The sequence below is a fragment of the Rattus norvegicus genome, chromosome 6 (assembly GCF_036323735.1).
Source record: "Rattus norvegicus strain BN/NHsdMcwi chromosome 6, GRCr8, whole genome shotgun sequence".
In the NCBI taxonomy this organism is placed as follows: Eukaryota; Metazoa; Chordata; class Mammalia; order Rodentia; family Muridae; genus Rattus; species Rattus norvegicus.
The window spans coordinates 35,112,620-35,184,708 of NC_086024.1; positions in this window are offsets into that span (position 1 = coordinate 35,112,620).

Below are 72,089 nucleotides of genomic sequence, written 5' to 3' on the forward strand. Positions count from 1 at the left end.
GGTTGGTTACCATAACTGTTCTTAAACAACTGTGACTTAACTTCTTGCCAGTAAACTGTTAGACTTCCCATACTGCCTCACTCTGAGATGAAAATGACTATATTCATTTTCTCCTCCTCCTCCTCCTCCTTCTTCTTCTTCTTTTTCTTTTTTTACTTTTCTTAACAGTCTCATAATAATTCTACCCAAGTAGGAGGCACATCACTGTGATTGAGGGAAAAGGAGAACTTTTATTTTTTTAAATTTTGAATGAATAGGAAGTAGAAAGGTAGAGAGCAAGTTTTCTATTTTATTTATTTGTCAAATCTTTCATCCAGAGAATCCTTTTGCTTGCTTGAAATCTTTTATTTATGTCCAAAAGATAGAAAAGATAAAAATGATGTTGCTGTAGAGAAAGGGAAGATGAAAAGGAGGTCTCACCTAACACATTTTCTTCCACTGTGGGGCCCTGTGATACCCAGAGACCAGGTAGCTGACACTCATCTTTAGTACCCACGGGGAAGACCACCCTACAGGCACCAAGCCCGGGAGAATATGTGCCTACAAACATCTCCATGAACAAAGAGCATTTGAACTGTCCGCTTCATTTTTCTCACCCCCTGCTGCAGTCCACTAAACTCTTAAGGGCTTTTTGAGTTATAGAATCAAAGATAATGTTTTAAAAGTGGAAGATGACCCAATCTTTGAATCCCTAGGTTATCTCATCTCAACATCCTATTCTTTCATTTCCTACGCAGTCTAAAATAGCACACCCGGCTCAGAGCTGGGAATCAATGAATGTTTAATGACTGAATGAGTGAATGGAAAGTGAAGTTTAAGTTGATAGCTGTCCTTAGGAGCAGGGCAAGGACAGGAAGCAGACATGTGCCACATAACAAAGAATCGGATTCAGAAAGTTTCTCCATTGGCCTTTCAAAGCCTCGAAATCCGAAATCCGTGGCTGTAATTACCTTTTCCATCTTTCAAAGGTAAATTCTCACAAAGAGAAAATCCTGTCTCTGCTAGAATATGATTCTCCCCTGCTGGAAACACCTGTTCCTGACGGATTCCGCTTCCTTTCCCCCATAAAGGCATTGTGAAGAGATGACCCACAGGCTTCTCCAAGCAACAGGTCTAAGTAGATGATATTACTTGATTTATGTGACAGCTGCTTGCTGTTAGGAAAGGTTTTTTTTTTTTTTTTTTTTTTCAGGTGCATCTAGGTTTCTGGTTTGAGCTACCAGTTTTTGTTTGTTTTTGTTTTTCCTTTTTCCTTGAAAACAATTAATCAATCTTTTTAAAATTAAACTATGTTATTTTCCTCTGTGTATTTTATCCTTCCATAATGTCGTTCTCCACCCTAACTTAACTGTTAGAGTTTATCAACAAAGGAGTTGCTTCCTGTAATCCTACCATATCCTCAACTAACAAGATGCCTTTTGAAGTATTCCATGTGCTATGGTAAATTCTCAAGCATTATGGGAATGTTTAAACGTCTGGGGAAATCCAAGCGTTTTCTAGATAGTGTCCAGTCTCTTGCTCAAGGCATCCCACAGTTTCGTATTTTATAGTAGATTGGGCTACTGTCAGTGATGTCATAGATACACAACTGAGACTTTGGGAGAGTGTCATAATGAAACAAAAACATGGTAGAAAAGTAGTCATGGAATACAGTCCGAAAGGGGAGTATCTAATATAAGTCAAAGATCTAAGGAGATGTATAGGATCTCCGGGTGCTCACATGCCATACGTTAGTCTTTGTGGTTACACTAGAAACCATTCTTTTCAGCTGTAGTGAAGAATAAACTTGTGTGTAGGAAAACAGATGTAGCTAGGGGTATCCATGTTAAATGAATTAAGTCAGTTTCAGAAAGACAAATATTTCATGTTTTTTTCCTGAGGTGTAAATAGTAGACATTGTAGATACAACATATCATATATATGAACACCAGTAGAAGGAAGGCTTGGCAAAATGAAGGTATTAGGAAGGGGAAAGAGTGAGAATAGAGTAAGAGGTGGGAAATGAGAAGGGTATGCTCAAATCACATTGGATGCTTAAATGAAAATGGCCTTGTATGTAAAACTTTGTTTAAAAAAATCAATGAAGGAAAAGGAAAGTATAAAGAAACTGTTCCTTCAAAGATACATATATATATATACACATATGTATTGTATATATATATATTGATGTTAATATATATATATAAGTTGATACATGTATATCATTACTTATATGCATAATGATATGAAGTTTTTACTAATTATTCAGATACCTGGACTTCAGTACTTTATTAAATTGGCTATGAGACACTGCCGTAATAGAAGAATCCACATAGGGTTTAGTTTCTGTGGAAAACTCACAGTAATTCAAACAGTGACATGTGCAGGTGTATGGTTTATTAGAGGAAGAGATTATCCTTCACAAACAACAGGAGCATAGGGCATACACTGCAGCTGACATAGATATGAGTAGAGCCTAGAGAGGCATGCATTGTTTCAATTGTCCTCTCTTCTAGGTCATAGTATACACACTTTCTATCCTGGTTCAGACACCATCTGATTTTTTGCATGAAGCACCACATAACCAAGGAGATCATAAGGCAGGCTTCCAGGGGGAAGTTTTACAAGGTGTATTTCTTGTAGTCATCTCAGTGATTAAATCTCAGGACCCAAACTAAAGAATACATAGAACCACTTAGCCTTGCTGTTATGATAAGTCATGGCAACAATTCAGAACAATTTCTTGGGGCCTATTGTCACAGAGTGACATCATCAAACAGTGCCTGTGACAGTCTCATCAAGGATCTGAATACATGCCTTACCTCAGTCAAATAACTTAGGAAAGTTACCTACTGGGAATTTTAATGTGTAATTATTGCTATAATGCTGGAAAAACGACTCAGCCCTAAGATGCTATGCTTTGAAAAGTCTGCATATCTTTGCATTATGACTTCACCTTGGTAATCACATCTCCACATGCTGATGTGGGAAGCAGCACAGAGCAGAACTGTATGGAAATCTGGACCTTGGCTTTGAATAGTATCATGAAACAAAGAATGAACGACTGAACACGACACTGAGGAAGGAAGTTTAGACTGATTTTTTTAAACATGCTTCATATATATATATATATAGATATAATATATATCATAGCATATACTTGACCTCTGTCTGTTCAAAAAAATATGTAAAACTTAAAACAAAGGTTTAAAAAGGAGAAATCTTCAAAAGAATATAAGCCATTTTATCTACAAGTCAATTATGTAACAAGGGGTAAGAATATGGATCAGTGGAGGGAGTTTCCCTAGTATGCATGATGCAATAAATTCAATTCATAGTTTTGAAATGTATAGAATAAATAACTTTAGGATCATATCCTAGCTTCAAAAACACATCTTTCACTTTATATTTTTGATGTGCCTAAGAATTCTATTTTTCACCTCTTCTTCTCTTACCCAATCTTGGCGTCCCTATAACAGTTATTATTTTTTTGCATCATTGTGATTAAAATACCAGACAGTAGCAGCTTGAAGGAGGAGAAAGTTTGTTTGGATCACAGTTTTAAAGGGTACAGTCTATCAGGGTCAGAATGACATCCTGATTTCATTCTGTTATTTTAATAAAACATTCTGATCTAAAGTTTGGCAAGGAGTTTCTTGGGCTCACACTTGCAGATCACAGTTCATTGTTGATGGAAGTTTGGTCAAGAATATAAGCAGAGACTCAGAGTAGAACTCAGGGAGGAACACTGCTCACTAGCTTACCCTCTATTTGCCCTACTCACAAAGCCATGGGCTGCCTTCATAGAAATATTACTACCTACAGTAGGCTATGCCCTCCCACATCAATTAACAATCAAGGCAATGTCCCCATGGTCATGCCCACAGGCCAAGATGATGAGACAATTATTCAAATGAAGTTCCCGCTTCCCAGGTGACTCTAGGTTGTGTGGAGTTGACAATAAATCTAACCAGGACAGATGGATGTTTAATGAATGTTTAATATGTGGTGTTACAAGGTTAAATCAAGCTTGTTCACTACTAGGCCCATCAGGAAGCAATGTAGATTGGAACTATATAGCCCTCAAGGAGTATCCCCAGTGGTCTAATTCTACCAACTAGAACTCAGGTCCCAAAGAAGCCTCACAGGGACACCAGTCTCTGAGAACCACATGATCTAATGGTTCAGGAGCGAGTATATAATTTCATGTTCAAACTCTTATAAATACTCTCTAGTTTTTACCATAATTTCATAAACTCCGGTCTTTGGCTATGCTTGTGCTTTTCCCCACTTTCATACTTCGTCGCAAACTTGCTTTTTTCGCTTTGTTACTGATTGTCAGCAGTAAGTATTCAACCTAGAAATTAGGTGGTGATCTTACTTTTCACTATTAGCCTGTATTCCTTTAAGATTGCTTTATTATCACATAGCCAAGGCTATAATTTTATATCTGTAAACTGATAAATTATCACCATTGCCTCACAAGTGCTATATTACTAAGAGTGAATTCAATCTACTTTTACTCTTCATATTTACTTAATATTTACTTTTATGAGTGTGAATGTTTAATCTGGATATGTGTGTGTGTGGTGTGTGTGTGTGTGTGTGTGTGTGTGTGTGTGTGTGTGTGTGTGTATGTGTGTGTGTGTAACATACAGAGGCCAAGAGAACAACAGATCCTCTAGAACTGGAGTTAAGTTCCACACATGAACCACCACATGTGTACAGGAAACTGAATTCAGGTCCTCTGCAAAAGCAACAAGTTGCCGTAATTACTGAACACTCTTTCTCACCACTCATTCTTCATATGTTGGCAGATTACAATGATCACTATTATTTCCTGCAGCTGACATGTATTAATGGCTTCCTCATGTAACCTCGAAAAGTATTCTGATTCTCAGCAGAACACCAAACATCACTTTTATTCATTTTATTTTTGCTATTCATCTCATATTTCCTTAACACTGCATTCCCTGCCATTCTGTGCTATATACATGTGATTTCTCAACCTGGAATGTCCCATTTATATTTTCTATCTAATTCTCACACATATTTAAATCTAGGCTCATCTCCTTATAATGTTTTAGGAGGGATCAAGTCCAACTGAGGACTGAGTTTTGTTGATCTCATCTAATCGATATCTATCTATCTATCTATCTATCTATCTATCTATCTATCTATGCTGGTAGGTATGTGTTTCACATGTAGTATATAGTTACAATCATTAATTATTGTGCAGAAAAAGGATTCATAGGAAGAACTTTGATGGTTCAATTTCTGACGTGTATTTCAACCAAGATTTACCCTGAATCTAACATAGAAAGAAACCTTAGGTGAATACAAAGGGAAAAATCATGTTGGAGATGGTGCAAACTATATCTTAAACAGTCTTGCTACCATAGCTGCTGGAAAGGCATGATAGATAATAGAATGGGACCCAGGATATAGTATGTCTCCCACAACATGGGGACTGAAAGAAATCCGATACAGTTGAAACAGCAAGTATCCTGTCGATGACAACTGTCAGTAAAGATATTCCATAGGTTGTTTGCTAATATTGTACATTGATAAAGAAAATAAGAGCATTTAAGAGAAGTATTCTGGGTTGGAGAAGAAGAATGTATTAGTCGGGGATCTCTAGAGGCACAGAACTTATGGGACTATACATTAAGGGACTTTATTGGCATGACCTATAGTCTGCAGTCCAACTAACCCTACAATGGGCAGCTGTGAATTGAAGGTTCAAGAATTTAGTAGTTGTTCAATCCCACAAGGCCTAGTGTTTTACCTGGTCTTCTGTATAAGGTTGAATCCTAAAGGAGTAGGTTCCAATAGATGTTCTGGCAAGTAAGTGCAAGCAGACAAGGAAGACTGAAACCTTCCTCCTTTCAATGTCCTTATGTAGGCTACCAGCAGAAGTTATGGCTGATATTAAAGGTGCGTTCCACCACTGCTTGACCTAAGCTATTCGTTATTTGACATTTGCTCTATCCCAGTCTGGCCTTGTACTCAAGAAATCTGCTTTCCCCAGTCTATTGGAATTAAAGTCGTGTACAACTTGCTTAGACCTAAGCTTTTCATGGCCACTATTCCTCAAGATCCAGATCCGAAGCATGTGTCTTCCAGTCTGAAGATCTGGATCACAGGTGTGCCCTACATTTCTTGATTGTAGTTCATTACAGACGCAATCAAGTTGACACCTGGGAATATCAACAGGTTGAGGTGATTTCACAGTGTCCATTAGGAAAGTTTTACTTGTTACATAGTCCCACTTCAATGACTATGCTCTCTGACGTTTTTATACTCTGCCAGTTCCACAACATCTGGTAGCTAAAGGCACAGCTCTTTGACAACACTTGGCTAGCACCATGACTAAACTATATGCTCTTGGAAGGCAGATGCCTTGGTTTCTCCTGGTTCTATACTCAATAGAAATAGAGCCAAGAAAGGAGCCCATTAATGACCAATTAACTACAAATGATTCAATTCAGAGGCCTTAGAAAGGATTTGAGGACTAAAGTATCATTTTCTAATTTACAACTAAGAGGGAACTAGCATGCTTTCTCATAAACAAAGGAGTGATAACTATCAAAGCACTATTAATCAAAATGTGTTTCATTTCCTACTAGGCTTTGCTCATTAGGAAAATGAAGGAGGAGATTTATTCACAGGCATAAATCAAGGTCCTTAGCGCTGAAGACAATTCTTCTACTAAACTAGAAACATAGCTTACAGTTTAAAGGAAACATCTTCATGTATAAAGTTTTTGCCAGGGTGACTGAAACTTCCTGTAAGTATGGAAATATTGAAACAAAGATTTAAAGCTGAAGAGAACAAATATTCATCAAATCATTGTTCTTGAATTTTCTATCTAATTCCATGATCATCTGAACTTAATGTTTTGCCATGTTCTAGAAGGGACTTCATGTTTTATACACATCAACAACAGCTATAAAATATTTAGGAATAAAGATCAATAAAATTGCTGCATTTCAGTTAATAGTAGTAAATGATGATTGCCCTTCTTATATTGACTAAAACCTCATCAAATTTCTGAAGGAACCTTGGGTGTTTGTGTTTAAAGAAGTGGCAAAATCTGCCAGGACCTAAGGAAATTGGGTGTTCTGGTTTGCAAAAAGAACTGTAACCACATTGTTTGGAAATAGAAGACTCCAATGTTATAGCTATTAGTAGATAAAATATCTATGAAATGAGAATAATTAAGAGAAATGTGGATAGAAAACATGTCATGGAGTATATGACCTCCAAGAGAGTCTGAGTTTTTGAGAAAAGATGTCCTGCAGATGTCTAAAACAATAGAAATAATTGCTCAAAATCTCTTTGATGAGGGTGTCAAATCCGACTGACATTATGTCTATGTTCTCTTATGTCCTGTGTGAGTGAATGCCCATGAGCTTAATGCTAGTCCCATCCTAGGGTATTCATTAACTCTAGTTAAGTAACTGTGTGGTAAGCCTAGCACATTGGCTCCTTGTGTCTCAGCACATTAAGTTCTTACAAACATTTTACTAAGTGGTGTTTTCAACATTATCACTTCCAATATTGAATTTGAGGCTCACGGAGTTTAAAGAATTTCCTCATATTAATGTAAAATGACCCAACCGAGACTTGAACTCCATGTTGATGGGTGATATTAATTTGTCACTGATTATTATTTGTTTGACCTTCACAGAAATAAAGTATTGTAGCATATGAACACAGTAGAGAGAATATTTTAGTTTTTATTTGTATTACTGTTTTGTGATTGTTCCTTAGCTTTAAAGTTGCTAACAATGTAGGATACTTTAATCTATGGTAAGGGATGATGTTTATCATTTTCTGGGGCATTTGTAGCTCTGCACTAATTATTCTGCTTGAAAAATATCTATGTAGTTTTGGGGTTCTGATCTAGAGGTAGATATCGGCCAGAGGGAAGAAACATTGGTAACTTAACCAACTGTGATAAACTATGAGCTTTCCAATTATAAAGGTATTCATTCAATGACAAGAGAGGATACAGAAAGAGATATGAGCTGTGACTGAAAATATCTACCAGTCTATTTGGATAAGACATAGAACCTAGATGGAAGAACAGGTTTTGACAGATAGAGATGGAAATGTTGAGTCAGATGGGCAGAAAACAAGTATAGCAAAAGGTGTGAAAGCAGGCAGTTGAAACCTGTGCTTAGCATGGTGGTATGCCTGGGAAACACTTTGTGAAGGTACACAGTTAGGCTAGTGAAAGGTAATACATAACAATATATTATTATATATATTATATATACTAGATAGAAAATAGGTAGTTAGATATAAGTCCTCCATTCCATGGAGTATATTCTTGTATGTTAAAATAAAACTTGTCATTATTCATACTAACTTTAATCAGAAGGATATAGACCCTATTAAGAGATAACTTCCCTTATGTGTATAAAAAGACTAAGCACTTATTAAAGCCATTAAGTAGTTCTTAAATAAATGAAAAGATCCAGGTCATTAATGGAAATCTAGAATTTGTGAACTTTCAAAATTGCTGAATTTTTATTGTGGAGACCATGCGAATTAAATTTTAATGAGTTTTTAATTTAGAATAATATAAACTCTGAATTTCTTTTTCTAACAAGACATGTTCTAATTATTGCCACTGCGGTTCATACTTGGTAAAGGCCAGCGTTGCTTTTGGATAGTCCATTAAATCATGAAGTGATTGATTTTCTTTTCCTTCTCTGCTTGCAAGGGGATTATTTCTACCAAATATAATTGCCCTTTAGTGAAGACTGTTAGTTTGATGTACTGTGAACTTCCTTGAGGATGAGCAGCCCCTGTGAACAGTTGCATTAATCTAGTACAGGAACATTAGTGGCTGGTAAGGATTAATTCTATTTTAAGAACTCTTTACACACCCCAAGTTTACATTAACTTCATAATAACCTGTTGCCAGATTCTCAGCTGTTACATCTTTAATATGGTTGTTCACGTTGCTTCCTCACAGGTGTCGATTCAAAGATCTAGTGTATGTCTGCACTTTCTTCTGTAATATTTTCATCATTCCTGTCTTTCATAGAAGAAGAAAAGAAAACACATGGGTGGTGACAGCACTGGTATTCGGAGTTCCCTTTTCTATCTCAGTGAATTAGTAGCTCAGGCTTTCCTAACTGTTCTCTTACTCTTCCATTGTCGTCTGCAGAAATTTAGATTTCTCTCTTTTAAAAATCTTAAATTCAAATTTCTAAAACCCATTATCGTTTCACCTGGGCATTCCAACAGGTTAATCAGTGGTAGAACTGAGATTATCATTAACTCATCAGGCAATTGCCGTGTCTCAGTTAATTCAGTGCAAGTCAATTAATCCTTACTGGAGTAAGGTAGCAGCAGGTGGTGATGGAGAAAATAACTCCCAACCAGCTCATCATGGTCCTAATTCAATAAGATGCCCATGAGCTTCCTTCCTGGTTCATAGTGTTGACTGCATAAAGGCCACATTATTCTTCTGTTTAGCACGATGGGTTATGTGATTCTCAGGAAAATATTTGAATTGTGTAATGATCATAGACAGAAAATGCTTTTCTTATCTGGGACTATTCGAAAACAAACTTGGCATTGCTCGTCTATTTCTGGCTGCAGAATAAAAAAACATAAACAAACAAAAGGGAGGCATAGTCTAATATTGTGTTTTGGATTAGTTCTAATTGATCCTTCAGAATTTAGAGTCCCAGTCTAGAAAGGTTAACATATGGTAGAAAGCTCCTTAAAAATAGATGGCTTTTCTATTGACTACAGTGATGACAGTGATGTCTCGGGGACAGAATAGCCTTTTTTTTTTATCCAGAAAGATCTCCAATTGCATGTGAGGATGGAGCAGAGCCTTAGAACTTTATCAGTCCTTGCATCTTCAATCTTGCCAGCATACCAGGAAACCTTTAAGCATTCAATAGATTACCATGCCATCCAAGTGCAAGAGAGATTACTTTCTAGCCACCCACTGGGAAATGCTTTCTGGTTGAGGACAGATCCAGGCTAACACTAACTAGGTAAATTTGTGAAGCACTTTGCTCTTCTTTGATAATTATGTGTTTACCAAATTACATTGTGTGTAGAAGGTTTCAGATGTCAAGGTAGGACCCATCTATAGTTTGAAAAATTGAGGAAACCAGATGGGATGATACTTTACTGTGGCTGAATTCATCTAAATTTTTATGTACATACACTGCAATAATTTTGATCCAACATATTTCATGTTGATGATGTTGTAAGGTGACAGATAGTCCAAAGATAGAATCTGTTGGTTATTTCATGTTGATGATATTGTAAGGTAACAGATAGCCCAAAGATAGAATCCAATGGAAGATGTCATTCAACAAATTAAGGTGAGAAAGGTAGAAGAGAAATAATGAAGGACATAAGCAATACAAACGGAACAGACACCACGATTTTTCTCATCTAATTTCTAGCATAGCGCCAGGTCTGCAACAGACACTGGCCTAAATGCTGAGAGATGATAGTGATTCCAGGACTGTGTCTCTGAGTTTCCTAGTTGGTTAATCTGTACACCCAATGGGAATGTAGACCAAGAACTCAGATGACATAAGGACAATAATGTCCTTCTTTTAGATCGCAAACTATTCCTAACCACATCATTGGATTAAGCTAAATAGTGTCTAATCCTGTCCATGATTGATTTATAGGTCTCTTTACTGCAGTAGTAGGAAACTTTGGATGTGAACAGACATATATATGCACAAGCTTCTAAGTGATTCAAGTTATTTTATTAAAGCAGATGTGCTTTAAAAATCTGGTCACTTTTCTACATTGTAACTTACATAATCCATATTAAATCTGTTAATGAGATCCTGATTGTCACAGTGCTCCCTGCGTGGACTTGAACATGACTGAAAAACAAAAGAAGTGAAAAACAATAGCTAAAACCCAAATACTCTAGAAAGGTCATTAGAGAAGTAATCAATAGTTGGTACATATCTATGTGCTTTCTGAATATTTCATGTAAGCATGACACATATTTTCTAACTTTTGATTATTGACATTATGCCTAGTTTGCAGTAAGCTTCAAGGACACATTTATATAATAAGCATGTATTGTTTCTCCTCTATAACAACATGCCTTTTCAAATTTTATGATTATTATAATTCCCAGAATGGCATTCAGGAAAAAGTGTGCATTGATTATATAAGTGGAATTAAAAAGTACCATGGTCAGATTTTACTGCATGCTTCTACATTTGTCTATCTTTATGTGATAGGATTTAGCTTTCAGATGCATTTGAACATGGTTGCATGTTATCAACAAAGAGGGACAAAGACTGCTCCAATCAACCATCCTCACTAAGAACAGCATTATTTAAACATTTAACATATTATGTTATGATTTTATTGCCTTTCAATAATACATGTAGGTTTTATTTATTCTGTTTTATAGATGTAACTCCTTGCATAAGACCTCTATGTAGTAAAAAACATTTTATTACTTGTTAAATTATTAATTAAATTTTTAGGAACTCGAGTCTACCATCCCTGGAAAACCATAGAAGAAAACTAGTTTGTTGTTTTTAGCAGCGGCTATAGCCAAATCATAAAACTTATTTGTAACCCTGATTCCCCAGCATAGAAATGAGCAAACATCAAATGCCACCAAATATTTTCTAGGAAATTTGTTTACAGTGAGTCATTTTGGAAAAACAGAAGTAGTCAAAATTCATATGCTCCTCAAGAGCCATTCTCAGACAGCTTTCCTGACTTTAAAAGAAATGTTCAGACCCTTGTTATTCTGCTTCTGCCCATGAGGCAAAGCAAGGGAACAACTTTTGAGAAAAACAAACGTACAGTATAGGCTAGGACAGCACCATTGCTAGCCAGGAAAACAAGTTGGGCCTTTTCATTTGCATATTGAATGTCAGATTTGCCATCTGGCTTTTCCCTCTTCCCCATTCAGGAACACAAACATCAGTGGATTTGCTAGGATGTTCCATTGGTCTTTACTTGATTGTTATTAACAAGATTCCAAATATTTTCTCACATGTGTACTTTTCTACCAAATACTTTATTGAGTATTTTTCTACCAAATGAAATGATTTTATAAATAACTCTGAGCTATCTTGGAGATACCCACATGACACATTACACTAGATTGTACTCATATTTTAATTTCAAGCTACATGAATGCATACACACACATTATAACACTACATACATATATGATTTCATAAGCTAATCTTTTATATATTTTATAATATTTATTTATTATAGATATTATATTTACATGTCATAAGTTTGAAGATTTGGTGAAATTTCCCTAGATCAGAAGACAGAGGCATCTTGGAACATACTTTAGTGACTTTCAAAGTTACTAAGCACTTGCGATCAGATCTAATGGATTACTTTTATGGGGAAGCATAGGGAATATAGCTTTTTATTGTAGCATTCATAGAGAGTTTAGAAATGTAGCATATGAAACTTAACATCTATATATTGAAGAGCCTTAAATAAATTCCCATAAAGTTCTATGATTGAAGTACTCTTTTTCAATTATTGCTTTGTTCTGAGATAATTAATTCATATGTGTAAATATTAGGTGTCTGTTGAATGTGTATGTGAGAGAGAGGGGGGAGAAGGAGAGAAAGAGAGATGTGGGGTATGAATGAATCAACACAGGTAAAGTAAGCACTATTTGAATCCCTTATATTTTTTGAGAAATTTTCAAAATTGCTCTCACATAGAAATGAAAACATTTTTTTTCACTCTTACAGATAGTCCAATATACCCTACATTTTTCCTGTAATTTATGCATTAATCAAGAGTGAACATATTTTTTTCTCTGATTTTTTTCTTTTGGAACTATTTTGTTAACTCAGTAGTCGTTTTTGAATCTAGAAAAGATTACTTGCTCAGCAATTGAAGGCCTTAGTTAATTAGAGACTAATTTGTATTATCAGTTATCTATTTGGGATATCTATTGCTTGATGGTAATAGAGGAAGCATCTTGCAAAGGTCAATAAGGAGGAAATATAAAGCCTACAGAAATCATGATAAAACTCCTTATCTCTGACTACCTTGGTGTAAGGGGTAAAGCTAGCCAGTGGAACTATGGCTGTGTTTTAGGAAACAGTACTTATTCCTCACTTCTTACATTAACATGACACAGAAGTGTCCCAGATAGGCAAGCATGCCTGGCTTTTCTCTTCCCTCTCTAAGACAAGAAGGAGAGGCATAAATTACTTGGTGTTGAATTTAGGAAGAGGGATTCAGGAGCCTCAGTCACTTTCCTTCTGAATCCCAGCTGATGATGACACATGGTGAGTTCTTCATCATCCCTGTAAAAGGCTTGGTACCTCAAAGTAATGAATTCTGGGGACATAATTTGCTTTTGTGTTAATCCTTTAGAATTAGGATTGGCTGTTTGCAGTGTGTGGTGTGACTCTCTTAAATTCTTTTGAACGTGAAAGACACAGAAAAAGTGGCATCACTGAACCTCTGTAACCAATGTGCTCCTGAAGGCATAGTATTCTTTTTACCATAAAACATCCTAGGGTGCAGACATCGAATATAGACATAAAGTGATGGAAAAAGAGCTGAAAGTAATTCTTCTCCTAGAAATAGAAAGACACTAGAGTCATTTCATGTAGAGGAATGGCTTACTTTGGAGTAGATTAGGGGAAAATGTAAACTCTTCAGAAACTGTGACATAAAGTGTTTGGTTCTGTGAGGACACCCCCAATGGAGGTAAAAATAGAGACTGCCTCAGACCCTGATTGATCACAAACTTAATATTTAATGCTGACAGTTAAGAAAATTGAAGCCAAGTGTGGTACTCCTCCATACCTGTAATCCTAGCTTTTCAGAACCCAAAGCAAGAAGGATCCTGGGTTTGAACCTGCATTGGCCCACAAAGCGATACCCTGATTTGGGCTGGGGAGGTTGAGATAAAGACTGGGGAGGAAGGTAGTGGGAAAAAGGAGGTAATTGTAGAGTTGTATGCAGTCTCCATCCTCTCCCAGTTTTTTTTCCCTCATTTCCTTTGTCCTGCACTGATGGCTAGACTTGGAAAAAGTAGTTGAGACTGCAACCTAATGCCCATTCCTTCCTTTTGTCCAATTACAAACAGGTACATGGAGAGAGGTTGTGAATTTGGTTAGGAGTAATCCATTTGGTCCCTTCCTACTACTCTTTGTGGCTAGAGCTTGAAAATACCAATAAGAGGTAATTGATTGTATCTTATGGGAAAGGATAAATGTTATAAAACTCATTTATTGCCAGATCTGGAGTTATATTCCCTGATGACTGTCTCATAAATGCTTGTACATTTTCATCTCATTTCTTCTATATTTGTTTCATAATTGGTTTCAATGTCAGAGAGTGGAGAAAGTGGGTAATGCTTACTATTGTTTTTAAAGCCCTGGGCATACACTGTGGGATGAGAAGGCCAGAGGTAAACATGGCAGTCAGTTTTATACTACAACTCTGATATTAACTATAATCAGAAAAGATGAGGTCTACTGCATGCTCAAAGATTCTGGCTTCTTTCATAATAGCTATACTGCATAGTCTGTTCCAGCCAATTTGTAAACTGTGTGTCCACAGAGATACCTGATCTTTGAAACGAAGCATGTCATGGAACTTCTGGGAAATCATGCCGTGATTTTTCATCAGCATATGTCTTCTGCCCTCTGACAGATCTGTCTGCAGGCCCTCTCCCTGTGAGGAAAGTGAGTACTTCCTCCCATTGACACTGTGGCATGCTTTGGCCAATAGAATATCAATGAAAGTGAAGTTGGACACAACTGTGTTTCAAGGAGGTACCCACAAATCTACTGTAGATAGTCTCCTTTTCTGTGAGTGCCTGAACACCAAATGTAGGAAGGCTGCTTCTTTAGTCTGCGTTACAGCTAGAGAGGGTAAGCAATAAATCTTGCCACCAGCTCCCCTCGAGGTAGTCAGTTATTTGTGACTATGGCATTGTCTTGGCATAAGAAAACTAAACAGATATTGGGCCGTGTTTATTTACACACTAATTTCCCATATTTTATCATCTGTATCAATGTCTTCTTTCACTGTTTATAAAATATATGATGCTTGTTTTGTTTTCTTATGTTCTGTATTTCTCCTTTTATCATATGAACTCATCTGTATCTGTCTACTTAATATTCTCAATCCAAAAGTCTGTACCCAGAGTTTCATTACATCATGAGTTTAAAAAAAAAAAGAGAAAGAAAGAAAGGAAGGAAGGAAGAAAGAAAGAAAGAAAGAAAGAAAGAAAGAAAGAAAGAAAGAAGAAAAGAAAGAAGAAAGAAAGATCCATCCTTCCTATTGACTTGATTAATGGAAGTGTAGGGTAGAAGTTTGTATCTAACTTGATTTTGCTTTGTTTTGTTTTACTGTCCAGGAGAATATTTTGACATTGTGAATTTCAAAAATAGTCTTGCTTATAAACATTCTGTGGTCTTTTAGCATTGTCATACCCCAGGAGACAAACAGAATGTTTGCGAGATTTATATAGCTGACAGAGATTTCTATGTACCCTGTGCACTACATTTATATTTTCAGCTTAAATCATTGAGTGATTATTTTCTGAAGGAATTTCGTCTTTCTTGGGGGAGGTTGGAAATCATGTCTACTGGATGATTTATTAAGTGAATACGTAAGTGAAATGAGCAGACTGGTGCTGATATTTTCCATAGGCAGCAAATTATGAATAATGATTCTTCCATGCTTCAACTCGCTTGCAGTGATTCTGAAAATAATTCTCGTTTTCTCTGGTTGTTTCAGCCAAATGGATCTGTATAGTCAGGAGGAGCTCCAAGCCTAGCAGGTTGGACCTCAGGTACTGTGTTGGGGCACCATGGAAGTTTATTAAAAATCTGAGCTTGTCTGTCTTTAGGTTCCCTGTGTTCATTGTGGTCACATGCACCAGGCACCGTCTGTGAGGGGGAGCTTGGGCAATATTTAGCATGGCATAGCAAATAAATCGAATATGAATCTCAGAAATGTTCCCAGTCCATCTTAAAATGTCAAAGGGTTTATGATGAAACAGAGGAAGGGTAAGAAACCTGAGACGCCTAATTTTCTATCTTTACGAATGCTTACATTCATTCTCAAGAGAAAAGCAGAAGGCCATTTTTTTTTCTTTTCAATATATTAGCTATAACTAAATGCTATTTGCCTTTATGAGGTCACAAAACATTGAAATGTGAGAATTTCACATTGTGCAAGCAAATAATTTCAAAACTGAACTCTAATTATGCTCCACAACAAAGCACCATTCCAAATGTGTATATCATATTCAATATATAGAACTTTTAATTTATTGGTTTCTACTATATTTCAATTCCCATGAAATTAATAAAAATTCCATGTATCATCCATATTTTATATGATAAATAATTTTAGTCCAGAACACCACAATCTGATTATTAGATTTTATTTGATGAGATGCTCTAATTTATTAAAACATTTTGAAGTCAAGCACAATTGAGTTCCCTAATTTTCTTACTTTTAAAATACTGAACAAAATTTTCTTCCCTATTATGTTGTGGTTGGTAGTGCTGGCTTTAATAGATTAAGTTACCTTTATGTGCTATAGAAAATAACCTTGCAAGATTTTCCACATTGATATATTAAGGATTTTGCAGTTTCCTTCTACTGATCTCTGCACAACTTCTCAGACTACTTTTGTTTCCTAATGTATACATTTAAAATATTGTTGTAATTAATTGGTAATCTCCAATTATACCATATTAGCTAAATATACTTTCATATTCCTAGACTAATTAATACATACATGACTGTCATTGCCTTGAAAAATCTATCTTTAAATTTTCAATATCATAGCCACTTGTCATAGATATATGAGCAAGCATCTGATGATGTGAGGAAGGTTGGAAACAAGGGAAGCCAGGAGCAAAGACACTCCAGGAGATCATCTCTAGGAAACATGTCTGTCAGACTAGTACAGACTCACAGTACCTTAGAGATGCAGAGAGATAGGCCCAGCATGGTAACACATTTGCGAGCTTGTCCATTCTTATACCCAAGCTCAAAAGCCTGTGGGTTTTTATCTTTGATAGATCATTATAGTACAGAAGAAATTAAGTTTCATTTTGCTCTGGTACCGCCTTCCAGAAGCTCTTCAAAGAGGTAGACTTACAGTTATTTTAGACAAATGCATAATTCTCAGACCCCTGAGAAAGACACACAGCTCAACATGGCTGATCCATTAGAAAACATCTGTCCTGCAACTGAGTTGTGCCCTAGATAAACATGCCATGTTTATGGTCATGTGAATGGTTTCCCATGATCAATGTGACAGTGATCAGAAGCAGTAATGTGGTTAGGAATAGGTAGTAGGAAGAAGATTTTGTCTGCATAAGTTTGATAGTGATACACATATGGTCTGTTCTGAACTAGACAAAACAGCAACGGGGACAGGTAAAGTTTCAGGTTTCAGGTTTCATTTGTAAAAGCCCTGATTGTCAATTGGTGGTTGATGAGGGGTAACTAGGTCACAGAAACCCTTAATTCACTAAGTTGGTACATCACTAAATTTACTGTTGAATAGTCTTTTAGAGTGTGGTGCCTAGCTAGAAAAAGTTATTTGGAGCATGTCTTTAGAGCATTCACTAAATAGGAATCTCTAAAAGGGTAGAATTAAGAGAGTGTACATATGTTATAAAATCAGATTCACTAGAATATTATTTTACATGGATAGGCTGAGAAAGCAACAGTGATCAATTGAAATCTGGAAAGAATAGTAACGAGAAGCTGCCTAGTCTGTGAGTCTATATGCTTCTTTAGTGTTCCTGTGGTGCTGAAGGCCTAGAAGATTCTAGGAGAGTCACTAATCTCTAGTGTAAGGATAAAGGCTAAAGAAGCTGGAGTCTGGTGTTAGCTAAGGTTGACAACTGTGGTGACAATAGCACAAAGAATGACGTATTTCCCAGTAAGAAGTGGAGGCAGGCAGGTAAGTAGCTTTGCCTTTTTTTTGGGTATCATTGTATCTCGGTCACCCCATACAAGGTGCAGCACAGGGTTGGGTAGCAGTTAATCTTTGCCGGAAATGCACTCACAGTCCCCACCCCCAAAGGTACCCATTTTTGTAGATTCCATAGCTCATCATGTGGATGATCAAGATTAGCCATCACAGGTCTCTATCCTGTCCTCAGTTTCTCTGGTGTCTCTGTTTCCTGACTGCTTTGTTCCACTCTGCCCTCTCTCCCATCAGTTTCTGATTTTCCAGTGGCCCATAACCCAGACATAAGACACCTTTGCAGTGAAACCTTTGAAAGTTAAAGTTAAAATGAATCGTCTTCCTTCGTATCTTTTCATAGTGACAAAATGTAGTAATAATATTTACCAGGAGTAGATAAGTTGTATTATAATCCAGTCCATGTGGACCAAAGGCATATACATGGAAACAGATTCACTGAGCCTATTAAAGAAATAAGGAGACAGTCTCCTGACCGGAACACCAATAGTGCAGGCACTCAGATCTGATCCACAATTAATAAATGGAACCTCATAAAATTGAAAACCTCTGTAAGGCAAAGGACACCATCAATAGAAAAAATAGCAGTCTACAAGAATGGCAAGATATTTTCACCAAGTCCACATCTGACAGAGGGCTAATTTCTAAAGTATAAAAAGAACTTAAACTAGACATTAACAAAGCAAATAATTCAATTTAAAAATGGGACATAGATATAAACAGAAAATTCTCAACAGAGGAATCCCAAATGGCTGAGAAGAACTTATAAAATGTTTTAATATCCTTATTCATCAGGGAAAGGCAAATCAAAATGATTCTGGGATCCCATCTTGCACCTGTCAGAATGGCTAAGATCAAAATCACTACTGACAGCCCATGCTGTTGAGGGCATGGAGCAAGGGAATACTCCTCCATTGCTGGCAGGAGTGTAGGCTTGTGCAGACATTTTGGAAACCAATATGGTGGTTTCTCAGAAAACTGGGAGTCAATCTACCTCAACACCCAGTTTTCCCACCCCAGTCATATACTCAAAGGATACTCCATCCTACCATATGGATCCTTGCTAAACTATGTTCATAGTAGCTTTCTTCATATTTCCCAGTAACTGGAAAACAAACTAGATGTTCCTCAACCAAAGAGTGGAGAAAAAAAATAGAGTACATTTAGACAATGGAGAACTAATAAACTTTTTAAATATAAAATCATGAAGTTTGCAGGCAAGTAGATAGTACTAGGAAAAAGTTATCCTGAGTGAGGAACCTGAACCCAGAAAGACAAGCATGGTATGTACTCACTTATTAATGTATATTATTTATAAAATAAATGATAATTGTGCTGCAATCCATAGACTTAGACAGGCTAAGAATTAGAGCTCCAGGATGGACACATGAATCTCCCTGGGAAGGTGAAATAGAATAAATATTGTGGACAGAATGGGCACAGGTAGGGGTGGGAATAGGGTTCAGGCAAGGAGATAATGGATGGTAAGAGAAAACACCGGGAGAGACAACTGGAATTGTGGGGTATTTCAGGTGCAAGGGGCCTAATACTATGGAAACTCCCAGTTATCTGTGAGGGTGGCCCTAGCTAAGATTCCTAGCGGTGGGTGATAGGAGCCTGACCTGACAATCTCTCACAACCAGGAAAGGTTTCCAGTGAAGGAACTGGGACACCAACCCAGTGACAACACCTTCCACCTACAATTTTTCCCTTCTGCAAGATGTTTTGGGTTAAAAGGGGCACAGAAAATGTGGGGGTGGCCTACCAATGACTGTTCCAGCTTGAGAGCCATACCACTAGAGGGAGCTTACTCTTGACACTGCCTGGAAGGACAAGAACCAGAAGCTTAGTAGCCCACAGACCTAGAATAGAACAAAACATGACCTGGAAAGAGAAGTCAATGAAATGACTCCTAATTATATTCTGCAATACTCATAGACAGGAGCTGAGCATAATCCTTATCACAGAGGCTTCACCAAGCCACTGATAGAAACATGCAGAGAAGCTGAGCCAGCCAACGGCAGAGCTTGGTACTGCTGTGAAAGATGGAGAAGGATTGTATGAGCCAGAGGGGTTCAAAGACACAGTAAGAACATGACCCACCAACTAACTACACTTTATAGGGACTTTTTAGAGACTAAAGCAGCAGTCACAGAGGCTGCATGAGTGTCCTTTGCCCTCTGCATTCACGTTATGGTTATGTAGCATGGAGTTCTTGTGGACCTCCTAAAAGTGAGAATGGGAGCTCTCTCTGACTCTGTTGCCTATGTTGAGACCCTTTTCCTCATATTGGATTGCCTCCTCCAGCCTTAATATGAGGCGAAGTGCTTAATCTTACTGTAGCTTGACATGCTGTGGTTGATTGATATCCATGTGAGGCCTGTCCTTTTCCGAAGAGAGCAGAGGAGCAGTGGATTTGAGAGGGAGAAACTGGAAGAAGAAGGTGGAAAAACTGAAGCCAGGATCTAATATATGAGAGAATACATTTAAAAATTAAGATAATTAATTTTCTATATAACAGTTAACTGTGCTCAAAGTCTGGGTATAACATTACCATGCTGGTCTGGTCATGTCTTTGTAATAGATTAGAAACTGTTTGTGTTTTTCTCAGATATAACTACTAGATCCAGATTTATGTGAGCTTGCCATGACAGCCTCTTTTGTGGTTTAGCTCATACTTTACCTCTCATCACTATAAGGTACATGTCAGACCACCGGAAGGTAAAAAATCACTAAGAGTTCAGCTCCTAGCACTGCAGGGAGTGGGGCTTACACCTAGGGTCAAGATTCAGAAGTCATTAGAATGAAGACTATTCTTTTAAACTACTTACATGACTGATATAATTGTTCACTTTTCCTCCTGAATTTATCATTGATCTTCAATTTTTTCTTATTGATTTTTTATTTACATTTTAAATGATATCCCCTTTCCTGGTTTCCCCTCCGGAAACTCGCTATTCCATCCACCTCTCCTGCTTCTATGAGGGTGCTCCCTTACACATCCACCCACTCCCTCCCACCGCTCCGCCCTGACATTCCCCTACACTGGAGCATCAAGCCTTGACAGGGCCACCGGCCTCTCCTGTCATTGATGTCAGACAAGGCCATCTTCTGCTACATATGCGGATAGAGACAAAGGTCCATCCCTGTGTACTCTTGGGATAGTGGTTTAGTTCCTAGGAGCTGTGGGGGTCTGCTTGGTTGATATTTTTCTTTCTATGGGGTTGTAAACCCCTTCAGCTACTTCAGTCCTTTCTCTAACTCCTTCATTGGGGACCCCATTCTCAGTTCAATCATTGGCTGTAAACATTTGCCTCTGTATTTATTTGTCAGGCTCTGGCAGAGCCTCCTAGGAAACAGCTGTATCAGGCTCCTGTCAGCATGCACTTCTTGGCATCTGCAATATTGTCTGGTATATGGGATGGACCCCCTAGGTGAGGCAGTCTCTGCTCTACACTTTGACTCCATATTTCCTCCTATGAGTATTTTTGTTCTCCCTTCTAAAAAGGTCTGAAGCATCCACACTTTGGTCTTCATTCTTCTTGAGCTTCATTTGGTCTAAAAATTGTACCTTGGATATTCTAAGTTTTGGGGTGAATAGCCACCTATCAGTGGGTATGTATCATGTGTGTTCTTTTGTGACTGGGATACCTCACTCAGGATGATGCTTTCTAGTTTCATCCATTTGCCTAAGAATTTCATAAAGTCATTTTTAATAGCTAAGTAGTACTCCATTGCATAAATGTACCACATTTTCTATATCAATTACTTTATTGAAGGACATCTGGGTTCTTTTCAGCTTCTGGCTATTATAAATAAGGCTGCTATGAACATAGTGGAGCATGTATCCTTGTTATATGTTGGAGCATCTTTTGGGTGTGTGCCCAGGAGTGGTATAGTTGGGTCCTTAGGTAGTGCTATGTCCAATTTTCTGAGGAGCTGAATTCCACAGTAGTACCAGCTTGCAATTCTACCAACAGTGGAGGAGTGTTTCTCTTTCTCCACATCCTTGCCAATATTTGCTGTCACCTGAGTTTTTGATCTTAGCCATTCTGACTGATTTTTACTTGGTCAGCAAAGATAATCTTAGTAATTTCTTATGATTGCTTCCTTTTTGCTTTAACACTGTTTCTGTTTTATAAATACCATTCAGCTGGGTTTTTCAGGATATCTGTCTACTATACAGCTAAGAATACAAGCATACTTGCCTTGTCAACAAAAATTTGTACATATAGAGCTAGTTCTTTTCATTCTTGTTGTTTTTAAAAAGTTTTATGTCCACCAATGAACTTCTAAGAATCCTGAACTACATTGAAAACACACAAGAGAAAGATTAGCACATATTCTTTTAAACGTTTTGTTGTTTCAGGCAGTCTGTTAATATGCTGCTGAGGGAAAATATTTGAATTAATTCCTTGTAAAAGATTCATCGTGGCTTGGAATTATATTTCATTGTAATTTCTGTTTTATCTATTACTTATACATAATAATGTTACTGAAGTTTGCTTAGTATCTTGCATTTAATTCAGTTATTTCAGTAATTATAGTACTTTAGCATTATTTAATTATAACATTTTAAGAATGAGACTGTACTTATTATCATCAGTAATTTAAATGTTGTCTCACATTTATGTAGCTTGGAACTATTTTGACATATGAACTTAATTTGTATATATTTGTTTCTTTAACTAGAAGATGTGTCTATTATTGTCAAATATTTGATATTCATTGAAAGAAACATTAGTTTTTTCTCTATTATCTTCTTTCTGTTGTCCTCATAATTTCAAACCACACAAAAATGCACTGGTAGTTATTAGAAATAAATCATGCAGCTAGTCAACTGTATTAGCTACTTTTTTGTTGCTGTGACAGAATATTCTGACAAAAAGCAGCAAGGAAGGGTGGGTTTATTTTGATTACCTAATCAGAGGGGAGACAAGCCATTACTCAGGGAAGGCATGGTAGCAAGAGTGTGAGGTCTGTCTGGCAATAAGAGAGCAGAGTGTTCACAGTCTGTCAACCCATAGGAAATAGAGAGAAATATAAAATCCCTAAGCCTGCCCAAGTGGTGTTCTTCCTCTAGCCAGGTTTCATAGCCTTCTTGAACAGCACCACCACCTAGAGACCAAGTACTTTCATATATGAGCATCTGGGGATATTTCTCATTCAACCCAGCACACCAATGGAGGACTACATTTTTGTAATGCTGATGCTTGGGAGTCTGGGGCAAGATAACTGAGAATGTTAGGTTAGCCTGAGCTAAGTAGCCAGTTTGCGGCTAGCCTGGAATACACAAAGAGACTAAAAGCTAAGTTAAAAATAAGCAAGAAAACCATCTGAAAAAGTATTGAATGAGTAAAACAGGATTAGTTTGAGCAGTGAGGCAGACCAATGATTGCTACAACATAAAATAAGTTTTTGAATCCATATTGCTATATATTTAACTGATTAATTTGAATTGGTGGACAAGAAGAGGCAAAATTTATTTGAAAAGAATCCAAAATATGGTTATGTAACTATTTCATCTTCAAAGAGTAGAAGACTAATTTCCCATTCTTTCTTCTTCAACTTTGTATACCAACTTTGTTCCAGAGTGTGGAAAAGAGGGAAGGAGGATAGCTTTTCCATGGAAAATTGGGCCAAACATGACTTCAGCTAACGGGCAACGGAGCTCAGCTTCAGGAGTCCCAGTCAGGCTGATAGCATTTCTCTTTGATGTGAGGGAGTGAAAATGGCACTTCACCTCTATTACACTCTCTCTGAAACCTTAATGCCAGTCTAACCATCACAAAAACATCAGACAAATACCAATAAAGGGGCAGCCTATAATTTACCTGACCAGTACTTCTCAAAACGGCCAAAGCCATCATAAATAAGAAAACTTTAAGAAAGGGTCACAGTCCTGAGTGGACATGACAGCTAAATGTAGTGTGGCATCCTAGATGGGATCTCAGAATAGAAAAATAAAAATAGAAAAACAAACAAGAAACCCGAAAACCAAAAACCAAAAATATTAATCACCTCTGAATAGCACTGGAGTGGATACAACAGGTCAGTGTTGGGATCTTAAGTAACCTGTGATCTTTAGTTCATTGTCCTAGATTAAAATTGGCGTATTAGTTATATCAAATGTAATATGTCTATGTAAGATGTGTTGGCTTTCTGTTACAGTGATAAATGGAATCTAATTAAAGGTGGAAAGAATTATTTAGTGCTCTGGTTTTAGAATATTTAGTTCATGAATTCTTGGCCATGGACACTTAGGGACATCATCAACAACAACAGGAGCAACAAAGCATTATACTTCTGAGCTGTAAGGAACACAGTTGCTCACCTTTGGTTGCCAGGAAGCTAAGAGACCTGGAAGATGCTGCAAAATCATCAATCTTCCTTAAAGGGAACAATCTTATTGACTTGATTGCCTCCAACCAGGCCCTACTTGTAGACATATTTTTAACCATTGCCCAACAGTGTTCAGTGTCAAACCTCCAACACATAAGCTTTTAAGACAGTTGAATTCCAAACTATGATATGGGAATATATTAGAACTATTTTTATTGTCTGCTCCATGTTTTCTATAAATCCAAAGTATAAAGTTAATATATAAACTGGAGAACTTGTAGAGGCGATTATTAGAACAACTCAATTGTGAGCCCACACCTCCTCACTCAGATAACATTTGACATGCTGTGCATATTGTTTATGAGAAATATCTCAGATTATCAACAAGTGTTTACAAGTCATTCTGGAGTCAAGCCATGAAAGCTGGTTTTGTAGTGTTTAACTTCTAGCGCATGTGAACTCCTTTGGGGAAAAAAGGCAAGGTAATTGAAATTATAATTATCTTTCATCATTTGTTATAACCTGTGATGGGAGCTAGGGCGCCAACTTAGCAGAAACATGGACTTTTATAAATATTGAATGATAATTAATCAAAACGAAATACTTTGCTCCCAGACATAAACTTTATTTCTTTGGAAAGTTAATTGGATTTAAAGTAGTATTTTTGTAAGTTGGGGTAACTATTCATTAATACCAAGGGACATTCAGAATTGTACAGCTTTGAGAACAGTTAGGAAATGCAGTTTGAGTTGGTTTAAGTCTGTCCTTCAATCTCAGAAGGAAAACGATCAACTGATCTTACCAAGCTGTACTGTCAGAAAACTTAGAGAGCCCTGTGCTTTTCCACAGCAGCATGACAAACTTGAATGCAAGATACTTGAGCCCCAAGCGTATCCTTCACAGGTTGAGGAGAAATGATCCCATTCTTTAACTTACATTTTCCTTCTGCTTTTTTCTAACACTATGTCTTCTTGTGTTCCCACCACATTACTGGAACTTTCGATTTAGTCCAGACTCCTCATGAGCATGCAGTGATCTTCCTACTTCTGCTTCCCAAGAGCTGGGTGTATAAGTGTGTGCCACGCTGGCCAGCCACTGTGTAAAACACTTTTGCATATTCAACCATCAAAGGCAAGGATGATGACATCATAATAATTCTGCTAATGTCTCATAGTCTTGAACATGTTTTAATAACACCACATAGTACTAGACCCATTTAAAATTCTGGGGTAACCTGATATGTTATTTAATTAAAGTTTATCTCTTGTTTCTCATGTCTGATTTTCTCTTTCTAGATGGTTGAACTAAAAAAAAAAATGAGACCCCATACTATGCAGATTTTAAACTTGTTTTGCCTATAATATTATCTGTACATACTGATGGCTTATCTCGTCCACGTTTTTTCATCATTCCCTGTGCTTTGTGAGTACATTAATTTGACTCATTAGACTGTATGTATGAGAGTAAAAGACAGTATTTCTTTTTTAGAAATGTGAACTTAAACCAGGCTTAAGTTTCTTGTCATTTTTTTCACAGAAAGTTCTTTTCCATGGTTCCTGCTGACATCTACATCCTGATTTCTTTATTTTGCTTTGAACTGTAGTCTCTGTCCTTTGAAAGTAACGCCACCCTATGAGTTCCATGCTTAGCAACCTGCTCATCAGGCACTCTCGAACTTGGATAACTTCATTTAATTTCCCTGGTACCGACTTTAGAGTGCATACCAACCAGTCTCAAATACCTATCTGTAGCCCATACCACTGTCTTGAATTTCTGATATGCGAAACTAATTATGATATTTCTTGCTGAAAAACGAAAAGACAAATTGAATTCAAACTATCCAAAATGAATTCATGGGAGTATATTGCCTCTAATTAATCTCTAGAAACTTCATCTCAACTTTCAGCCCATGTAAATTTGTTGTGCAAACCTGAGTCCTATCATCCTATCTCTGTGTACTCACTGTTAATTGTAAAGCACACATCACTGTTTCATTTTCTAAATAGCTAGTAAACCCATCCCCTTTGCATATCTCCTTTCTTTGTTTTGAATAAGGTTTCTATTACAGTGTGTACCCACATCTTTACCATTAGAATAATCTCTTACCTGAAGAAATAAATTCAGGCAATTCCTTTATGTAAGTCAGCCTTTCCTCCGTTCTGATTTGCTTGCTGTCATTTGACTTTTGGTTGCTGGCTGAACACTGGGAAGCAGTACCAAATCTGATGAAGTCGCCATGTTAAAACAAATACTCTTATCTCTTAGCCTCTGTGGCTGTTTTTAGTCTTTCGTCCTTTCCCATTTTTCATGCTTAGCTTCTCAACTTACAGTTTCATTTTCTTTTTCCTCCGGTGGAGGGCGTTGCTTTCCAGGATGCCATTAACCACCCTTTTTCTTTCTGTATTGAGATGACTCTTCTAGGAGTTAGGCTAGCTTTATGTGTTTCAATAAAGGGCTAAGAGAGGCTTGATCCCAGTGGTGGCTGTTTGCTTTGAAATGAGAGGGCAGCCAGTCTTCTTCTGTGCCCAAAGATAAGGCTGTCCTACAACTGTCAGGTCCCAAAACCTGGCTAGAGAGGGCTGATCTCCCAGGAGTGTTCTCATTCCTAAGCACACAGGTGAGACCCCACTTTTGCTCCACCAACTGTCCAAAGAGGGACCCAGCAGGAGCTTAGAGGGCACAGGAATCACGAAGCAGCATGGGAAAGGATTATTTCGGTCTCCATGTACACCCAGAGCTAAGATTGTCCCTTAGCCTTCTGGACACAAATCCTGCTCAGAAATAGCTGGTTTCCCAAAAGTGCTCTCATTCCTAAGACAACAGGCTCACAGGCCCACAGGAGGGATGAGCTCCACTCAGATACAGCAAGTCAAACTAACCTCACAGATTACCAAAGGGTGAGTAGCAAACACAAGAACCTAAGCAACAGAAACCAAGACTACTTGGCATGATCAGAACCCAGTTCTTCCACCACAGCAAGGTTTCCACACACAGGAAAAGCAAGATATCATGATGATGATAGAGGATTTTAGGAAGGACATAAATAATTCCCTTAAAGAAATACAGGACAACACAGGTAAACAAATAGAAGCCCTTAAAGATGAAACGCAAAAATCCCTTCAAGAGTTAGAGGAAAACATAATCAAACAGGTGAAGGAATTGAACAAAACCACCCAGGATCAAAAATGGAAATATAAACAATAAAGAAATCACAAGGGGAGACAACCTTGCATATAGAAAACCTAGGAAAGAGATCAGGAGGCAAAGAAGCAAGCATCACCAACAGAATACAAGAGATAGAAGAGAGAATCTCAGGGGCAGAAGATGCCATAGAAAACATCGACAAAATCATCAAAGATAATGTAAAACTCAAAAAGCTCCTAACCCAAAACATCCAGGAAATGCAGGACACAATGAAAAGAACCAAACCTAAGGATAATAGGTATAGAAGAGAATGGAGATTCCCAACTTAAAGGGCCAGTAAATATATTCAACAAAATTATAGAAGACAACTTCCCTAACCTAAAGAAAGAGATGCCAATGAATGTAAAAGAAGCCTACAGAACACCAAATAGATTCAACCAGAAAAGAAATTCCTCCCATCACATAATAGTCAAAATACCAAATGCACAAAACAAAGAAAGAATACCCATCAGAGGAATTAGAGAAAGAATTGAAAGAGCTGAAAGTGCTTGCAACCCCATGAGAACAACAATACCAACCAACAGAGCTCCCAAGAGTATACATGAAATGACTCATGGCTCCAGCTGCATATGTAGCAAAGGATGACATTGTTCGGCACCAATGGAAAGAGAAGCTCTTGGTCCTGAAAAGGTTGGACCCCCAGTGTAGGGGAATGTCTCATGGGGGAGGAAGGAAGAGTGGATGGGGAGAACAATACCCTTGTAGAAGAAGGGGAGGGTGATAGGATAGGGGGCTTATGTTTGGGAAACCTGGAAAGAGACTAACATTTGAAATATAAATAAAACATATTCAATAAAAGAAAAAGAAGCAGTAAGGGAAATAGGTCAAGTAACATAAAAGGCATACTTATCAGACTTACACCAGAATTCTCAGTTGAGACTATGAAAACTAGAAGATTCTGGACAGATGTCATACAGATCCTAAGAGAACACAAATGCTAGCACAGGTTACTATATCTAGCAAAATTCTTCATAACCAAATATAGAGAAACCAAGATATTCCATAATAAAGCCAAATTTAGACAATATCTTTCTACAAATCCAGCCCTACAAAGGATAATAGATGGAGAACTCAAACACAAAGAGGGAAATGACATCTTAGAAAAAAGAAGAAAGTAATCTCCTTAAAACGAAACCAAAAGAAGAGAGACACACAAACACAATTCCATCTCTAACAACAAAATCACCAGGACACAATGATCACTATTCCTTAATGTCTCTTAAAATCAATGGACTCAATTCCCCAATAAAAAGACACAGACTAAGAGACTCGATATGGAAAGAGGACCCAGCATTTTGCTGTGTACAGGAAACGTACCTCAGTGACAAAGACAGACTCTACCTCAGAGTAAATGGCTGGAAAATAATTTCTGAGCAAATGTTCCCAAGAAACAAGCTGGAGTAGCCATTCTAATATTTAATAAAATCGACTTTCAACCAAAAGTTATCAAAAAATTAAGGAATGACACTTCATTCTTATCAAAGGAAAGATGAACTTTCAATTTTGAACATCTATGCTCCAAATGCAAGGGCACACACATTTATAAAAGAAACTTTACTAAAGCTCAATTCATGCATGACACCACACACAATAAGACTTCAATACCCCACTCTCATCAATGGAATGACCATGAAAACAGAAATTAAACAGTGACAGAGTGAAACAAACAAAAGTTGTGAACCAAATGGATTTAACAGATGTCCATAGAACATTTCATCCTACAACAAAATATCTTCTCAGCAACTCATGGTACTTTCTCAAAAACTGACTGTATAATCAGTCACAATACAGGCTTCAACAGGTACAAGAAGAATGAAATAATTTCATGCATCCTACCAGATCACTGTGGACTAATGCTAGTCTTCAATAACAAGAAAAGCAACATAAAGCCCACATAAATATGAAAGCTGAACAACGATTTACTCAATAATAATTTGGTCTAGGAAGAAATAAAGAACGAAATTAAAGACTTTTTAGAATTTAACAAAAATTAAGTCACTACATACCAAAACTTATGGGACACAATGAAAGCAGTGCTAAGAAGAAAACTCATAGCTCTGGGTATATCCAAATAGGAACTAGGAAGAGCATACGCTAACAGCTTGATAGCACACCTGAAAGCTCTAGAACAAAAGGGAGCAAATACACCCAAGAAGAGTAGATGGCAAGAAATAATTATACTCAGAACTAAAATCAACCAAATAGAAACAAAAGGAACTATACAAAGAATCAAGAAAACTAGGAACTGATTTTTTTTTGAGAAAATCAACAAGATAGATAAACCCTTAGCCAAACTAACCAGAAGGCACAGAGAGTGTATGCAAACTAACAAAATCATAAATGAAAAGGGAGACATAACAACAGAAGCTGAGGAAATTCAAAAAATAATCAGATCCTACTACAAAAGCCCATACTCAACAAAACTGGAAAATCTGGAAGAAATGAATAATTTTCTAAACAGATATCAGGTACCAAAGTTAAATCAGGATCAAATAAACCATCTAAACAGTCCTTAAACCCTAAAGAAATAGATAAAGTCATTTAAAGTCTCCAAATCACAAAAGCCTGTGACCAGATGGGTTTAGTGCAGAAATTTATCAGACCTTCAAAGATGACTAAATACCAATACTCTTCAAACTATTCCACAAACGAAACAAAAGGAAAACTCCTCAATTTGTTCTTTATAGCCACAAATATGCTCATACCTAAACCACACAAAGACCCTATAAAGAAATTGATCTTCAGACCAATTTTCCTCATGAATATTGACACAAAATTGGAAATAGACCTATCTAATGACCCAGAAATACCACTCTTGGTAGTATACCCAAAAGATGTCCCACCATACCACAGGGACATGTGTTCCACTATGTTCATAGTGGACTAATTTGTGATATCCAGAAGCTGGAAACAACCTAGATGTCCCACAACAGAAGAATGGATACAGAAAATGTGGTTCATTTACACAATGGAATACTACTCAGCTGTTCAGAATGAGGACATCCTGAGTTTTGCAAGCAAATGAATGGAAGTAAAAATATCATCCTTAATGAGGTAACTCAGACACAAAAGGACATGCACAATATGTTCTCACTAATGAGTGGATATTAGCCAAAAAACAAAAACAAAAAATACAGAATACCCAAGAATAGGAATACCACAGACCTCAAAAGGTCAACAAGCCAAAGGGCCCAAGTGAGGACTAGTCAGTCCCACTTGGGAGGGAGAAGAAAGAAACAACAAGAGGGGGAGGGAAGCACCTAGGAGGGAAAGGGGATAAGGGTTGGGGGAGAGGGAAACGTGATCTAGTATTGGGTGGGAAAAAAAGACTGAAGCTCTGAGGGCCAGCAGAAAGAATGGAAACAGGCCCTCCAAAATGTACCAGAGACATGGAAGGTAAGAGACTCTCAGGAATCAAGGATGGGGGGTACTCTAGATGAAATGCCCTACAGTGGAGAGAGGAAACTTGTTGAGACAACGTCCAGCAGAAAGACAGGACATCAAATGAGAGATGGGGTTGCTATCTCACAGTCAAAATTCTGACCTATAATTCTTCCTGTCTGAAAGAACTGTAGGGATGGAAATGCAGAGGAGCCTGAGGAAAAGAAGGTCCAGAAACAGGTCCAAGGTGGGATCTAGGTCAATGGGAGGCCCCAAGACCTGACACCATTACTGTGGCTATGGGGCACTCACAAAAAGGGAGCCTATCATGACTGTCCCCCAAAAGACCCAACAAGCATCTGAAAGAGTCAGATGCAGATATATGCACCCAGCCAACAAACAGAAGCTGTTGACCCCTCTGGTGAATTTGGGAAAAGCTGGAGGAAGCTGAGAAGGAAGGCGACTCTGCAGGAAGACCAGCAGTCTCAATTAACCTGGACCCTTAAGATCTCTCCGACAATAGATCGTCAACTAGGCAGCATACACCAGCTGATATGAGGCCCTCAACACATATATAGCAGAGGACTTCCGGGTCTGAGTTTAGTCAGGGAAATTGCAACTAACCTTCAAGAGACTGGAGGCCCTAGGGAGTTTAGAGTTCTGGTGTCCTGGATGAGGTGGGGATATCCTTGTGGATATGGGGGGCAATGGAGAATTTACAGGGATTTAGAACAGTCAGTGGACTTGGAGGGGAATAAAATCTGAAGTGTAAAACTAAAATAAAATAAAATTTAAAAAATCTTGCAAACTGAACCCAAGAACATATCAAGAGGCTCATTTACCATGATCAAGTAGATTTCATCCTAGGGATGGCTCAATATATGAAAATCCATCAACATAATTCACTATATAAACAAACACACAGAAAAAACACATGATCATGTCATTAGATGCTGAGAAAGCATTTGATGAAATGCAACACCCCTTCATGATTAAAGTCTTGGAAAGAGCAGGGATTCAAGGCCCATACCAATACATAGTAAAGGCCATATACAACAAACCAGTAGCCAACATCAAACTAAATAGAGAGAAATGTGAAGTAATCCCACTAAAATCAGGGACTAGACAAGGCTGCCCACTCTCTTCCTACCTATTCAATATAGCACTTGAAGTCCTAGCCAGTGCAATCAGACAACAAAAGGTCAAAGAGATACACACTAAAAAGGAAGAAGTCAAAATATCACTATTTGCAGATATTATTGTAGTATATTAAATGACTCCAAAAGTTCCACCAGAGAACTTCTAAATCTAATAAACAACTTCAGAAAATTGACTGGGTATAAAATTAACTCAAACAAATCATTAGACTCCCTCTACTCAAAGGATAAACAGGGTGAGAAAGAAAGTAGGGAAATTATACCCTTCATGAAAGCCACAAATAGTATAATATACCTTGGTGTGACTCTAACCAAGCAAGTGGTTATGTATGACAAGAACTTCAAGTCTCTGAAGAAAGAAATCAAAGATCTCAGAAGATGGAAAGATCTCCCATGCTCATGTATTGGCAGGATTAATATTGTAAAAATGTCTATGTATTATATACAAAGAACTCAAGAATTTAGCCTCCAGAGAACCAATTAATCCTATTAATGGGGTACAGAGCTAAACACAATTCTCAGTTGAGGAATATCGAATGGCCTAGAACACCTAAAGAAATGTTCAACATCCTTAGTTATCAGGGAAATGCAAATCATAGGAATTCTGAGATTCTAAATCACACCAGTCAAAATGGCCAAGATCAAAAACTCAGGTGGCAGAACATGCTGGCAAGGATGTGAAGAAAGAGGGACACTCCTTCATTGTTGATGAGATAGCTAGCTAGTACAACCATTGTGGAAATCAGTCTGGCAGTTCCGCACAAAACTGAACATAGTACTACCTGAGGACCTAGCTATACCATTCTTGAGCATACACCCAAAAGATCCTCTAACATATAACAAGGACACATGCTCCACTATACTCATAACAGCCTTATTTATAATAGCCAGAAGCTGCAAAAAACCCAGATGACATTCAACAGAGGAATGGATACAGAAAATGTGGTACATTTACACAATGGAGTACTACTCAGCTATTAAAAACAATGACTTCATGAAATTCTTAGGCTAATGGATGGAATTAGAAAATAGCATCCTGAGTGAGGTAACCCAGAAGAACACACATGGTATGTACTCATTGATAAGTGGATATTAGCCCCAAAACTTGGAATACTACAATTTACAAACCACATGAAGCTCAAAAAAAAGGAAGACCAAAGTGTGGATGTTTCAGTCCTTCTTAGAAATGGGGACAAAATAAACACAGGAGGAAAACAGTGACAAAGAATGGAGCAAGGATTAAATGATAGGCCATCCAGAGTTTGCCCCACCTGGGGATGCATCCCATATGCAGCCACCAAACCCAGTCACTATTGCTAATTCCAAGAAGTGTTTGCTAATAGGAGCTTAATATGAATGTCTCCTGAGAGGATCTGCCAGAGCCTTACTGATTTTGTTGAGGATGCTTGTAGCTAACCATAGGACCGAGCATGGGGACCTCAATGGAGGAGTTAGAGAAAGGACTGAAGGAGTTGAAGGGGTTTGCAACCTCATAGGAAGAACAATATCAACCAACCAGACCTCCCAGTCCTCCCAGGGACTAAACCACCAAACAATGAGTACACATGGATGGGACCCATGGTTCCAGCTGCATATGTAGCAAAGATTGACATTGTCTGGCATCAGTAGGAGAAGCCCTTGGTCCTACGAAGGCTCAGTTTTCCTGTGTAGGGGAATGCCAGGGTGATGAGTTGAGAGTAGGACTGGGAGCATGTTCATAGAAGCAGGGGGAAGTGGATAAGATTTGAAATGTAAATACATAAAATATCCAATTAAAATATAAAAATGATAATATTCCAGTTTTTTTTCTTTTCTAGATAGAACATCACCTCAGTCTAGAACACTGTGGATAGGTAGGCTAAGATTTCCAAGATCCAGCCCAAATGGTCCTGTCTACAATTTCTTCTCATAAAATATGGTGATCTTCCTCTTATTAGTTCCTCTTTGACGGTGTTGAAATTAATTTTTACACACATATCACCATCCATAGACTATAATGAATTAATATTCTACAAGATAAGATGAAACACACTCATGTGCATTCACTCAACAAATTTAAGCTTAAAGGTTTATGTGATAAAATAGATTCCTTTTGGTTTATATTGCATGGATGGTTCTACTTTAATAAATATGTGAATTTATGGAAATTAGTATTTTACTAATTTTGGAATATTATCACTTTCATTATATAAAATTAATTAAAAATGGTTCTGTTTCTATTAGGAACAAACACTTGATTCAAATTCCAACAGAATATTTTTAATTTTAATTTAATTAATTTTATTTCTTTAGGCAAGGTCCTGAGCCCATAGCCTCTGTTATGTGGGCAAAAGTTACTATACATTTATTATTCTTGGCCTCAACTTACCAAATGCTGAGATGATTGCTATGACATGCCATGTTGGGGTTATCTAGTACTGTGGATCGAATCCAGACCTCTATATGTACTGGTAAAGTGTTCTGTTAACTCAGATACATCCCCATTTCACAAAGGATTTTTTGGCTGCTGTTTTGAATCTGATAATACATTGAAGTCTTTTCTCCTGAAAATACTTATTCTAGAGTACTTTTATTTCTCTTTTCCATGATATCATTTCAAAAAAAAAACTTATGGTCATTCATGTTGTGCCACAAGAAAGTTGTGGCTCAGGTTGGGGCTGCTAATGAACTCTGTAAACACATTCAGCATCTGGCAGACATTCCAAGGTGAAAGCCAAGCAGATGGCTAATTTAATATAATCTAAGTGACTTTGGATCAGATAAAGCAATTGAATTAACAGCACTTTAACTACACATACATCAGCTCCCCACCATTTCTACCATCCCTTTCCAATAGGCATTTCTGCAGGATGAAAATCAATGCTAATTGAAAGCTCATATGGTGATGTTTATATCTGTAAAATGTGTGGTTAAGGAGCATATTAAAAACATGTGGGCTTGAATATTAGGATTGGGAAATGGGTTTAATATAGAATAAATCATCATGCCCTTAGAGTTGTTTTATGGATTTTAAGTCACAAATTTTATTCTATCCATTGCGCATACTACATTAATTTTAGTTACTTAGAATCTTTTCATTATATTCTCCAGTATTTACGGTTGCTGCATAGTGACATCTGACTTACTAGCCTGGGTGGCAGAGTGTAGTATATGTGTTTAGATACAGACTTAATTTTACATTGTTATTCAAGAGTTCTGTGTTCCCAGTACTCTACACTGGGAGAGAAATACATTTCAACTTTATAAAGAAAGCAAGGTAATTGGTCTCAAAGATTTAACATATAAATAATAGGAGTAATTGTAGAATTAATAACTTTTTGTTATAATGGAAAACATTATTATTGTAGTTTGTAAGATCAGGGTTCAGATTTTAGCACAGTAGACTTATAGTCTATGTAATGTTATATGTTTTCATTATCCTAAATGTCAAGTATTATCAGTCAAGTGACTGCGGTAAAGGCATACACCTGGCTATTGAGAACACTAAATGATACAATGTTTACAGTCCATGAAACACAGGGTGGGAAGTAGTTCAATGTAGAGAAGTCTTTACTATCAATGATTTGTTACTGTCTTAGCATAATGGTCAACATGACTTCATTGGTGTTCTTTGGCAAGAACAGTTCTAAACACTAAGAACATTAATATAAAAGGAAAGGAGGGACAAAGTGGTGTATGGACTTTAAAGCCTTGCTGCTAAGGAACAGATTGTAGCATCATACCTTACTAGTTTTGCACCTTTGGTAACAGCAATAACAGTCCCTCTGCATTGATCTTCCTCTATATGTAAGATATAGCCAGCACCCATTTTGCAGATTGTGTCACAAGAAATTAATAAATGCAGAGATCTTGGAACAGTGATCAGTATATAGCCAGCAATGAGAAAGTGCTAGAGGACCACTGCCTCTCTGTAACTTCCAAAGAAAAGTAGGAGAAAGCTCAATACTTCCGATGTGAGTAATGCTTTTTTTATATGAACCTGAAAGCCTAGTCCATGGTTGCAAAAAGAGGTATTTATCAACTTGTGCATCAAATCAAAAAATAATAATCAGCAAAGGAATAATTTGTAAACCATATAGCTGATAAACCATTAATAACCAAATTAAAATCCAATCAACTCAATAGCAAGGCAAAAAAAAACCTGATGAAAAAGGGTCCTGAACTAAATAAGCATTTGTCAAAAGAAAATCAATAAATAAGTGGAAAAAATGATCAACATCACTAATCATCATGCAAATACAATCGAAAACCACAGAATTATCTTGTACCAATGAGCAAGATTATGAAAAAGATGGTGATCATCTGGAAACTTAAGCCCTATTAGATGAATTTCAAAGTCCTTGAAGGAGCCATGCATAGTACTAGAGGAAGAAGGGCATCACAATTCTATCCAGTTTCTACCCCAATGAGATTCATCAATAACAGGATTGGCAAGACATGACCACTGATGCATTAGTGGCAGGGAAATAACCGATCACTTCCTGATAAGGTATAAGGCCCACTCCGCAAGTCGAAGCCATACTTGGGATTATGATCAGCAAGTACATATGTCTTCCAATAGTCCCTAGGAGATGGTCTCCTACTATTTTTATGCTAACTGCATATAGTACTAATGATTTATACCCATAGGTTACTGCCTTTCTCAACACATATCACAGAAGCTTCTTCTTGTAGTATATGCTGATTGATACAGAGCCTCACAAGTGGTCAACTGTAGAGAATAATAAACACCCTTCCTCACAAGGCTCAGAGGTTTTGGTGGAAAACAATGAAGATCCGATTGTAAAAGCTACAGGTGGTGAATAACTATAAGGAAACGGTGTTGTCTGAGGAGAACAGGGAAGTTGCACATATGAGCACAGAGTTATTGAGATACCAGTGGTAGAGCGCTTGCCTAGCAAGTGCAAGGCCCTGGGTTCGGTCCCCAGCTCCAAAAAAAAAAAAAAAAAGAAAAAGAAAAGAAAAACTACATAGTGAGATACAATGTGTAAGACCTTCATAAATTCACGCCAGTTAAAATTCCAGCACGGAATGTAGAGGTAGTATAAAGTCCCACTCCTGTCTAAGGAGCTAGTGGCAGTTGACACATGTTTGGAGAGGGTGAGTCAGTTTTTATAAGTGTATGGTCTCTGGTGTGTTGATCACCCTTTAGAAGACACGTGTAAGAGTGTATGGACTTCACAAATTGTATTTGATAGGATTTAAAATGAGAGGACATGCACACAAAATGTTGTGCAGGTAGGGAATGGAGTTGATCTGGGAATACTGAGAGGGCAGAGGGGATATAATCAAAGGGAGTTTTACAATATTTTCAAAGAGCTAACAAAAAGTGAGAATAAAGCAGATTACTTGTGAAGCGATGGGAATGCTGTTAGACCATTGGTGGGATAGAAATGACGTTGTAAGAGGTGTCTATGCCCAGAGCAAGTGATAGGATAAAATATGGTTGCAGTATCCCATGGAATTCTAAAACAAATCCTATCAGGTATAACTGTGGATAAACCCAGATGATATGTCAAGCAAAATAAGCTAGACAGATACACAACTAAGTAAGTTAAGAGAATAGTGATTTTGTTTAAGCCACGGTGATTGTAGAATGGACAAGAGAAAGAACTACAATGATAAGCTTTAAGTTAGATGCAAGAAATAAATAAAATGGCAATCTATTCCACAACATTATAACTATAGTTAATAGCATGTTTCTTATTTAAAAATTCCTTAAAAGTGTATTTTAAGTGAGTTCACTACAAAGAAAAAGTAGATTACCTGGTGGATGTACAAGTAGGCTTGATTCATTCATTTCATGATATATACATAAACATCATACTTTATTCTTCAAATACATAAAATTAACATTTATTATTATCAATTAAAACAATGTTAACTGGGGTTGGGGATTTAGCTCAGTGGTAGAGCCCTTGCCTAGCAAGCGCAAGGCCCTGGGTTCGGTCCCCAGCTCCGGAAAAAAGAAAAAAGAAAAAAAGAAGATTCTTAAAACAATGTTAACTAAAACAATGTAGTTATATGAAGCGATTTGAAACTATTTGTTGAATAAGCCAAAAGATTAAACCTCCTTGTAAAAAGAACACAGTGTAAAGAAGTTTGTAACTGTTATTTTGTGTGTGTTAAATAGAAAAATACTTGAATACAGTCCCTCCCCTCTAAAAGAAAATTATGAGAAACAGATAAAACATTAATGAAATATGTGAGATATCTTTAATTATCTTGCAAGAGGCAAAAAAACCAAAACAGAACAACAACAAACCATGTAAGTTTCTGGATGACTCAATGAGACAAGGAAGAAATTTTCTTCTTAGAACCTAGTGAAATCTAGTTGTCCTCATGATTCCGCCTGGCAACATGTCCACAAATGATGAACCCAGCTGATAACATAAAGGATGCCTGCTCTACCATGTAGTCACCTTCTGTCCCAGTGTATGTCTTCCCAATTACTTAACCTTTTCATCAAAGTTTGCAGAAGGATACTTTGCAGATGGATGTATAAGAATATCTACAGAGTCATCCTAAATTATCAAAAGTAGTTTTGCAATGCTGTGATACATTGATATCTATAACATGAAATACTCCTTCGCTTTGGAAATTTTCCATGATGAAGATCTTCGAACCGTTAACTTACTTGATAATTTATTGTTCAAATATAGGCACTCAAATGCTTATACACATGTGGTTATACATCTTAAAACATAGACAATATTTTATCAAGTGTAGTAGAAAATTTAAGGTGAATATAAGATGTTGTTGTCAGTTCTTAGGATGGGTAGTTTCAGTTCCAATCACACCTGCTTATCAATAGTTTCTGCCTTCATCTTCCTCTCAAAACATTTTTAATTAATTTTATTTGTGTATGAGTGTTTTGCACATAGATATGTGTGTGTTATATGCATATATGCTACACACATGTGTATAGTGTGGGTGTGTGTATGTATGTATTTGTGTGTGTGTATGTATGTATGCATGCATTACCACATGTATGCATTAGGCCCCAGATTCAGCAGAGAGCACTTGATTCCTTCTAAATCCACTTAAGGACAATTGTTAGCCACCACACAGGTACTAGGAACCATTCTCTGGTCCTAGGGAAGAACAAGTGTTCTTAATTTCCAAGCCCACTCTCTTGCCTCCAATTTCTGCTTTCAAGTAGCAGGATCTTATAATTCCTTTCCCTCATGCTTCTACCCTGTGACTCTACAAAACTGTACAGGAGTTTTCTCTTCCTATGTCCTAGGTCTGCTCTAGGCTCTTCTCTCCCAATCTCTGCTATCCTACACCCCCTAGCTTTCCCCTACTACTAACTCTACCCCGATAGGCCCACTATACACTTTGGCCCTATGAGGACACCCATGTGATTGCCCTAGTTTCCAAGGCCATCAGCATAGCTGCTGAAATATCCATAGCTGCCTCCCTTTCTCTCAAGTTGGGAAATAATTCTCAACCATTCTGCTCTCTAGGAAGTGTAGAGCTTGAATAGAGTGGATAGTTCTTTATCCCAGGCAGAATTTTCACTTTTTCAGGGATTAACTCTTGCAAACAACTGAAATTAACTCCCTCAGGATCTTGCTGTCATGTTCTATTTAATTTGGATACTATACACTATAGATTGCTTTAGCCTTTTTCTGTCCTTTACAGAAAGAAGGTGAAATGAGTTTACATTTTATTTCCCTTGCTACTATAACTTTTGGGGTAGTCTCTCTCTCTCTCTCTCTGTGTGTGTGTGTGTGTGTGTGTGTGTGTGCACGCACTCGCACGTGTGAAACCTTGGCTTGTATGGAACTTACAGGTAGATCAGGCTAGCCTCAAACTTGCAGAGATTTACCTCCTTCACCTCTGGAACTCTGGAATTTAAGCCATGCTCCAGCAGGCCTGCCATGCCTTCTCTATAATCTGCACCTCATTAAACTAAGAAAATATTAGAAGTTGCCTCTGTTTTTTTGTTTTTTTTTTTGCATGAAACTTCTTTTTTTTTTTTATTAACTTGAGTATTTCTTATATACATTTCGAGTGTTATTCCCTTTCCCAGTTTCCGGGCAAACATCCCCCTCCCCCCTCCCCTTCCTTATGGGTGTTCCCTTCCCAACCCTCCCCCCATTGCCGCCCTCCCCCCACCAGTCTAGTTCACTGGGGGTTCAGTCTTAGCAGGACCCAGGGCTTCCCCTTCCACTGGTGCTCTTACTAGGATATTCATTGCTACCTATGAGGTCAGAGTCTAGGGTCAGTCCATGTATAGTCTTTAGTTAGTGGCTTAGTCCCTGGAAGCTCTGGTTGCTTGGCATTGTTGTACATATGGGGTCTCGAGCCCCTTCAAGCTCTTCCAGTTCTTTCTCTGATTCCTTCAACGGGGGTTCTATTCTCAGTTCAGTGGTATGCTGCTGGTATTCGCCTCGAAGTTGCCTCTGTTAATTATAAGAGTTAGGTCTGGTTCTTCCTCCCTGTCCCATGCTCCTAGAAATATGACTCAGACCCAAAACACATTTATGATTACCTTGGCCATATATCTAGGTTATTCTCTGACTAGCTCTTCATTTGTATTAACACACTTATTTTGACCTACATTCTGCCACATGGCTGGTTACCTGTGTTCACGTACCATGTGTCCATCTCATCAAATCTTCCCTGGTGAAACTCTATTGCAGAACTCTTTCTCCTCTAGATGTCCCACCTCCCATTTCCTGCTTCAGCCAAAGGTCATAGGATTTTTAATTGACAGATGATGTATCCATACAATAACAAGATAGTCTTTCTACAGTATAAAGTCTCAAGTTCTTAGATCATGAACCACAACTTGGAGACACAAATGAATCCGAAGGTTCACTCCCAGTTGATTCCTTTGGATAGCATATTGACATGTGTTGAAGGGACAGGAGAGACTGTAGCACATCATCATGCTAATTTCATGATATAAAGCATATTGGAAAAGAAGTAAGTTAGAAAGGGGTTGTGCAAGCAAAGGAGTTTAAACTACCCACTGTAGAACCTTGCCTTGGCATGCTTAATAGCTTTTATAAATTCTGTTTGAAAATGCTCTTTGATACGTATTTTATCATAGAAAACGTATATATACATGTATGCATATATATATATTTGACATCAATCAAGCTAATAATTGAACTCTTCTTGTCATTCAATGTGTCTTAAAAGGCAAAGCATCATCTACCTTTCCCTTTAAGGCAAACAATAGAACACCAGCCATTCTTTGCTCATGTAAGCAATGCTTTTCCAAGATCCTATCCTTAACACCACCCCTCCATTTTAGACCCTAACTTGATGACATTTTTTCTAGGAGATGCACTCCGAGGCCAATTGCCAGTTTCAAAGCCCCCAGTCAAATGCTTTCCATGAGCTAACATGTCTCGACTCTGAAACATTTGTATTTCTGGTTTTCTTAAGATTACATGACTGGTATCTCCACCTACCATGCTGTATGAGTTCCTGGATCAGGTATCCCAATGCTTGGTTATTAATTTTATTCTCAGCCTTAATCGAAGTTGGACTCAAGTTCTGAAAGGCTTAATTTTGGAAAATTCCTAATTGGAGAATGGAAGGGATCTTGGAAAACAGGACAAAATGATCATAGATGTTTAATTAAAGTGGAGAATACTTTGGGATTGTCGGGAATAGGATGTGAGTATGGAGTAGGCAAGGGCGACTCAGAGCAGAAAGTCCCCACCATGCCACGGATAGCAGCCACTGCTGTGTGCTTAAAGGTTGTATCTTGGGAAGGAAATATGCAAGTGTTAAGGATTGAATAAGCTTGTTCTTGGGCCAAAATTTAAGTAACTGTCAGTGCAGCTGGCCATGATGAATTAAGTAGAACCTGTTGTAATCAGGCTGCCCTGCATGGTAAACTTCTAAAATACACTAACAAAGCACTTTTAGAAGAATTCTTACTAGGTCAGCAATACATTTGCCATATATCACAGGAATAATTCTAATGTAATTCATAAATATCTAGGCTTATGGAAATTGATGTTTTCTGTAAATATTGGTGTGTGAACAACTCCCACTGCCAGTCAAGGCAGAATTAAATCTGAGGCCAGGATGTATCAAGGGAAATAAGAGAGGTTCATAGATTACAGGGTGATAGAGGTCAAGTGCTATGTATTATCTGGCATAAACAGAAACTTCAGGGCCTACGTCCCTTTTTTCTTTATGCAGTTATAGACAATCTTCTGTGCCTTTGAACTCTGTTCCTGAAGGTGCTTCTGTGTGATTTCCTAAATCAAATGATTCTCCTGCCGTTGGAGCTTATTTGAAAAGATTCCTCCTGATGTGCCCTCTGGCTTCCCTTGCAAATCACAGCTCATTGCCTTTTCCCTGGCCCTGTGGACTGTGTAATGAACTTTCCCACGGCTTTTCCCATTACAGCTACTTCAGGACCTTAGAGGAAAAAAATTGAGGCACATTCACCATAATATCAGGACAGTATTAACTCAGGACACACATGCTTTCTGAAAGTTTATAATGAACAGGTACAGATATTATAAAGTACCACCCATTTAGCCACCTGATAGGGATTAGTTGATAAATACCTCTAGCCACCCAGATGCTAGAGAGTCAGAACGCAATGAAATAAAGAGTCAAGGTTCCACGTGGGAAGACACGAGGGAGGTGCTTATAATTATCATCACTTGGGCATGCAGTATCTGGCAGAACATGAGGTGCAGGCCCCATGGCAGGAACCTCTGGCTTGGAACATGGACAGACATAAAAAGGTTAAGATGAGAAAACTCTCTCTCTCTCTCTCTCTCTCTCTCTCTCTCTCTCTGTCTGTCTGTCTCTCTGTCTCTCTGTGTGTGTATGTTTGTATGTATGTATGTGTCTGTGTGACCATCTGTCTGCCCATCTGTCTGTCTATCTGTCTCTTGTCCCTATAAAGTTTTGAGGTTTTAGTTTTAAAGTCAAGTTAAAATTACTTTGTGAAGGTGAAGTAATTTTTCTTTCTACAATTTTAGAATATTTCTTTAGGTAAAAACATAGTGACCTAATTCTCTGCATGATTTTGTAATCTGTAGGGATGGAAATTTAAAAAAAAAAAACAAAGTATGCTCAGGAAATGAAAAAGAAAGAAAAATGCAAGAGATGAATTACCAAAGACTTATGCCTCGGAGAACAAAAGCAAAACAACAAAAAGTGTGTGTTAACTTCTTAGTGTGTTGATTTTATGTCCAAAGGTTTGGGAAGAAGTTGGATTGATAAAAAGGTACTGTGAATTTACTATCTACAGGGCCTTATTCATGATAAAGGAAGAATTATGCTTTTGAAGTACTTGATTTAATTAAATGTTCATTAGGAACAAACTATGTGCTTGTGGCTAGATGAGTGGCCAGCCTGCCCACAGAAACTGTCTGCTTTGTAAATATGAGACAGGTAACTAAAGCGCAGCATATAGATGTCAGCCACCACCTCCGTGGCTTGCCGTAGGCTCCTGTCACTTCAAGAAGCATTGAGAAGAGACCTGGATTCCCAGCCCAGGGCTTCAGAAGCAGCACGTGACAGTGAGAAGCCTGGCAGGGATGATTTTCTCCCTGACTGTGTGCTTGATAGACAGCTTTGTGCTTTGCGCTGACTCCATAAGAGTTTAACTGTGCTTTGTGTCATAGCTCCATCCTAGGACTTACCTTGATTTATTCTGGTCCCTGGGAACCCCTCCTGCCTTCTCTCATAGGTTCAATTCTAGAAACCCTGGGAATACTTCCTTGGCTTGGCTCACAAGGGGGTTATTCTTGGGAATTCTAAAACCGCCATTTATCTTGTAGCTACTGGGATCGTGTTATGTGCTATTGGGAGAACTGGGCACATCCCCCTTCTCCTGACTCCTTCCTTACAGTCTGACTCATGATATCTCATTTACACATTATTTTTCCCCATGAGTAACTTCATTTTCATTTAAAGCTTTGTACCATTTTCATCATCCACAGGCACATGTTATAAGGATCAGCAAGTCAAAAGCAGCATACACAATAACCACCTTTGCCCAGTATCTTTCCTGCTGGTTCCTGAAGTTACTGAAGCAAGGAACATTTTCTTCCTTGCTATATACCAGATAATTATTCAACAGCCTGGGTGTTTGTCTTGTTCGATTTGTTTTTGTTTTGTTTGTTTGTTTTTTGAGTCATGAACATCTCCATCCAGAGTTTGATCTACCAAAGATTTCGATCATGAACCTAAGGGTTCTATTTGTATCCCACTCTGAACTGTATGACTATTGCCTTTGTTGTGCTTTTAAAGCCTTAAGTCAGCTCATGTCTAGTGATATTCTAGAACTCAAAGAGAAATTATTTAGAAAATGGAACTCTGGGTCAATACATTTTACTGAAAAAGTTCAGGAGGGTAAAGACTCTACATAGAATCTGCAGGTTTCATGATATGATTTTGGAGATAAGGAAATAATTTTTCAAAATGCAAAAGGATCATAGAGTACAGGTGTCTGTAATCCAAAGGTTGCCTAGCAATACCCTTGATTCAAGTACAAAGTAAAGGGAGGGGCATTGGGGACCATTGGCAGTCTGTCTTAATTAAAACAGGCCTTTGAATCTTTGATGAAGGCTACATTCCATTAATACACTAACTAAAATTCACACATACCTGGACGAGGACCTGAGAACTCGATCCTGCCCTCTTTAGACCAAGGACAAGATGAAAACACTTCATCAGCAACTTATCATTAAGCATCTCAAAGAATTCCCAACGTTTCTCCATCCAAGCAATTGGGAGGATAATTGAACACAATGAAGTGTTGAAAGCTTTTTCAAAGTAATATAGAACAAGATTAACTATTCAATTATCCCTTGCAAAACTGGTATAGCATTGTGCCTGCTTCATGGTACCCAAAGCTTTGGCATGCAGGTGATTCTTCTGGATTTGAAGATGCTGATTTGGTCAGTGTCTTTGGAGCAGCATCTTGCACTCCACCCATTTTCCTGATGGAGAAACCAAAGAACTCCCTGTAATGTGCTATTGGCATGATTTGTTGCAATAGCCCAGTTGGTTTCCAATTTGCATCATTTGTATAAACCAGTACATTGCTATATGAATATTTTCCTTATGCATAGGAAAGTGATATTGGACAGCAGTAGAGGAGTGAAATAATAAAAGGCAAAGACAGCAATTTAAGAGCAAAGTAGGATACAGCTATTTACTACAGGGAAATGTGTTCTCTATGACTCACCAGTTCCTGGGTCATTGCTGAGTGACAGCTAGGTGCAGTATTGTGTGCTTTGCATCGTGCCCTAGTCTCATCTGATCAGTTTAACTTCTTTTTATATCCTCTGGCTTGGTAGATAGAGAATTGTGCCGTACTTATTTTGAAGGTTTTTATTTTTGGTACTGAGGGATCAAGGCTTATTCATGATAGTTTGTGCTGCTCATAAACAATCTGACTTGTTTGTCAGGGGCAGGAATTTAGACAGAGTTGATCCCACAGTGCTTACTTCCTGCATTACTCCTGAGTGGTGAGGTACATCACTCTATGAAAACTGTAATTGGTTGTACATTCATCTTCACAAATCAACTTTCAAATCTATAGAAGAGTAACACAATCTCTGTATAACTCACCAATAGATACAGAACAATTCATGAAGTGTTCTTAGAGGAAGAACAACTGCTGGGTTAGTCCATATTATTCTGTATCAAATAACTGGACAAGGGCTTAAAGAAGCAAAATGTGCATATACATTAGTCAGACATGAGCCTCTTATCTATTTGTTTTGAATGTAGGTTTATAGTTAGATCATTTTAAGGGCAAAATATAGAAAACCATTTAGAAACTCAGACTGTGAAGCAAAGCTAATCCAAAATATAAGAAACTCTAAGTCCTTCTTAAAAGGGGGAGCAAAAATATTCATAGGAGGAGATATGGAGACAAAGTATGGAACAGAGACTGAAGGAGTAGTCATTCAGACTATGGGGATCTAGCCCACATACACACAGCCACCAAACGCTTCTTGCTGAAGCCAAGAAGTGCATGCTGACAGTAGCCTGATATAGCTGTCTCCTGAGAGGCTCAGCTAGAGAATGATGAATACAGAGGCGAATGCTAGCAGCAAAACATTGAACTGAAAATGGTGTCCCCATTGGTAGAGTTAGAGAAAGGATTGAAGGAGCTGAAGGGGCTTGCAACACCACAGGAAGAACAATGCCAATAAACTAGAGTTCCCAGGGACTAAACCACTACTCAAAGACTATACATGGACAGACCCATAAGTATCAGAAGATGGCCTTGTTGGGCACCAGTGTTAGGAGAAGCCCTTGGTCCTACCAAGGCTGGAACCCTAGTGTAGGGGAATGTCAGGGCAGAAGAGAAAGAAAGGGGTGGGTGGGTAGTTGAGGAGGGGGAACACCAAATAGAAGAAGGGGGAGGGAAGATGGGATACGGGGTTTATGGATGGGAAACCAGGAAAAGGAATAAGATTTGAAATGTAAATAAAAAATGTCCAACAAAAAAAGAAGAAAGTCTAAGTCCTTCCAGTGCCTTACGAAACAACATTCCTGCCAAGGGAACACTCAGTTCTGTTGACTTGCAAATGATAATTAAGAAAAAGAGGTCTTCCTCTGGCGTCAGAGATGTGGGCAGAGTGCAGTCTCTTCTGGTTTCCCAGGCGTGTCTGCCTCTCTGAAGGTTTAGCTCTCCCTCCCATGGGATTTGGGTGCAGAGAACTGTTTTTCCGGTCGGTCCCTTCAGGTTCTGGCTGTGTCTCAGACGCAGCAGACCCGCTGCTCATGGGCCCTCCTCTGCGGGAACCCAGAGGCCGTATACAGTTTCCTCTTGGGCCAGGGATATGAGCAGGGGTGGGCAGTATTGGTGGTCTCTTCCGCTCTGCAGTCTCAGGAGTGCCCACCTGTCCAGGCGGTGAGGTCTCTCTCCCACGGTGTTTGGGAGCAGAGAGCTGCCACGAGCAAACTTGAGCCTTGGGACCAAAGGTAAGACCAACTTTTCTGCTGCAAGTGACCTGCCTGATGAACTCAAGACACAGGCCCACAGGAACAGCTGAAGACCTGTAGATAGGAAAAACTACATGCCCGAAAGCAGAACGCTCTGTCCCCATAACTGGCTGAAAGAAAACAGGAAAACAGGTCTACAGCACTCCTGAAACACAGGCTTATAGGACAGTCTAGCCACTGTCAGAAATAGCAGAACAAAGTAACACTAGATATTATCTGATGGCGAGAGGCAAGCGCAGGAACCCAAGCAACAGAAACCAAGATTACATGGCATCATCGGAGCCCAATTCTCCCACCAAAGCAAACACGGAATATCCAAACACACTAGAAAAGCAAGATCTAGTTTCAAAATCATATTTGATCATGATGCTGGAGGACTTCAAGAGAGACGTGAAGAGCTCCCTTAGAGAACAAGTAGAAGCCTAGAGAGGAATCGCAAAAAACCCTGAAAGAATTCCAGGAAAACATAAATAAACAAGTAGAAGCACATAGAGAGGAGTCACAAAAATCCCTAAAAGAATTCCAGGAAAACACAATCAACAAGTTGAAGGAATTAAAAATGGAAATAGAAGCTATCAAGAAAGAACACATGGAAACAACCCTGGATATAGAAAACCAAAAGAAGAGACAAGGAGCTGTAGATACGAGCTTCACCAACAGAATACAAGAGATGGAAGAGAGAACCTCAGAAGCAAAGATTCCATGGAAATCATCGACATAACTGTCAAAGATAATGTAAAGCAGAAAAAGCTACTGGTCCAAAACATACAGGAAATCCAGGACTCAATGAGAAGATCAAACGTAAGGATAATAGGTATAGAAGAGAGTGAAGACTCCCAGCTCAAAGGACCAGTAAATATCTTCAACAAAATCATAAAAGAAAACTTCACTAACCTAAAAAAAGAGATACACATAGGTATACAAGAAGCCTACAGAACTCCAAATAGATTGGACCAGAAAAGAAACACCTCCTGTCACATAATAGTCAAAACACCAAACGCACAAAATAAAGAAAGAATATTAAAGCAGTAAGGGAAAAAGGTCAAGTAACATATAAAGGCAGACCTATCAGAATCACACCAGACTTCTCGCCAGAAACTATGAAGGCCAGAAGATCCTGGACAGATGTCATACAGACCCTAAGAGAACACAAATGCCAGGCCAGGTTACTGTATCCAGCAAAACTCTCAATTAACATAGATGGAGAAACCAAGATATTCCATGACAAAACCAAATTTACACAATATCTTTCTACAAATCCAGCACTACAAAGGATAATAAATGGTAAAGCCCAACATAAGGAGGCAAGCTATACCCTAGAAGAAGCAAGAAACTAATCGTCTTGGCAACAAAACAAAGAGAAGAAAAGCATACAGACATAACCTTATATCCAAATATGAATATAACAGGAAGCAATAATCACTATTCCTTAATATCTCTCAACATCAATGGCCTCAACTCCCCAATAAAAAGACATAGATTAACCAACTGGATATGCAACGAGGACCTTGCATTCTGCTGCCTACAGGAAACACACCTCAGAGACAAAGACAGACACTACCTCAGAGTGAAAGGCTGGAAAAAAATTTCCAAGCAAATGGTCAGAAGAAGCAAGCTGGAGTAGCCATTCTAATATCAAATAAAATCAATTTTCAACTAAAATTCATCAAAAAAGATAAGGAAGGAACTTCATATTCATCAAAGGAAAAATCCACCAAGATGAACTCTCAATCCTAAATATCTATGCCCCAAATACAAGGGCACCTACATACTAAAAGTAACCTTACTAAAGCTCAAAACACACATTGCACCTCACACAATAATAGTAGGAGATTTCAACACCCCACTCTCATCAATGGACAGATCATGGAAACAGAAATTAAACAGAGACGTACACAGACTAATAGAAGTCATGACCCAAATGGACTTAACAGATATTTATAGAACATTCTATCCTAAAGCAAAAGGATATACCTTCTTCTCAGCTCCTCATGGTACTTTCTCCAAAATTGACCATATAATTGGTCAAAAAACGGGCCTCAACAGGTACAGAAAGATAGAAATAATCCCATCTGTGCTATCAGACCACCACGGCCTAAAGCTGGTCTTCAATAACAATAAGGGAAGAATGCCCACATATACCTGGAAATTGAACAATGTTCTACTCAATGATAACCTGGTCAAGGAAGAAATAAAGAAAGAAATCAAAGACTTTTTAGAATTTAATGAAAATGAAGGTATAACATACCCAAACTTATGGGACACAATGAAAGCTGTGCTAAGAGGAAAACTCATAGCGCTGAGTGCCTGCAGAAAGAAACAGGAAAGAGCATATGTCAGCAGCTTGACAGCACACATAAAAGCTCTAGAAAAAAAAGAAGCAAATACACCTAGGAGGAGTAGGAGGCAGGAAATAATCAAACTCAGAGCTGAAATCAACCAAGTAGAAACAGAAAGGAGAACAATGTTCTACTCAATGATAACCTGGTCAAGGAAGAAATAAAGAAAGAAATCAAAGACTTTTTAGAATTTAATGAAAATGAAGGTATAACATACCCAAACTTATGGGACACAATGAAAGCTGTGCTAAGAGGAAAACTCATAGCGCTGAGTGCCTGCAGAAAGAAACAGGAAAGAGCATATGTCAGCAGCTTGACAGCACACCTAAAAGCTCTAGAAAAAAAAGAAGCAAATATACCTAGGAGGAGTAGGAGGCAGGAAATAATCAAACTCAGAGCTGAAATCAACCAAGTAGAAACAGAAAGGACCATAGAAAGAATCAACAGAACCAAAAGTTGGTTCTTTGAGAAAATCAACAAGATAGATAAACCCTTAGCCAGACTAACGAGAGGACACAGAGAGTGCGTCCAAATTAACAAAATCAGAAATGAAAAGGGAGACATAACTACAGATTCAGAGGAAATTCAAAAAATCATCAGATCTTACTATAAAAGCCTATATTCAACAAAACTTGAAAATCTGCAGGAAATGGACAATTTCCTAGACAGATACCAGGTACCGAAGTTAAATCAGGAACAGATAAACCAATTAAACAACCCCATAACTCCTAAGGAAAATGAAGCAGTCATTAAAGTTCTCCCAACCAAAAAGAGCCCAGATCCAGACAGGTTTAGTGCAGAATTCTATCAGACCTTCATAGAAGACCTCATACCAGTATTATCCAAACTATTCCACAAAATTGAAACAGATGGATCACTACCGAATACCTTCTACAAAGCCACAATTACTCTTATACCTAAACCACCCAAAGACCCAACAAAGAAAGAGAACTTCAGACCAATTTCCCTTATGAATATCGACGCAAAAGTACTCAATGAAATTCTGGCAAACCGAATCCAAGAGCACATCAAAACAATCATCCACCATGATCAAGTAGGCTTCATCCCAGGCATGCAGGGATGGTTTCATATACGGAAAACCATCAACGTGATCCATTATATAAACAAACTGAAAGAACAAAACCACATGATCATTTCATTAGATGCTGAGAAAGCATTTGACAAAATTCAACACCCCTTCATGATAAAAGTCCTGGAAAGAATAGAAATTCAAGCCCCATACCTAAACATAGTAAAAGCCATATACAGCAAACCAGTTGCTAACATTAAACTAAATGGAGAGAAACTTGAAGCAATCCCACTAAAATCAGGGACTAGACAAGGCTGCCCACTCTCTCCCTACTTATTCAATATAGTTCTTGAAGTTCTAGCCAGAGCAATCAGACAACAAAAGGAGATCAAAGGGATACAGATCGGAAAAGAAGAGGTCAAAATATCACTATTTGCAGATGATATGATAGTATATTTAAGTGATCCCAAAAGTTCCACCAGAGAACTACTAAAGCTGATAAACAACTTGAGCAAAGTGGCTGGGTATAAAATTAACTCAAATAAATCAGTAGCCTTCCTCTACACAAAAGAGAAACAAGCCGAGAAAGAAATTAGGAAAATGACACCCTTCATTATAGATCCAAATAATATAAAGTACCTCGGTGTGACTTTAACCAAGCAAGTAAAAGATCTGTACAATAAGAACTTCAAGACTCTGAAGAAAGAAATTGAAGAAGACCTCAGAAGATGGAAAGATCTCCCATGCTCATGGATTGGCAGGATTAATATAGTAAAAATGGCCATTTTACCAAAAGCAATCTACAGATTCAATGCAATCCCCATCAAAATACCAATCCAATTCTTCAAAGAGTTAGACAGAACAATTTGCAAATTCATCTGGAATAACAAAAAACCCAGGATAGCTAAAACTATCCTCAACAATAAAAGGACTTCAGGAGGAATCACTATCCCTGAACTCAAGCAGTATTACAGAGCAATAGTGATAAAAACTGCATGGTATTGGTACAGAGACAGACAGATAGACCAATGGAATAGAATTGAAGACCCAGAAATGAACCCACACACCTATGGTCACTTGATTTTTGACAAAGGAGCCAAAACCATCCAATGGAAAAAAGATAGCATTTTCAGCAAATGGTGCTGGTTCAACTGGAGGTCAACATGTAGAAGAATGCAGATCGATCCTTGCTGATCACCCTGTACATAGCTTAAGTTCAAGTGGATCAAGGACCTCCACATCAAACCAGATACACTCAAACTAATAGAAGAAAAACTAGGGAAGCATCTGGAACACATGGGCACTGGAAAAAATTTCCTGAACAAAACACCAATGGCTTATGCTCTAAGATCAAGAATCGACAAATGGGATCTCATAAAACTGCAAAGCTTCTGTAAGGCAAAGGACACTGTGGTTAGGACAAAACGGCAACCAGCAGATTGGGAAAAGATCTTTACCAATCCTACAACAGATAGAGGCCTTACATCCAAAATATACAAGAACTCAAGAAGTTAGACTGCAGAGAGACAAATAACCCTATTAAAAATGGGGTTCAGAGCTAAACAAAGAATTCACAGCTGAGGAATGCCGAATGGCTGAGAAACACCTAAAGAAATGTTCAACATCTTTATTCATAAGGGAAATGCAAATCAAAACAACCCTGAGATTTCACCTCACACCAGTGAGAATGGCTAAGATCAAAAACTCAGGTGACAGCAGATGCTGGCGAGGATGCGGAGAAAGAGGAACACTCCTCCATTGTTGGTGGGATTGCAGACTGGTACAACCATTCTGGAAATCAGTCTGGAGGTTCCTCAGAAAATTGGACATTGAACTGCCTGAGGATCCAGCTATACCTCTCTTGGGCATATACCCAAAAGATTCCCCAACATATAAAAAAGACACGTGCTCCACTATGTTCATAGCAGCCTTATTTATAATAGCCAGAAGCTGGAAAGAACCCAGATGCCCTTCAACAGAGGAATGGATACAGAAAATGTGGTACATCTACACAATGGAATATTACTCAGCTATCAAAAACAATGACTTTATGAAATTCATAGGCAAATGGTTGGAACTGGAAAACATCTTCCTGAGTGAGGTAACCCAATCACAGGAAAACACACGTGGTATGCACTCATTGATAAGTGGCTATTAGCCCAAATGCTTGAATTACCCTAGATGCCTAGAACAAATGAAACTCAAGACGGATGATCAAAATGTGAATGCTTCACTCCTTCTCTAAAAGGGGAACAAGAATACCCTTGGCAGGGAAGAGAGAGGCAAAGATTAAAACAGACACAGAAGGAACACCCATTCAGAGCCTGCCCCACATGTGGCCCATAGATAAACAGCCATCCAGTTAGACAAGATGGATTAAGCAAAGAAGTGCAGGCCGACAGGAGCCGGATGTAGATCGCTCCTAAGAGACACAGCCAGAATACAGCAAATACAGAGGCGAATGCCAGCAGCAAACCACTGAACTGAGAATAGGACCCCCGTTGAAGGAATCAGAGAAAGAACTGGAAGAGCTTGAAGGGGCTCGAGACCCCATATGTACAACAATGCCAAGCAACCAGAGCTTCCAGGGACTAAGCCATTACCTAAAGACTATACATGGACTGACCCTGGACTCTGACCTCATAGGTAGCAATGAATATCCTAGTAAGAGCACCAGTGGAAGGGGAAGCCCTGGGTCCTGCTAAGACTGAACCCCCAGTGAACTAGATTGTTGCGGGGAGGGCGGCAATGGGGGAAGGGTGGGGGTGGGAACACCCATAAAGAAGGGGAGGGGGAGGGATTCGGGGGATGTTTGCCCGGAAACCAGGAAAGGGAAGAACACTCGAAATGTAAATAAGAAATACTCAAGTTAATAAAAAAAAGAAAAGAAAAGAGAAAGAGGTCATAGACTTGAAAGTGAGTGGAGGAGACACAGGAGAAGTTGGAAGGAAGAAGGGAGGGTTATAAATAGTACAAGCCCAGTACTCGTATATAAAATTCTCAAAATAATAAAACTTAAATTATCTGTGTGTGTATGTGTGTGTACATGTGCAAAACTATAAAAAATGTAAAATAAGTTTGCAAAATTAACAGAATTCTTATATAATACCAACCTGTTTTGTTTGATGAATACTACCCAGTTTTATACATAAACTAGGTATGGTCTTTGAACTTCCTTTCCTGTTCCTTCTAAGAGTGCTTCTACTGCTTTTTGATGCAGCAGAAGCATCCTTATGATATCATCACACTCAAACTCAAACAATAGAAATTATCCTAGAACTGACTTTATACTTTCGAGATCATGTGTTTGTTCAACTTTCTGAAAATTATACATGACAAAGTAAATCTTACATGTATTTAATTAATATGATCCTGTTTAAATATATCAACAACACAAAAAGTGTTTCCCCAATATATATTTCTGTTATGTTTTAATCTTAATTGATGCTAGAAATTATATGTGTACATGTGGGTGTCTGTTTGAAGAAAACAAGATTTTTACCATGAAAATGCCAGTGGCAAAGATATTGATTTGATAATATACAGATTTCATAAACCAAAGTATGAGCAGGCCAGAAAATATGCTGTGTGTGAAGAGGGCCTCCCACCAAGAAAGTCAATGAGGTACCCCTGTTCTTTTCACACGATCAGTAAACAATCATATCACAATTGTCCATGTATTTTTATGTGAAAGAATTGATTTAAGTTTATTTAGAATTTTTACTAATTTAGGAGGGATCAAGGAGTATTTTAAAAAAGGACAAAGCAAGTTAAGAGTCTATAGAATTAAACTTGATTAATTAAAATGCATTTGTGTCTTTGTAATATATATAAAAGCAGTGTTTCTTAACCTTTCTAATGCTGTAATTCTTAAAGACAATTCCTCATGTTATGGTGATTCCAGGCCATAACATCACTTTTGTTGCTACTTTATAGCATTAATTTTTGCAGTTTCATATCATAATGTGTATAATCTGTGTTGTCCACAATCCACAGGTTGAGAACCATTGTTGTAGTAGCTGATCTGAAAATAAAATTAAAATATGTATGTATGTATATATGTATGTATGTCTTCATCATGTGACTTTGTGGACTGGAAACAGTACTGTTAATATAAAATATAAAAATGGAAATATGAGAAAAATTAGGTGTGTTTCCAGAAAAGCCAAATTTTTAAAAAAGCAGTTTCTTAGTTTAAGGTAGTATTATGAGTATTCTTATATATTTTCATAATTTCTTTAATCTCCAACAAAGAACAATTATTTAACCAAATATCTGATTAATATTACTTCAAACCAATCAAGGTTTTGATCTGGTCTGCCAAGCTGCCCAGTTCTTTCAATGTCTCCATTACATCTCGTAGCTCAGCTCAGACCCACCTGTAGGCAGCTCTTGGTGCTAAATCTATTAGATATGAAGGTGAGGGAATCACTCTTCTAGAATAGTCTGTTCTGCCTTTTGCCCAGCCTTCTGGGCATAAAGTATAGGTTGTTCAAGGCTGCATCTGTTGCTCTGATGCTGACACAGATATTTTTTATTTTTATCTTATGAATATATTCTCTGTACCTGACTCTGTTTGAGGCAAGGTTTTTTGTATCTAAGACTGGCTCCAAACTCTCTAGTTAGTTAAGGAAATTCTAAACCTGTTTTCCCTTCGAATGGCAACATTCCAGGAACTTTCTGGAGCTACATTCCTGGTCTAAGCAGCATTAGGAATCAACTCCAGAGGTCCCATCATGGTAGGCTAGCACTCCTCTATAAGGTCAACTACAGGCCCAACCCTTTATTTCATATATATTCTTAAAACAAAATTTGATTGAAGGGCAGGAACTACAAAGCATTTCCCCAGCCTCATTGCTAGCAACATTTAAAGGAGGCTATAAATGTTTGCATGCACCCTTCCTGTTTTCCTCCATGTGCAAATATGACTTCAGATAGTCTCATCTGTAGTATAGGTATATATGTTTATTAATCTTATTCATTGAATATCTTTTAATGGAATAGTTATATTCCATAAATGTTCATACTTAATTTATGTCACTGCATAAGTTTTAAACTCAATTTACCCCACTCAGGTCTTTTTTCTCTAATTTTTAATATTTATATGATAGTAGTTTGCTATTTTAAATAATTCTACCATAATACCTTTACAGATGTCACTGTTTTTAGTGAGTGGAAGGCTATAAATCTTTAATCCCTAAATAAATATTTAAAATAATTTAAATATTCAAAAATTGGGGTATGTTCTTAATGCCATGTGTATATTTAACATGATTGTTACTTATTAAATTTACTAAGTTGATGATGAATCATGGAATCATTAGTTCAGAATCTAGAAAATCAAACATTGCCTTATTCATTCTGAACTTTGATAAAAACAGTAATATATGAGGGTGGATGTGTAGTGCAAAACATAATTGTTGGAATATAAATCTTGAAATAGTGGTTTAATAAGTGTAAGAAATGAACCTTTCAAATGCTCAGAAGTATGCTCATACATATGTGCTTAGCAAAAATTAAAAGAGCACTACATTATAAATGCATGCACCACAGATTCTCTATTAGCAAGTGAAGCCAGCCTGCACGTGGATGTCCTTAGACTGTATGTCTCTTCCGCCCTTTGCATCAGCTATGTGCTTATTAGACACATGTTATAAATCTTGGTCTCTACAGCAGCTCCATGCCATATCCTGGGGATCCTTTTAGTGAACATTCTCCCAATTTTAGTGTTCATTCTCTCAACTGATAAAAACTTTATCTAAATAAATTTTGCAATCATTAGCGAGTACTCAAGTTCTTTGTCTGAACAATTCCACTAAATATATGTTTTTTATACAAATTAAGACTTTGTAAGACAGTGTCAAAGGAATTAAAAGTACTGTTCAACAGCCCCCCGGCTGTTTTTGCACTAAATATGATGATCTTATGACCGCAAGTTACATAAGCATATGATCATTAAGGGCGGAAATATAGCTGAGGGTTGTGCTTGCTGCACAATGTCGAGGAACTGAGTTTGGATCTTTAACACCCATGTAGGCTCCAGACCTGAGGGTTTGTCTCTGTAAACTCAGAATGCAACATGGAGAGACACCAGTCCCTGACCCTTGATGCCTTGCCAGTTTAGATGAAACGATGAGGTAGCTCCATGTTCACTGAGTAAATCTGTCTCAATAGCAAAGTGGAGAGGAATAGAAGAAAACAGTCAATGCTGATGTCAGGCCTTCATGTGCACACGGCCAGCAGACATAGAGGTGAAAACATATAAAATATTTGAAAATGTTCAAAGCGAACCCATTTTATAATATAAAAACATGTTACACTTTGTTTCTGTATTCTCCTCTGTTTGTATATGTGCATGCTATCTACACACACACACACACACACACACACACACACACACACACACACACATACACACACACACACACACAGAGAGAGAGAGAGAGAGAGAGAGAGAGAGAGAGAGAGAGAGAGAGAGAGAGGTTTACGTTGGGTTCCTAGTTCAATGCATCCTGATACTCTTTGTGATTTGAAATTCTGACTCATTCAAAAAGACAGTTTTAAAGTGCTCTCTACTTGGATGTATACTTTAAAAAAATTACTCATTCATTCGTTACTGAATTCCTATCTGGTATTCTCTCTAGCTTTCTAATCTCTTAAGGAACCATCTAAACTATCATTTATTTAAAAAAATTTCAAACTAGTCAGCTTAGGCTCAGTTATTGTTTGAGGAGCAGCCTTGACATTTCTGTAGGTTTCACAAAATGAAGACTTCATCCTCACCCATGCTGATATCTACTGTAGGTTAGCCAAAGTTCTGGTCCTTGTTAACTTCATTCGGGGTTCAGAGTGACAGGGCAAGCCCTAAGATATCCAGACTACTCACAGAGAGAAACCAGTGCAGAGTAAACCATGCCTTGGATTTTCAAGCTTTTTCCTGGAGGTGAAACAAATTATTCAATTCACAGCTCACTGAACAAAGAAGCTATATGACCGTGCTGGATAGAAAAAGCCAGAAAATAAATATTATCTCCCCCTAGAAAGGTATAGCACATACTTAGTAGGATAATTTTATCTTCCCAAGCAGTGTGCTAATTCGGGGTCCTAGAATTAGAAAGCCGTGCATGTGGTAAACCCTTTAAGAATTAATTACCTTGCAGTTGACTGTAATGCAGCTATAGTGATTTAAAGCAGGAAGCTGGAAATTTTCTGTACCGAGCCAGATAGTGACTATTTTCCTCTTTGTGGGCTATACAGCCTCGTTTGCATTTTCTCAACTCTGCAAAAGTAGCCAGGAAAGTAGCTCTTGTTATTATTGGAACAAGGGTAGATGTCTGCATTCCAAAATGGTATACACTAAACCCAAACACGGGCTGCACTTGTTTTGCTGATCATCTGTTTATTTTGGCATAGATTAGTTCTTGCCTGGTTACTACATCTGGTTTCTGTTTTCAGCATGTGGAGCGCTATAAATCTTTTACCCTAAAACACATATGCAAATTACCTTAATTACTCAAAAGTTAAGGTATGTTTCATGAACCATAAGCACACTTGAACATGTAGTAAAAGTTTAACAAAGCCAGCCAGGGTGTAGAGTTTAGATTTTTTAAAAATCAGTATATGTAAGTGGTTGAGGATTTTGTAAGTAAATGCTGTATTTAGGTAATTCCACACCTTTCTTCCTCCTTCTAATTCCTCCTATTTGCCCACCCCATCTCAAATTCCTGACCTCTTGCTTAATTATTACTGTAGCATCTATTCACCATCCAACATCACCTGTACAACAGTGCACCTATATACCTATAAATATACCTATATACCTATAAATATACCTATATACCTATAATATACCTATATACCTATAAATATACCTATATACCTATAAATATACCTATATACCTATACATACTTTATACACCTATACATAGCCTATATGCCTATATATACCCTATACTCCTATATATGTACCTATACACCTATACTAACACCTGCATACCTTACATATATACAAATATCCATATACCTATATACTTTACATATAGAAAAATATATGTCCTGAGTCCATTTAGCATTGATCCTTTGTATATGCTCCTCAGTATACAAGGCTAACTTGGGGTTGGATAAGCCATCGGGAGGCTTGTCCTTAGAGAAAGCGGATTCTCTCTCAGCAGTCATTAATCAGCTATAGCTGTTCGTCTGAAAGTAGGGCCCTGTGAGATTTTCCCATTCATGTTTGCTTATCAGCTGCTATTGCCACTGTGTAGTTGTTTGGGGATTCTATGAGATTTCATGGGTACAGCTTTCCTGTTCTGTCTAGAAGCTCCTATCAAGCAGCAGGCATCCTGGTGCTCATAATCTTAGAATCTTTCTGCAGCCTCTTCCACAATTTACCTTCATCTCGGTGTATAGGGGTTACCTTGTGGATTCGTTTGTGCACTAGGGCATGGTGGACTCATGCCACAGTGCACGTGTGGAGATCAGCCAGCTCGCTAGAGTTGTGTAGCCCCTACTCTCTGAGTTCCCAGTACCAAACATAGGTTATCAGGCTTCGTGTCTGGCATCTTTAGCAACTTATCCATCTCTCCAATCCCAGAATCTGGAGTTTAAACTATTAATTTGGAAACGAGTTTTGTTAATAGGTAACAATTGTAGAATGATGTTTAGGGACATTTCTGCTCTAGAATGAGGCAGACTGGATTTATTACAATAGCTCAAACTATGGTGAAAAATATTTTGGAATATAGAGAGATACTTTGAAGAAAATTCATTATAATATAACTTTATAAAATAGCCCATTCAATAGAAATTGAATCTCAGTGCTCTTTCGGGAGTAGAAGTGAGGATATCTAGTAATCAAAAAACAGAGTAAAACATTCTGATTTAATTGTCATGATACAGTCAATGGGAGCATTCACTTGATAGGACATTCATTCCATCTCATTCTGGAAAAGTTACTATGTCGCCACTTACCCCACGCACGTATAACCACATCTAGCCACAAGCTGTGGAGCAAACATGGCCCTATTGATGTCTCTTGAAACTTTGATGAAGTTTCTGATAGACAACCATAAAAACATAAATGCCTGTAATAGTTGACAAATTAAGACATCATTCTATTGGACTGAGACGCTGGATAGATTTGACAAAACTAGAATGCTCACTTTTGTTCTAAGACTCAAAAGTGCATCTTCATAAGGGCAGAATAGCTAGAACGTATTTCTGAGTCTCTCCCCCCCAAAAAATGTGTAGGCTTAAATATGAAGGAGAAATGTTAATTGATTCATTGAACTTTGGAAGCAATTATTTAACACGTTCAATAAACAGAACCCTACCTCTAATCCCAAGTGGCAGCTTTACTAAAGGCATACATTATAATTATGCTTCTGTTTTCACTTCCTCCTAATAATGCAGACCAGGGAAAGACTGTTATTCTACATTGGATTTCGAGCCATCACTCAGGCAAAGCTTCATTAAACCGCACCACGCAGGAAAGGTCACCGTGCGTGTCACGTGTCTCTGTTGTAGCAACTAAATGCTACCAAAAAAGCTCTACTGAAAAATACGACTAAGGTAAGATGAGAACTCAGATAATAAGTTCATCCATTCAACAAATAGAATAGCAGATCAATAGACTGCAATCTTGCCCTGAGGAAAACCTCTCTGTGTGGAAGGCTGAAGTTTAACTGGCAATTAGAATATTTTTTTATGTAAATGCGAAGCTGGACTTAGCTCGACTCAGAAACCATGTCTCATAGAAATGCTACTTACAAATACCACAGGTGCTGGTGTAGACCTTTAGGTTGGCTCAAATACACATTTTAAAAAATGTGTTGAAGAAAGAGCTTCGGGTTAGAGGAAGGAATGAAAGCTACTGGACGTAATCATTGGCCGGGTCTTGAACACTGCCAGTTTGTACTGGGAATTAGAAATGACCTGACACATGAAGCCAGAGATCATGCAGTCTGACCATTCATAAGTGAAATATCCAGGCAGCTGCACTAAACCTACAGCCTGCTTGAAGGCATAGAACAATCAACCATACGGCATCATATAACTCATGTCTTCTATTATGTGATGCTCTGAATTCAATCCTATGGCCCCCCAAGTGGGTCAGGAAAAAAGGGCCTATGATAGAGAAGTTTCGCTGAAGGAAAAGTCCTACAACCTTAGTTACTAAAGAACTCTGACAAAATATGACAGGGAGGAATACATTTAAAAATTAAAAACCACACATGTGATTACATATTCAGGGTAGACGGAGAATAAGGAAATAGGTACTAAGTTATGGAAGGGAGGGAAGAAAAAGGCAGGGAACAAAAAACAGATGAGAACCGGAAACAAAAAATTTAACTGTGTTTTTTTTTTAAAGTAAAGATAATTTAAAAATTATTAACAGCAAATTGTAAAAGCAGGACAGTTTTATACAGGAGGATAACTTGTTAAAAAGCAATAGAGTACATTTTTGAAAACAAAAGTGTGAAACTGAAAGAATGCTAAATGCTCTTTATGCAGGCTGATGGGAAGATTTAAAGGATAATGGTTTACAGAAGACAGAGAAGAGAAAATCACTTGTTACAATGCAAACGGCAAGAACAGAGAGAGGTGTTTTATTTAGATGCACAGACGCCAAAAATGAAGTTGGGTTGCTTCGAATGAAGAAAGAAAGTGAATAGAAAAAGAATCAGGGGGTTGGGGATTTAGCTCAGTGGTAGAGCACTTGCCTAGGAAGCTCAAGGCCCTGGGTTTGTTCCCCAGCTCCGGAAAAAGGAAAAAAAAAAAGAAAAAAAAAAAAAGAAAAAGAATCAGTACTCAGAAATTCCCCATATTGAAAAAAAGTGTAACTTTTCTGATTCACTGAATTCTGTTCGTCTTGAAGAAGAAAACCATGAACATACCCATGTGGTTGAATTAAAGTAATATTATACAACATAATAGAATAAAATAATCTTTTTCCTCAAAGAATACACTACATTATTTCCAACGCTGTTATAAATTAGACCCATGGTAAACACAACAGATCAATGGAGTTGTGAAACAAAATAATAAACAAATAGCTTATCTTTTGAAGAGAGGCAAATCATATTAAAAAATAAAAGGGTAATGTAAACATGTTATATATGCATACATATTAATTTATATACAAATACATAAATGTATAAATAATAGTATAATGAATAATCATAAGTTCATTTTATATATTTGTTATATATAAAAACATAAATGACCTTGAATTCAAAGGAGAGAGTAAGATGAAATGAATGGATTGGTCTGCCTATACAAAGATACGTATCAGCTGAAATACAGGAATGATGCAAGGGGAAAATACTGAAATCAGTGGAACCAAAATAATAAAACGTAACAGGGAAGGTGAGTGGTGGGGAGACACTTAAAATTTTCCAGTGTTCTTGGAAGCAGTAGATTTTCATTGTTTTGTATCATATATATATGTTATATATTATATATATTATATATATACACATATATATGTATATATGTTTACTTATGGATCTGTGTTTTTAACTGAGAATTATTCCACAGTTTTCTGAATTTTTAAACAATTATTGAAATTTGATGACTTAAGATATGTGCATGTAAATACAGAGGCGAATGCCAGCAGCAAACCACTGAACTGAGAATAGGACCCCCGTTAAAGGAATCAGAGAAAGAACTGGAAGAGCTTGAAGGGGCTCAAGACCCCATATGTACAACAATGCCAAGCAACCAGAGCTTCCAGGGACTAAGCCACTACCTAAAGACTATACATGGACTGACCCTGGACTCTGACCTCATAGGTAGCAATGAATATCCTAGTAAGAGCACCAGTGGAAGGAGAAGCCCTTGGTCCTGCCAAGACTGAACCCCCAATGAACTAGACTGTGGGGGGGGGGAGGGCGGCAATGGGGGCAGGATGTGGAGGGGAACACCCATAAGGAAGGGGAGTGGGGAGGGAGATGTTTGCCCGGAAACCGGGAAAGGGAATAACACTCGAAATGTATATAAGAAATACTCAAATTAATAAAAAAAAAGATATGTGCATGTGTGCATGTGTGTGCATATGTGTGGCCAGAACACACATGTGAATGTTAGGTAACAACCTGCTGTGGTGTGTTCTCCTCTTCCTTCCTTTCTTTTACCGAGATCAGTCTCGTCACCCAGCTTGGAAACAAAGGCTTCTTCTTACTGACCTAACTGTCTATCCCGTTCTACATTTTTCTTGAATGTACATTTTTATCTTGAAAGAAACCACTTGCCAGGCCTCTTTAGTTTCTCACTTGCTTTACACTTAAAATTTATGTTTTAGTCCAGCCTTGCCCAGTGCATGAGCATTGCAGAAATTTAGCAAATATTTGTGGGAGAAATGGTAATCAGACTTTGTCAAGGTTTCAAAGACATGCCTTTTTTGTTGATGAAACACAAAACAAAATACTTAAACAACTGTACATAGTATCACGGTATATAAGTAGTTAAAGCAAAGGTGATATATTAATAACCCTGAAAAGCAATCAATCACAATGAAGGATGCTTATTAATGTATATTCTGCATTATCCACATCTCAGACACTGGAAACCTAAGTCCAGACGAGTCTTATTCAATGTAGGTTGCACAGCATAAATGCAACTTAGATTACAGAAGAATGAAAATGACAAGATTTGTTTTACCAGATATGCTAAAATCTCTCCATTATATTACAGTTTGAAATATCAATATGTAGGAAAAATGGAAGGTTTTTTCAATATGGAGAACTGATAAGTACTTATAGATACATTAATTTCCTTTGGTGTGTTTCTTTTATACTTTTCCAAATGATTGCTTCTAGTGCATATGGGTAAAATTCTCTCGGGACACATCTTTTTAAATGACTCATATCCTTAAATATCATGTGGATAATAAATGCCACATGCATTTTTACATTGGCCTCTTGCTTTCAGTCAATGTTTCAAAGTGAGTTTTATTATATATCAATGGAGAGCGGTCCAGAGACATAACAAATTGTATGCTGAAGGCTGGAAGATTAGTTTGGCTGCTCAACTCAATGGGAATTCAAGAGTTTCACTATTAGGTATAATGTAATTTATTAGTATGATAGGAATAATTTTGATCCTGTGAAGGTAGGCCTTCTAGCTCATATTTCGGATAAAACTTTTTGTGAAAGAAAACTATCAAACTTTGTTAAAATATGTCATATTTATGGCCAATGAGCTGACTCAGGCACTTGCCATCAAGCTTCATGACTTGAATTCAATCTCCAGAAACTACGTCATGGGAAGAAAGAATGGAGTCCAAATCCAGTTTGTTTTCTAAATTCCACACATTCACTGTAGCACATATCATCTGTATAATAAGTTAATATATAAGTATTCAATATCCTGTAAGTCCATCAGATAATTTTCTTTTGTGCCTTGTTTATTAAAAAAATACAATTAACCTTTTTCTCACCACATCCTGTATTTTTTTTTTTTTTTGTTATCCCAATTGACAAGTGGGGATGGAGTATTGGAGTAATAGAGTATTCTTTTGTTTATTTAACTCTTTGTTCTCTTTTGCTTTGATACATGAATTCACTCTGTAAGCCAGGCTGACCTGGAACTCACTGTGTAACTCAGGCTGAAATAAGAATTCATATCAATTTTCCTGCCACAGCTTTCTCAGGGCTAGAATTATAGCCACTGGCAACTAGGCCTTCTTGGGTATCATTTTCTTATAATCTTTATTTTGGTTGATATTATTTATGCTTAGGAGTCTATGTTTCTAAGTAAAGTTACTATTCTATGCTTTTCTTGAAAAACTTCATGTTAGCAAGAATAAATGCTTCTCATTTGCCTAATTGTTTTTATTTCTTTTTAGCCCAGTATCTAGTACATCTCAGAAATCCACTAAGTATCTCTAGAATAAATAGCAAACAGACTTTTTTATTCACTGTTTGCACTAAGCTCTTTAAAGTCACTAAATCTCTTTTTTTTTATTAACTTGAGTATTTCTTATATACATTTCGAGTGTTATTCCCTTTCCCGGTTTCCGGGCAAACATCCCCATCCCCCCTCCCCTTCCTTATGGGTGTTCCCCTCCCAACCCTCCCCCCATTACCGCCCTCCCCCCCATAGTCTAGTTCACTGGGGGTTCAGTCTTAGCAGGACCCAGGGCTTCCTCTTCCACTGGTGCTCTTACTAGGATATTCATTGCTACCTATGGGGTCAGAGTCCAGGGTGAGTCCATGTATAGTCTTTAGGTAGTGGCTTAGTCCCTGGAAGCTCTGGATGCTTGACATTGTTGTACATATGGGGTCTCGAGCCCCTTCAAGCTCTTCCAGTTCTTTCTCTGATTCCTTCAACGGGAGACCTATTCTCAGTTCAGTGGTTTGCTGCTGGCATTCGCCTCTGTATTTGCTGTATTCTGGCTGTGTCTCTCAGGAGCGATCTACATCCGGCTCCTGTCAGTCTGCACTTCTTTGCTTCATCCATCTTGTCTAATTGGGTGGCTGTATATGTATGGGCCACATGTGGGGCAGGCTCTGAATGGGTGTTCCTTCAGTCTCTGTTTTAATCTTTGCCTCTCCCTTCCCTGCCAAGGGTATTCTTTTTCCTCATTTAAAGAAGGAGTGAAGCATTCACATTTTGATTATCCGTCTTGAGTTTCATTTGTTCAAGGGATCTAGGGTAATTCAAGCATTTGGGCTAATAGCCACTTATCAATGAGTGCATACCATGTATGTCTTTCTGTGATTGGGTTAGCTCACTCAGGATGATATTTTCCAGTTACAACCATTTGCCTACGAATTTCATAAACTCGTTGTTTTTGATAGCTGAGTAATATTCCATTGTGTAGATATACCACATTTTCTGTATCCATTCCTCTGTTGAAGGGCATCTGGGTTCTTTCCAGTTTCTGGCTATTATAAATAAGGCTGCGATGAACATAGTGGAGGACGTGTCTTTTTTATATGTTGAGGCATCTTTTGGGTATATGACCAAGAGAGGTATAGCTGGATCCTCAGGCAGTTCAATGTCCAATTTTCTGATGAACCTTCAGACTGATTTCCAGAATGGTTTTACGAGTCTGCAATCCCACCAACAATGGAGGAGTGTTCCTCTTTCTCCACATCCTTGCCAGCATCTGTGTCACCTGAGTTTTTGATCTTAGCCATTCTCACTGGTGTGAGGTGAAATCTCAGGGTTGTTTTGATTTGCATTTCCCTTATGACTAAAGATGTTGAACATTTCTTTAGGTGTTTCTCAGCCATTTGGCATTCCTCAGCTGTAAATTCTTTGTTTAACTCTGAACCCCATTTTTGAATAGGGTTATTTGTTTCCCTGCGGTCTAACTTCTTGAGTTCTTTGTATATTTTGGATATAAGGCCTCTATCTGTTGTACGATTGGTAAAGATCTTTTCCCAATCTGTTGGTTGCCGTTTTGTCCTAACCACAGTGTCCTTTGCCTTACAGAAGCTTTGCAGTTTTATGAGATCCCATTTGTCGATTCTTGATCTTAGAGCATAAGCCATTGGTGTTTTGTTCAGGAAATTTTTTCCAGTGCCCATGTGTTCCAGATGCTTCCCTAGTTTTTCTTCTATTAGTTTGAGTGTATCTGGTTTGATGTGGAGGTCCTTTATCGACTTGGACTTAAGCTTTGTACAGGGTGATAAGAATAGATCGATCTGCATTCTTCTACATGCTGACCTCCAGTTGAACCAGCACCATTTGCTGAAAATGCTATCTTTTTTCCATTGGATGGTTTTGGCTCCTTTGTCAAAAATCAAGTGCCCATAGGTGTGTGGGTTCATTTCTGGGTCTTCAATTCTGTTCCATTGGTCTATCTGTCTGTCTCTGTACCAATACCATGCAGTTTTTATCACTATTGCTCTGTAATACTGCTTGAGTTCAGGGATAGTGATTCCCCCTGAAGTCCTTTTATTGTTGAGGATAGCTTTAGCTATCCTGGATTTTTTGTTATTCCAGATGAATTTGCAAATTGTTCTGTCTAACTCTTTGAAGAATTGGATTGGTATGTTGATGGGGATTGCATTGAATCTGTAGATCGCTTTTGGTAAAATGGCCATTTTTACTATATTAATCCTGCCAATCCATGAGCATGGGAGATCTTTCCATCTTCTGAGGTCTTCTTCAATTTCTTTCCTCAGTGTCTTGAAGTTCTTATTGTACAGATCTTTTACTTGCTTGGTTAAAGTCACACCGAGGTACTTTATATTATTTGGGTCTATTATGAAGGGTGTCGTTTCCCTAATTTCTTTCTCGGCTTGTTTCTCTTTTGTATAGAGGAAGGCAACTGATTTATTTGAGTTAATTTTATACCCAGCCACTTTGCTGAAGTTGTTTATCAGCTTTAGTAGTTCTCTGGTGGAACTTTTGGGATCACTTAAATATACTATCATGTCGTCTGCAAATAGTGATATTTTGACCTCTTCTTTTCCGATCTGTATCCCTTTGATCTCCTTTTGTTGTCTGATTGCTCTGGCAAGAACTTCAAGAACTATATTGAATAAGTAGGGAGAGAGTGGGCAGCCTTGTCTAGTCCCTGATTTTAGTGGGATTGCTTCAAGTTTCTCTCCATTTAGTTTAATGTTAGCAACTGGTTTGCTGTATATGGCTTTTACTATGTTTAGGTATGGGCCTTGAATTCCTATTCTTTCCAGGACTTTTATCATGAAGGGGTGTTGAATTTTGTCAAATGCTTTCTCAGCGTCTAATGAAATGATCATGTGGTTCTGTTCTTTCAGTTTGTTTATATAATGGATCACGTTGATGGTTTTCCGTATATTAAACCATCCCTGCATGCCTGGGATGAAGCCTACTGGATCATGGTGGATGATTGTTTTGATGTGCTCTTGGATTCGGTTTGCCAGAATTTTGAGTATTTTTGCGTCGATATTCATAAGGGAAATTGGTCTGAAGTTCTCTTTCTTTGTTGTGTCTTTGTGTGGTTTAGGTATAAGAGTAATTGTGGCTTCGTAGAAGGTATTCGGTAGTGATCCATCTGTTTCAATTTTGTGGAATAGTTTGGATAATATTGGTATGAGGTCTTCTATGAAGGTTTGATAGACTTCTGCACTAAACCCGTCTGGACCTGGGCTCTTTTTGGTTGGGAGACCTTTAATGACTGCTTCATTTTCCTTAGGAGTTATGGGGTTGTTTAACTGGTTTATCTGTTCCTGATTTAACTTCGATACCTGGTATCTGTCTAGGAAATTGTCCATTTCCTGAAGATTTTCAAGTTTTGTTGAATATAGGTTTTTATAGTAAGATCTGATGATTTTTTGAATTTCCTATGAATCTGTAGTTATGTCTCCTTTTCATTTCTGATTTTGTTAATTTGGACGCACTCTCTGTGTCCTCTCGTTAGTCTGGCTAAGGGTTTATCTATCTTGTTGATTTTCTCAAAGAACCAACTTTTCGTTCTGTTGATTCTTTCTATGGTCCTTTTTGTTTCTACTTGGTTGATTTCAGCTCTGAGTTTGATTATTTCCTGCCTTCTACTCCTCCTGGGTGTATTTGCTTCTTTTTGTTCTAGAGCTTTTAGGTGTGCTGTCAAGCTGCTGACATATGCTCTTTCCTGTTTCTTTCTGCAGGCACTCAGCGCTATGAGTTTTCCTCTTAGCACAGCTTTCATTGTGTCTCATAAGTTTGGGTATGTTGTGCCTTCATTTTCATTAAATTCTAAAAAGTTTTTAATTTCTTTCTTTATTTCTTCTTTGACCAGGTTATCATTGAGTAGAGCATTGTTCAATTTCCACGTATATGTGGGCATTCTTCCCTTATTGTTATTGAAGACCAGCTTTAGGCCGTGGTGGTCCGATAGCACGCATGGGATTATTTCTATCTTTCTGTACCTGTTGAGGCCCGTTTTTTGACCAATTATATGGTCAATTTTGGAGATAGTACCATGAGGAGCTGAGAAGAAGGTATATCCTTTTGCTTTAGGATAGAATGTTCTATAAATATCCGTTAAGTCCATTTGGCTCATGACTTCTCTTAGTCTGTCTACATCTCTGTTTAATTTCTGTTTCCATGATCTGTCCATTGATGAGAGTGGGGTGTTGAAATCTCCCACTATTATTGTGTGAGGTGCAATGTGTGTTTTGAGCTTTAGTAAGGTTTCTTTTACGTATGTAGATGCCCTTGTATTTGGGGCATAGATATTTAGGATTGAGAGTTCATCTTGGTGGATTTTTCCTTTGTTGAATATGAAGTGTCCTTCCTTATCTTTTTTGATGTCTTTTAGTTGAAAATTGATTTTATTTGATATTAGAATGGCTACTCCAGCTTGCTTCTTCTGACCATTTGCTTGGAAAGTTGTTTTCCAGCCTTTCACTCTGAGGTAGTGTCTGTCTTTGTCTCTGAGGAGTGTTTCATGTAGGCAGCAGAATGCAGGGTCCTCGTTGCGTATCCAGTTTGTTAATCTATTTCTTTTTATTGGGGAGTTGAGGCCATTGATGTTGAGAGATATTAAGGAATAGTGATTATTGCTTCCCGTTATATTCATATTTCGATGTGAGGTTATGTTTGTGTGCTTTCATTCTCTTTGTTTTGTTGCCAAGACAATTAGTTTCTTGCTTCTTCTAGGGTATAGCTTGCCTCCTTATGTTGGGCTTTACCATTTATTATCCTTTGTAGTGCTGGATTTGTAGAAAGATATTGTGTAAATTTGGTTTTGTCATGGAATATCTTGGTTTCTCCATCTATGTTAATTGAGAGTTTTGCTGGATACAGTAACCTGGCCTGGCATTTGTGTTCTCTTAGGGTCTGTATTACATCAGTCCAGGATCTTCTGGCCTTCATAGTTTCTGGCGAGAAGTCTGGTGTGATTCTGATAGGTCTGCCTTTATATGTTACTTGACCTTTTTCCCTTACTGCTTTTAATATTCTTTCTTTATTTTGTGCGTTTGGTGTTTTGACTATTATGTGACAGGAGGTGTTTCTTTTCTGGTCCAATCTATTTGGAGTTCTGTAGGCTTCTTGTATGCCTATGGGTATCTCTTTTTTTAGGTTAGGGAAGTTTTCTTCTATGCTTTTGTTGAAGATATTTACTGGTCCTTTGAGCTGGGAGTCTTCACTCTCTTCTATACCTATTATCCTTAGGTTTGATCTTCTCATTGAGTCCTGGATTTCCTGTATGTTTTGGACCAGTAGCTTTTTCCCCTTTACATTATCGTTGACAGTTGAGTCATTGATTTCTATGGAATCTTCTGCTCCTGAGATTCTCTCTTCCATCTCTTGTATTCTGTTGGTGAAGCTTGTATCTACAGCTCCTTGTCTCTTCTTTTGGTTTTCTATATCCAGGGTTGTTTCCGTGTGTTCTTTCTTGATTGCTTCTATTTCCATTTTTAATTCCTTCAACTGTATGATTGTGTTTTCCTGGAATTCTTTCAGGGATTTTTGCGATTCTTTCAGGAATTTTTGCGATTCCTCTCTGTAGGCTTCTACTTGTTTATTAATGTTTTCCTGTGTTTCCCTAAGGGAGTTCTTCACGTCTTTCTTGAAGTCCTCCAGCATCATGATCAAATATGATTTTGAAACTAGATCTTGCTTTTCTGGTGTGTTTGGATATTCCATGTTTGTTTTGGTGGGAGAATTGGGCTCCCATGATGCCATGTAGTCTTGGTTTCTGTTGCTTGGTTTCCTGCACTTGCCTCTTGCCATCAGATTATCTCTAGTGTTACTTTGTTCTGCTATTTCTGACAGTGGCTAGACTGTCCTATAAGCCTGTGTTTCAGGAGTGCTGTAGACCTGTATTCCTCTCTTTCAGTCAGTTATGGGGACAGAGTGTTCTGCTTTCGGGCGTGTAGTTTTTCCTCTCTACAGGTCTTCAGCTGTTCCTGTGGGCCTGTGTCTTGAGTTCACCAGGCAGCTTTCTTGCAGCAGAAAAGTTGGTCTTACCTGTGGTCCCGAGGCTCAAGTTCGCTCGTGGGGTGCTGCCCACAGGCTCTCTGCAGCGGCAGCAACCAGGAAGATATGTGCCGCCCCTTCCGGGAGCTTCAGTGCACCAGGGTTCCAGGTGGCCTTTGGTGTTTTCCTCTAGCGTCCGAGATGTGTGTGCAGAGAGCAGTCTCTTCTGGTTTCCCAGGCTTGTCTGCCTCTCTGAAGGTTTAGCTCTCCCTCCCACGGGATTTGGGTGCAGAGAACTGTTTATCTGGTCTGTTTCCTTCAGGTTCCGGCAGTGTCTCAGGCAGGGGTCCTGCCGCTCCTGGGTCCTCCCCCACGGGAGCCCAGAGGCCTTATACAGTTTCCTTTTGGGCCAGGGATGTGGGCAGGGGTGGGCAGTGTTGGTGGTCTCTTCCGCTCTGCAGCCTTAGGAGTGCCCACCTGACCAGGCGGTTGGGTCTCTCTCTCACGGGGTCTGGGAGCAGAGAGCTGCTGCGGGCCGGGATCAGCGGGTGTGGGACTTCCGGTAAACACAGGACCCGCCCTGTCCTAGAGGAATTCTGCCTCCGTGTGTCCCGAGCTCACCAGGCAGCTTTCTTGCAGCAGAAAAGTTGGTCTTACCTGTGGTCCCGAGGCTCAAGTTCGCTCGTGGGGTGCTGCCCACAGGCTCTCTGCAGCGGCAGCAACCAGGAAGATATGCGCCGCCTCTTCCGGGAGCTTCAGTGCACCAGGATTCCAGATGGCCTTTGGCGTTTTCCTCTGGCGTCTGAGATGTGTGTGCAGAGAGCAGTCTCTTCTGGTTTCCCAGGCTTGTCTGCCTCTCTGAAGGTTTAGCTCTCCCTCCCACGGGATTTGGGTGCAGAGAGCACTAAATCTCTTTAGACCTTGCTTTCTTGGCACTTCACTGACACAGTGACGTTTAAGGGTCTTTACTTCTAAAAAGAAACATATGGACATGAAGAATGCTATAGGACTCTCGTTTTCACTGATGTTCAAAGGCATGATGTAACAATTGAAGAAATATTAATCTGTTAAATCATTCCCGGTTAAGCTTGTTTGTGTTCTGTAACATGATTTCATATTGAGATCTCCTTTTTCTCTCTAGGAAGCACATTCAGATAGCCATTGCATTCATTCTCTATGGATGACAAGAGCTTTTGAGGCATTGTTCTTTTGGGCCACACAGAATAAGAGAAGAATAAATATTCAGCATTTATAGACAATTTATTTCCAAAACTCTGTGATCTAGATGGTATATGGGGGCACCTACTTTCCCATGGCTGGTGGCATGACATAGAAGCCCAGAACCTTTGGGTCTGAATAGGCTGTGCAGGATTTGGGATATCTTCTCATTACTAAGGAGAGCTACCAAGCTTGGCTACCTAGAGCAGAGCCCTAAGTCGACTTGATCTGACATTCCCCTAATTCTCTCTTCTTCTCATCATACACAGTACTACATTTATTTTACATATAGAGACATATATGGCATTAAATGAAAATAATTTTAACAAGAAGTTACTAGATACATCTAAGCCTTGGGTTCTAACTGTAATGAAGAAGTAATACTAACTCAGAAAGTGGATGTAGGATTATTCACTTCTGTCAGGAAATGTCCTATAGTGTCTAGCATGCAATACGACCTAAAAGAAAAAAATTACATAATATTCCTTTCTATTTCCAGCTGTTTAGATATCATTGAAATTTCACTTAAAGTATTTTAATATAACATAAAATGTATATTGTATTACAATAATTTTTATTTTTTAATTTCATTTATCTTAAATTAAGACAATAATTTCACCTCCCTCCTCTCTTCCCACTTCCTCTCCTTCACC